The sequence below is a fragment of the Aplidium turbinatum genome, chromosome 12, assembly GCF_918807975.1.
Source record: "Aplidium turbinatum chromosome 12, kaAplTurb1.1, whole genome shotgun sequence".
Taxonomy (NCBI): Eukaryota; Metazoa; Chordata; class Ascidiacea; order Aplousobranchia; family Polyclinidae; genus Aplidium; species Aplidium turbinatum.
Window position 1 is genome coordinate 4,297,878 of NC_137483.1, and position 72,089 is coordinate 4,369,966.

Consider the following 72,089-nt stretch of genomic DNA (forward strand, 5'->3'; position numbering starts at 1 on the left):
CTATACTAGAGTATAGCCAACATTTTAATAGCAAAGTTGACACAAAAAGAACTGATTTGTTTCATATATAACAATGCACATAACACAGAGAATTTATTTAGTATTTAGACTACTGCAAACTATCAATACTGTATCCTAACATATACTTTACACTACCACACACTGGGTTACTTCTTAATGATAAAAATCTCTTCTCATGATCATTTTCATTGGGCATTACGTGCTGTTTTGCATACGAGCTTATAGTAGAATGAGTGAAACTCGGTCAGTAATGGAAAAATGTCTTCATACGTTGGTGGCTTCCTGCAAACGTTTTCACCAAGTGTCTCTTCAGAGTTTAAGGAATCGTGTGTTATAGCATTGACAGGAGGTCTAAGGAGTAGTTTTGGACTCGTGCGGGGAATATTTTTAACGGACCGGAACCTTTTTAAGGGCCCGAAAGCAACTAGAAGCCACAGCGTATTCTTTGGAAACAGTGCGTATTTCTAATAAATGTCTTTACTTGAGGCCCAAAAATTTCATTGGTACCGGCCTTTGCTCGTGTACGCTTGTTGTATTCGTAAGCTTATGTCCGATTGTCCGATGAATAAGGGTTTTGTTTGAGTGGACAGGAATGCAAGGAAACCAATTTCGTGTCCATCTTTAAGCATGTGTTAAAGTGTTCTGCCAAAAACACAGTCACGTGCCCTTATGCGGTGTTGAACTGGCGTCCTTTCGAGCATCTCTCACCACTCGGTTAAATGCATTTGGACTGCTATATAGAACGTGAATACAATGCACGATAAAATTGATACGTATGAACTGCGTATGATAGCAAAGTGATAAAGAGTTAGAAAAGAGACCTTTTCAGAAGAGACCTTTCTTCGATGCGGTGGCTTTTCTTCTCGATGCGGTGGCGGTGACAGTATGTCTTCAGCCATCGCATATTTTTGATCATCATCTTGTTGATGATGATCGGTATTGTTGAGCTCATCTATTAAATTTATTAATCGGTATTTTTGTCCTGGTAAAAGGTATTCATCGCTTGGAACTTCCAACTAAAAAAAAAAATATCCAATTATGAAAAATATTTTTTTTGGGCAGCGATTCCTCATTCAGGTAAAAATTTGTGAATTACTGACCACTCATAAAACATGAAAATAATGACTTAAGAAATACATACCGTCGCTATTGCGTAAATATATTGATACCATGACAATAGATCTTCTGGTTTATCAGCGCGAATTTTCATTTCTTGACCACCTCTGAAATATTTAAATCAATGAAATTTATTCTTAACCCTTAACATACCAAGCGGGGTCTCGTAGGGACCCCAGAGGTGAATTTTTTTATCTCCTGCCTTACATATAGCAATAATTTTCCTCCTTATCTGTGTATGTGTCATAAATTTAAGCAAGTTCAGTATAGTGCAACAAAAATTAAAAAATTATTTGAAACATATGCAAAAAACAGCATAACGTTACCTGGGGTCCTGATGGGACCCCCCTTGGTATATTAGGTTACAAATGCTGAATGATATCCAGTTAACTTCACGCGAAAAATGTCCTTACATTTTGCCAGAGTTTGAGAATTTGATGACAAATCAACACGTGGTCAAAGAAATGAAAATGTTAAACTTGCACCTTTTCGCGAAATTTGGGATGGATTTGTAGAAAACTGCAAAAAATCTATAACCCATTTGAAGAAGTAACGGTAGATGAACAATTAGTCTCTTTCCGAGGGAAATGTCCAATGAGACAGTACATGAAATCAAAACCAGCAAGATATGGCATTAAAGTGTGGGCAGCTGAAGACGTGAAAACCACTTACCTGTATAACCTCCAAGTCTATACTGGAAAACTTCCTGGGAGTGCACCAGAGAAAAATCAAGGACGTCTGGTTGTGTGTACTGTGTGACATGATGAAATCACTGTTTGCAACTGAAAGAAGTGTTACCACAGATGTTTTTTTTTACATCAGTGCCAACTGCAGAATGTTTGCTCCAGAAAAATATCACCAAGACAGGAACACTGAGCAAAAAACTCAGATATTCCTGCAGTTATGGAAGTTGCGAAGGGACGATATTATGTTTTATCGTCAAACTTTATCTATTCAGATAAACTGGCAATTGTAAGTTATGTGCCTAAAAAAACATGACGGTTCGTTTACTAACCTCTCAGTATCTTGATGATTCACTGTCTAATGAAGATCACAAGAAACCCAACATGATACTTGAATATAACCGCACAAAAAGCGGAGTGGATGATGCAGACAAGTTGGTGAGTGAATATTCTTGTGCCAGACGAATGTCAAGATGGCCTTTCCTAATTTTTACGAACGTGCTTGATATTGGAGCCCTGAATTCCTATATCACTTGGGTGTTCAAAAACAGAGACTCAAACAGTAGAAAATCTAATCGAGGATATTATTTCTTGACGGAGTTAGGCAAAGAATTGACGAAACCTAATGTCTTGCGCAGAGCATGTAATCCATCTGGTTTTCAGCTTCACATCGTTTGAGCTATTGAAGGAATGGGAGCTTCTGTAGCTCGAAACACTGAAGCTTCAAATATATTATTAATGTCAAGGCAGCTAGTGAGACAGAAGAGAGGAAGATGTTTTCAATGTCCTTGAAACAACGATAGAAAAGTTAACATTATATGCTTCAAATGCAAACGTTTCATTTGCGAACAGCACCGAGTCACCAACACAACTGTGACAAGTGCCAAAGAATGTGAAGATGACAGTGAATGAACTGTGTGTTTATGAATATGATTCCTTGTCTAAGTAATTTGTAGAAACACATATATTATACTGTATGTGATGCTAAGACTAAAATTTTAGTTTTTATAACACTTGGGGTAAAAACAGGGGTTTATTACAGTGTCATAAAAATGGCATCTGCTTTACTTACAATTTCAGCAATCTTCCTTTGTTGCATTAGCTGTAGCTTATATACTGTAATCCAAGTAAGGATGAAGAAAGTAGACTACAAGTTGGCTTGTGCTTTAGTGTGTCGGTATACTGATTGTATGTATTGTGAGAGAACGCAAAACTGGCTCAGCCAATTTGCTGTTTGTCATTTCCAAGGAAGAATGGCCTCCTTCATCCCCAAACCTGGCCCCCTAGACTTTGGCATTTGGTCTTACCTGGTGAGCAGGGTTTCGACTAAACACCACCAAAGTTTGGAAGCGCTGAAGGCTAATCTGAAAAAAGAATGAGCCAAAATACCTCAAAGAGTTATTCATGACTCTTGCAGGTCCTTTTCGAAGAGTCTTCGACTTGTTATCGAGGCAAATGGCCGACACATTGAGTAAAAATTGTTTTTCTTAAATATTCATTTATTTGACAATAATATTATATGTTTGTTATTCAATTTTTATCTACTATTTGTTAAATACATTTGTTTGAAGTTGTAACGTTAATTATTCATGATCCTGTATATACTGTATACTTTAAGCAATAAAAACGATGGGGTCCTTGGAGGACCCCACCTTGGTAAACGACGTTGGTGAGCTAGGCTTGGTATGTTAAAGGTTAATTTTCAGAAGTCAGTTGTATATGAAAAACCTAGGACAGAAGTTTTAAAACCTTTTTTGTCACGACCTATTTTTCAGTGTTGAATAAAGTTCAAAACCTTATTATAAATTATTTTAATGAACACTTTGAATCCAGAAAAAAATTAGGTTGGAATTGTGAAGTTAAAACACCAAACACAATACATAATAGTTTAGTATGCAAATCATAACTAGACGCTACAACAGTAAAGCAGTGAAAAAATGTTTTTTTTGTGTAGGATTGTTAGCTGTCACTTGCCGTCAGCAGACGTTGAATTAATGTAAAATAACGGATTTTGCTGTCTGTGTACTGCAGAACATAATCATGTTCAAAACAAGACACGAAGATTGACTTTTCTCTCCTTCTACTCATATAATTTAAATTTCCAATCACAGAGTGTAAGACTGGATACGCAAAAGAAAAAATCAAATTCAGTGGAATAGAAATCGGATTAACCTCATGTTGATCAAATAGTTATTTCGACGTATCATAAGTGATTATGGCTGCATGGCCGTGCGGTGAGAGCCCTGGTAGGGCACTTGAAATCCGCCGGTGCGACACCGCTCCGGAGCACTTGGCTTTGCCTTGGGCAATAGGGAGGGCCGTCAATGCACTTTTTTTGTCAAATCACTCAGCAACTCGGCTCAGATAGGAGGCTTAGGTCACAAACAAATAATCTGAATTTTTTTTTTAGATCGGGCCGCGGGAAAACGCCGCACAAAAAAGTCAATATTACCCAAATAAAATAAAATTTTTTTTTTTTTTAAATTGTTAAATAATTAAAAAATAGAAAATACACAAAACGACGAAAACAGTCAAAAACAATCACAGAACGTAATCTTTCTATGACTCAAAACGTGAACGCTGTGAGCAAGCAGCAGTTCGGGTCAGAATAAGCTCATGTCTGCTGTCATGGCCGATGACTTCATCGCTTACTTCGGTGACGAGTTTGATTTCGCGCTCAACCGCTTGTGTGCAGCACTGAAAGCTGTCAATCGATATAGGAACATCGGTCTTGACGAAAAGCTCTGTGAGCTGTTGGATGCTGAAATCGCGTAGATTGGCGGCTCAGTGAGTTTCCGCTCGCTCCACCGGAGCAACGAGTTTGTTGTCAAATCTGTGTACCCAAAGTTTAGTTTAGGAATTTCGAAACGACGTATCCTACTAGTGTACTCGTCCCTTGCTTTCTGGATCCGATGAACTGCGAGCTTACGCATTGGTTTAGACTCGTGATGCAGAAGGGCGAACACTACATTCTCCGGATGAGCAGCGAAGGCCTTTGCTTGTAGGCAACTGTCGACGACTTTTATTGATTGGCCTGTCAGATAGCGAGTCAGCTTAACCAACCGAAGGAAGGACCGAGCAGCAAAGTGAATCGTCTTGTTTCGCTTGGTAGTAAACCACATCGGAACGTAAACTTTAACGATGTAGGCTACGTCGTCATTTCTATCAGCGCCTCTGTTGGTTCTGGCTCCGAGATATAAAGTCGGCATATCCTTGAAACGAGAGTAAGCCATCGTGCATGACCCTGTTTTCCTGGATCACGGAATCGAATGCTTTATGGAGGCAGATTTCCCTCGATGACCAACACGATATCGAGCAGATGGGCCTACTTTTGATCGCCGCTGATTTCCATCACCTCATCGACTTCCGTCAGATTGGATTTTGTCTTCTCGAACTCGGCGACTGCAAATTCTCCCATTTTGCACTTATCATTAGCGACGACACAGCTGATAAATCCTTTGAAGGTTTGATGATTGCCGGTCAGGAGTTCGTTGAGGTGAAACTGGCAAATCGATTATTGCACCGTACCCCGATATGTTTCTCAATGGTAGTGATGGCCCTGTGTGCTTACCTGTATTGACAGCAGTTCCGTTGCAGCCAACGATCCGAATGCCTTTCACGTCAGTTCCCTTGACTTCAAGAGCATCCAACATCGTTTGGCAATCTTGTTCCCAGTTGAACGCCCTTGAATGGAAACGTGGTCGATATATTCAGATCATGGGTATTTAAGCATTACGTAGTGGGCTTCGATTGATTTTTGACGATAGCCAGTTATGTAATTCAATGTAATGGTTTTATCCTTTCTGTCGTCAAAGTAAAGGCCTTCAGCTATTGTGCCGAACGAACTGGACGCGAAGTGACTCGTCTCTAAACGGATCCGTTTTCGTGCACGAACGAGCTTGTTATTGTCGACTATCATCGTCGGATTGAAATCATCTTTTTTGTCCAGTACTGTTGCGGTTGCGAGGGCAGCTTCTGCTAGACTCGGAATTCCATACCTTTCCACCTCACGCGCAACTTCATGCATATCGAAAGTACATCGCTCCTGCTTTTTTTCGAGTTCTTCTCTGCCGATCGAGCACTCTGAAAGGAAGCGCCTTCTGGGAGTTTCTTCTGTATTGTCGTCATCCGAGTCGTGTGTACATTCTTCGCGTTCTTCCGCTCGTTTTCTCGCTTCTCTCTCTTGAAAGCAGCTTACTCCTTCCGCTCGTCCCTCTTCTTCTCAGATTTCACCGCCTCCCAATCCAATGAAACCAATGCGTGCTCCGCATTGGTCCTTAACGAAATCAACCTCGCGTGAGTGCAGCAATTTGTCGTCAACGACGTTGAAAAGAGTGTGGAGGCAAAGACTAGCCTTCAATGAAGTTTTCCATTCAGCCGTTTTTCTCGCTGTGAGGATTTTATTCTTCATCTTAACCATGGCCCATCCCTTCAGAATCTTCTTGATCACTCCCTAACGCGTAATGATCGCCACTGTGGCGAAATCGTAGATAGCTCCATTTCCTTCTTGTAATCTCCGGTGTCCTCCTTCTTCATGATTTTCTTCTTTCACTGGGGCGTAACTTCGGAGAACGTCACCATTGGTGGGGGGTTATATCCCAGAAATGGGGTGATTTACAGATTAGTTGGACCGTATTGTGCACAGGTCCGGATTTAAGGGGGGAAGAGGGTGCAGTTGCCGAGACCCCCTTTTTGAAGGGCCCTCCGACGTGAAAAAATGTGATTTTATGTTATTATAATTATTTTCTCTCAGCAAGATGCCTCCTTTTTCTTTCAAGGTTAATTTTTGGTCACAAGGTGGCGACTGAGCTTGGCGTAAAGGCATTAGCAACGGTGTGGGTGACTTTCAAGTTACCTTGTAAAGTTTTACGCGCCCTCGGCGCAAAAAACTTTTTTTCACGGGCTCCCCGATCTAAGAGTGCCCCAGGCCTCCATCAGTTAAACTCGCCCCTGGTTGTGCACCGTCTTCCTGGCGTTCAATTAAAAAATGGTTTTCGATTTTGTCGTTTACTCGACGAACCTCCTAAGAAACTCGAGTTGCTAAGCGATCTGTTTCCGACGGCCCTCCCTATTGGGCAAGGCATCTAAAGGCATGCTAGATGGGCAGAAAGATTGGCTTCCATGCTTTTCCGTCCACTTAATCTAATTATTCAAACACTAGGGGTAACCTTAAATATGACTGCAAATCATATGATGATAACAAATGACTACTTTACAATTTTTCTCTGGAACAATCGGCATTTATTTACGTTAATATTTGTTTTTCTTACGTGGTTTGAAGCTGTATCACGGGTGGACCAATTTTTCCCATTAACGAAATTGTCTCTTTTCGTTTTACCTTTTTGATGTTTTTTAGAGAGACAGTATCTTCAATCTGAACAAAAAGTTTTTATTTAATACCTGGAAATCGTAAAGAGGTATGAATGATGTACAAACTTAAACCAAATAATCTTAATAGTTTTAACTAAAGGTGAAAAACTCTGTCAGTGTCAGATGCCCCTAGCCAGCAAAAGTCTATGTTTTAACGTTGAATCAACGTTGAATCATCGTTAAAACATCAAGCAGTCAAGCTATTTTAATTTTTAAAACTTCACTGCAATGCAACGTCTGTTTAAGATACAATTTGGAAGTTACCAAACCAGCCAAGCAATCGTTTTCACATCGTTGCAACCTCGGTGAATGTACAAAAGACGACTTTTGCAAACTTTTGTGCCAGCTAGAAAAATTACTCTTTGTTACATTGATTGAACTTCTGCAGACGTTTTATCAATATAGAAAAGGACTGGTTTGCTGGCTGGGGTGTTCTTTGCTGTGAGCAGTTGAAGCGGGAAAGTTTAGAGTCTGAGGCTTATCATGCACAAACGAACAAAAATTTTAGTTGATTATAACAGGTTTGCAACTGAAATTTAGTTCTTTTTTTACTATGCAATATTGAAATAAATAGTTTCCAAAAGATTCTCTTTGAATAAGCTGAAAACGCTATTACTATGGCGAAATCGATTTTTAGATTTTGGCAGCAGATTTTGATGAATGCAAAATAGCAGTATCGCTTTTAGGTAAATAGTTTAGCTTGAGTAACTGTTCACTTTCAGTTGTGGTCACAGCGGTAAACCATAATCTCTTCGTGGGAAAATTGTAACATAAAATTCCCGGATCCGTTCGTCTGTATGTAATGACCGAAGAAACACTCTTTTGAAACCGTCTATTCAAAATTGTATTTCTGTAAAATTAGCCACCTGGCTGTCGAAATTGGGATGCAACACCGTACACCACTAAAACCCGTTATCTCAGTGGTTACTTGCCCGGCTCTAGATCACGCGGCGCTGGTTCGGTTCTCGGGGCGGTATGTGTTTGAGCGACACATTTCAGGACTGCCCTCCATTCAGCGGCACCTAGTAGATGGAAATGGAATAATTTTCCTGCAACAACACTTCAACAATCGGAAAACTTCACTCTGCCAATCTCGGTAACCTGCACTGTGTCAAAGCCTCTATAAGTATGCGAAAAACTACCAGGACTAACCTATCAAGGCTTTGTCAGTTCTAAGATAAAGTTTTAAAAACCAGCCAACTAATCAATCAGTTTCTGCGACATTTTGTATGAAGTTTAGAAAAACTAACATGTGGGTTTGGTCCAAGAGCTTTTTCTTCGTTTGTAAATAAAAGCAGTTCTCGATTTTGCAGCAGCGCAAAGTACGGGTCAAAGTTTTTCTGCAAAACATTTAATAAAGATAAATGGTACAAAAAGTACTGCATATTTAGTAAGTTAAAAACGTATTTCGAACAAGTGTTATTCTAATTTTGCTAGTCCACTGAAACCCTTTATTTTAACTTTTAACCTCGGCCGTTTCTGAGATTTCAATAAACAAAAAAATTCATACCTAAATAGTTTCACAACCATTAATAACATGGTATAAGCTTTGTCACTTACGCAAAAAACAGTAATGTTCACCAGCCTCATTATTAATAATTAGAAATCGATTTCGCCACTAGAGCATCGTCAGTCTGATAGCATCAAATTATCAGACTTGACGTGATCAGACTGACGATGCTGTAGTGGCGAAATCGATTTATAATTAACAAATGGGGCTGGTGATTGTTTGTTGCAAGACAAACAAGGCTTATACTGATGATATACGAGACAGTCAACCGCTTCAAGTGAACAGTTTGCTGGGTCTGTTCACAAAAACCGAAATGCATTATTACATAATTAATAACATAAAGTGATAAATTATCTACATCAAAATACATCAAATTTTCGTTAACCAGTTAACTTAGAAATAATTTCCCAGCCCAAACATTGTCTATTTTTACATTTGATTCAGACATTGCTTTGTTGATAACAAGGACTTATTTGCTGGCTGAGAGCGAATACCATAGTTAAACATGACAGCTGGATGTTGGGTTACTTACGGCATTTGACAGTTTAATGTTCAACCAGCCGCGGTAATGTGTTTTCTTAGCATTTTTTCGCTCAAACGTTCCCATTTCTAACGTTAAAGTTACGTTGTTGTAGCATAAACTTAACAAATATCAAGTCACTCTGGAAAGCAAATTCCTTGTAACCTGCTTACAGCATGTAGCTTATAGGTTAGCATTCAGTATCGAAGTTGACCTATTTTTTCACTTTTTATAAAACACAAACTCAATGGTGTTATGCAAGATTGGCATGAGCCATTCAGTTTGTATCAAAAACACTTTTTTTTCATTTCACCAGAGACCTCTTGAAATTGATCAGTTTCACCTAAAGCTTTACAATCTAAATCTGAACACACTTTTGATCGACATGTCTGTTTCATTATTATTGATCCATTCAAATTCTGGTGGAAATATTTTGCTCCTCTCCACCAAACAATTTATCAAATTTCACATATTAGTAGCAGTTGTTCGGTAAGCTAACGATAAGAACTATTTGTATGTAGCAACCTATTTGCAATACCGCGTAATGTAGGCATAACGGTAAGTCTACATTAATCCGACCTTGCAAATAAAGGAGGAAAAAGCGTTTTAGGAAGATTGACCGCTCCAATTTCCCCCTTGGATCCGTCACTGGACTATAGCTGAAGGCTGTAGTTTGCACATGCCCGCTTTAACTCCAAGATTCGTTGTTTACCAATGGGCTATGGTTGAAAGAAACTCTATTTGCGTATCAACGTCATGAGGTCAATAACGTCACAATAAATTGTCTACCCTTGGGTTAAGACTCGCGTCTTGACAGCAATTAATCTGTCAAGAAAAAAATTACCACTTGTTACTTTCACCAGCTCTACTGTGTTGCATGGAACAGATTCATTTGCACTTTCATTTGCTGCCAGTAGCGTATTTAGGGGGGAGGATAAAGGGCAATAGCCTCCCCCGAATGATCAGGTAAACAAGTCTAATTTTAACCCAAGTAGCAAAAATTTGAACCAATTATAACAGCTATTTTCGCCAAATTTGAGCTTTCTGTGTACTACCGTTGAGACTACCCCGTGTGTACTACCCCCAGACCCCCATTGGCCTCCAGCCTCCGAGTCAGCCGCTACGCGGCTGACTGACAGAATGTCTTGGCCTCCCCTTAACAAACTTTCTAAATACGCCACTGTTTGCTGCAATCAATTCCTAGATAGTTCTGGTATAGTATAGGCAATCTTTTCATACGTCTCTCCAATAATATAATCTTTACAACATAAAAAAATCCTTGTTCTATTGTTTAGCCTTGCAGCCGAAAGAGGGATATGAGCTAAACATTTTTAAATTCATTCCATCAAAATTCTGCCGTGGTATGAAAAAACCTAGTAACAACAAATTCGAAAAAAATGATTTTAGTTTAATTTTGGAGTTACTAGGTTTTTCCGCGTCTTTTGACAGTATTTGATTTCAAAATTTCGCTGAACTTACTGAGATAATGGTATGGAAAACCTAATAAGTCGCATTGATAAAAGCTAGAGATGTTCAGTTTTCTGCGTTTTTCTCGAAAAGTTGAAAATGTGAGTTACTAGGTTTTTCCATACCACGGCAGAATTCTGACCTACTGCAATAACGTGGGTTTATACGTTGTCGCTCGCGACAAAGATGGTTACTAACCTATTTTAATTCAAGACTTGTATTTTAAATTTTACAAACAGATACCTCCAAAGTTTCTAAATCCTTGTTTTAGATATGATTTACAGAACTAGTTGGGTTACTAGTTCAGAACTAGTTCGGTTTTTGCAACGTTTGCTTCAAAATCATTGCATGCACATTCTTATATAGGACATCGAAATCTAACGATGTTTTTCAAACCGACTGACCACTTATCGGTTTTGTTAAACATCAACTAAAAGTACATGAGTAGGCTAAGCCTGCTGGTACTCAGACTACGCATGCAGATATTGCTTGCCCCATTTCGATCTGATTTGTTTGGTTACACAATCAGTTTCACACCAGGTTTGCTCAGCAAGAATTACGACAGTCCGGAACAGATTGTGTGATCTAGCATTTTAGAAAATAAGTATTTTCCTACACTTGATCACTTTTTAATTCTATTTGTTAAAATTTTTAAAATCAAAACATTTCAAACATGTTAACATCGAAACATTTCCCAGACAGCAAAATCCGTCGTTTTTATATTGAATCTGCAGACGTTAAACTAATGTGAAAACTGACGAATTTTGCTCTCTGCTGGGTTGTCAATCCATGCAAACCTTTTAGAAAAACATAAATTTGCTTTCATTTTGTTCTTGATATGCTTATAGTTGCTTACTGTACTCATGAAGAATGGTTTATTGGTTCCCACAAGCTGTCCAAACTTTTCAAAAAATATTACTTGATCATATTTGTCTATTGTTTTGCCAAAACTTCTAAAGACCGCCTTTGTGTTATTGCCTTGCTATTTTGGGGTTGAAATACAACTTTACCTCTCTCTGAATCATTTGTACACTTTCGTTTTGATGTTTGCTGACTGCACTTAGTTTTATTTGCGCTTGCTTTTGTGGCGCTGAGCTGTGCAATATTATACTTTCAATTTGCAGTGTAGTTTAAGCGATAAAGTCATTTGATTTGCAGTTGAATTGGCATATTCTGAGAATCAAGCTGTTTAAAACTTTATAATTAGATCTAATGTTTGACCAAAGTGTGTAAGTACAATGTAAAACAAAGCAATATAATTAGCCTACTGAATAAGCTAACACCATACCAATACAGTACAAACTTCGCTAAAATCAAACAAGCTTATCAAAAACAGGTCACTGATACTTCACATTATTATGATGCTGCATTTCTGGTGCAAAAGTGATAAACACATTTTGTCTTTGTAAATATGTGAGTCTTGAAGTTTAAAAATCACTGTTACATACGGTCACTGCCATTGCCAAAAGGGTTTGTAAACTTAAGCTCTTCCTTCTGTAAGACCTGTGTGTGTGTAAAGCCTTTGTAATAGAATCAATATTGTAATACAATCAATATAATAACCGCCCCGATAGCTCAGTTGGTTAGCGCGTGACTTATGGAACGAAGAAGCTTCAAGATCAAGCTGCGCTTGTTCGACTCTCGGGGTGTGCGCTTGAGCAACGCACGTTAAGAACTGCTCTCCATTCAACAACATCTAATGAATGGAATCATTCCCGGCAACAACATTTCAACAATCAGAAACTTCCTTTTGTCAATCTCGGTGACCGGGCCTGCGTCAGTAATTCAAAGCCTTTACAAGTATGCTAAACTGCCAGGATTAAGCTCTACAAGAAGCTTTCCCAGTCCGAGGATAAAGATTCAATCAATCAATCAATATCATTAAATAATAACTCATTCCACAACGGTAAGAGGTAAACTGATTAGTATAGGCGGCGATCGATGGTATTTGTCATGAATAGTGGTGCGATACTGACGAGCCTAGCTTCATGTGTAAAACACGGTATCTATCGCTGTCAGTTCTTGCTACAATTGGCAGCCGAAAAACATGAAAAAATAATGTTGTTGATTCAGGTATCAGGACATTACACATGTCTCCAAGAGAATACATAACACTTGCAACCTTTGTGACATGAATTTATTAACCTTCTGTATTTCGGTTTCAAGCACGTTTTAATGTTTACGTTTTGTGGCTTCTACCTTTTCTATTCTAACTTCCTGGTGCAAACTAATGTTCACTGAAAGTAATGAATCAGAAGTTGTCTGTTTGCGTAAAAAATAAGAAAATGTTGCATTACTGATGTTTAGATGCATTCAACAATATCGCAAAACTAAACGGAAAAGCCAAAATGTATTTTTTCCTGTAGGCTATAGCAAAACCAACAGTTGCTCACTGTAAAGATAATGAAGTTCGCACATGCGAAGTAGCCTATCTGAAAAACTTGACAAAATAAATTGAAAACAACAGTTTAAAACATACAAAAATTATAACACAGAATGAATTTGAGTTGTAAGAGAATTTTAAAAATTACGTGGCATTCAGCGGATATCTTACACTTGTCGCCTCAGCCATTTGCCCTTTGTAGCTCTTAGCCTGCTACACTGAATGTATAGACCAGGACTACTTTTGACCGAGCATGGGTTTTGACTAAAATCTGCTTTTTACTGCACAAGAATAAATAAAGCAGTTGATACACAACCTAAAAATTAGATGGCAATTTATACACTGTATGCGCATCAAAACCGGCCAAATGTATATTTTGAAAATTCTTGATTTACCGCAAAATTGATGACATGTAGTAGATTAGAAGACATGATTAAACATTGAGCACGAAAAATGTTGTATTACGATTCATAAAACACTATAAGCAGCACATACATACTCCATCTTTACATTGATGGTTGAGAGAAATAACCGTTATGATCTCTTAGTTTAGCCACTGCTAAGTAATTGTATTTAATTTTTTAGAACTAAAACTATCCAAAATTTATATAAAATATATGACAACTACAGAAGTATTCAATGAAAATGCTAGTGCATACAATTCAAAGTTGTAATTCAGGCTTTCCTTTTCTTTATTAGGCTCGATCTTGGGCCTAAGCTTGAAAAACAGGGTTATTCCAGCCCGATTTCTTAAATTTTGTTGTTCATATAAGTGACACTGCCGTTTTGATGGCACTGCCTAAATTGATTTTTGCATTCGAAATATTTAACTTTCACGCTTATTCATGGCTATAGATAAAAATATAAGATGGTTTAAAACTTTGATGTGAGATGATAGCTTTGCTTTGTAAAGTCGAAATGTACAGCAAACAACACGATAATGAACGTGATAGCTGCATCACATGACTAACATTTCAAAGTAATGTATGTTTGGTCGTTCGAGCGTAACGCAAGTTGTTCAGTCAAGCGAACGCACAAAGTGTCAAGTAAAGGTTGGGTATTCTGCTTTTATTTATTTTTTTATTCCGCTTTTATCTTTTCCACCAGCTTCATATTGTCGATGGTAGGACCAATGTGACTACTTTCGTTTGAAGAAACCCATAGAAGAATTTGGGGTAGACGATTGGCGTGGGAGATGAAAGCCTTGACCACCTGAAACATATAACCACGGACAATATAGTTGTTGTTTACCACACCTAGACTTCGGCTTCTATTGAAGTGACGGGAATCCAGACTTAATTATGGAAACAACGGCACAGAGACCAATGTTTGCAAAAACCTTGCAACACTTCTTGCTATCACACAGTCGGTAGCCACTTTAAAAAGTCGAAATTCTGCCACTAAACTTGACTAGAAGGAAACCGCCAACCAATCATAAGCTACGGTTTAAGTGACGTAAAAAATGGCGAAAAGAAGATGATAGAAAGCAAATTAAGTGATGGATTTTTTGTTAGCTGGTTGGCTTAGGGGTTAGGGTTAGGGCTAGAAAGTAGTCATATCATTGACGCGGGTTCGATTCCCACCACTGCTATTGCTCTTTTTCTTCTGTAATTACCAAATAAAGTTCAAAACAAGCATTAACTCTCTGGATGAGTGCTAGAAGGGTCACAATTGGACGGTAGCTTTTTATAACATGTTCTGATTGGTTGGCGGTTGCATTGTAGTCATTCGCAGTGGCAAAATTTCAACTTGTTAAAGTGGCTACCCACACAGTCAATGTCAAAACAAACTGTTTTGAGTGATCCGCAGACAACCTTAGTTTTAAAACTAAGTCACTCAGCTGACGATGGTATTTAACTTTCAGTTTAGTAGGCCATAGCCCTAAGAAGGCAGTAGGGATTTCTCTTTAGAGCAATTTGCTGCTCATAATTATGAGAGAAATCGAGGCCTATAGTTGAAGGCGCCACCGCAATTGACGGCATGCCTTCAAGTGTTTTGCCAAAGACACAGCCACATGCTCTTGAGCGGTGTCGAACCGGCGCCCTTTCGAACGTCGAACCATGGCTCTCATTGCTCGGCTAAGCAGCTAACAGTTTCGGCCATACCCATGTTAGCCCTTATCAATTAACAAAATGATTGATCCTTATAAAGAACTGCTGATTATCCCCCTTTTAGGGTGAAACAGGTTGTAAAAGTTTTAGAAAGTAATAAGTACAGTATATTTGATGTAGGCCTACTTTGCTCTGCTTGGCATTTTTGCTTGGCATTGAGCTGTTTTCGTAGTATTAATAGTATTTATTGCTTATTTTCAGTTTATATATTTTCAGTTTACAGTATGTATAGGATCAGTCATACCGTTACTTGATAAGGACTGACACGTGTATGGCCGCAAACGTTCGTAATTTGTTGTATCTTTTTCACTGTATTGTACTATTCTAAATGCCATGTGGTTGCTAGGTTATATCTGTTCAGGAAAATCACCTCTTTACCAAAATTGTATTTATTTTAACACAAGAGAAGCCTCCGCTGAATTTGTGTATCGATAGTTTTGTATGCTTTGGAATGGCCGAATCGATAATAATGTCTTTTCAGTTTCGGAAAATAAGTGAAGTATTCGTTGTGATGATGACGATTTCACCTTACAACTAAATTTAAAAAAAAATCTATTTATGGTCAAATGTCGATCAATGTTAAGACTTCCCAGTTTAAACATAGAGTTATTCACCAAAGCAAATATCAACTTTAGATGTTATATAACAACTGAACGTAGACTACTGTAGTTAGAGAATGATAATTTCTCACTTACCTCCGTATTTTCCTTTGGAAGGGAGGGTCGAAGACCCCAATTTCGACTTCATGATGTCTCCCGTCACATTCTCGTAACATTGCTTTGTACTTTCATTCTCGTAAGCTACGTGAGAAAGCAAAACAATAGTATGGCTGTTGGTATGTTAGAAGAGGGTTTACGTCATCAATCAATAAAATTGTGATCAAACATTTGGCATAAGGAGTAACCTTTTGTTATGATATCATAAGATAAATAAAAAAACATAAGCTTCAGATCCGCTGTTCTATCAGGTAATTTGAAGCTCTTTTCATCATTGTGACGTACTTCACTCACCGACAGTAAAGTTACTTTGACTTTTCTTAAAAAGCTTGAGGCGTTCCGGTATTGAACGACGATTGTACAATTATGCCAAAAGAACTAACATTGCAACTATGTTTGGTTCACATTCACTTTAAAAAAGTATTGTTTGCGTTTCTTTTGGGTGTAAGAAAGTATATTCGCTTTTGATATCTGGTGTTTATCGAAGTTGAACATAAAAGTCACCTAGATGTAATCATAAGACCGTTTTATTTCTTTAGGCACAATTCCTTTCTTTCTTAAAATTATTTATTGTAGTTTTTCTTTTTTACCAGATATAAATGCAAAAATTAATTGCTGGATTTAAGCTGTATAGGAGTTTAATCTCGTTGTTTGGTTGCTATTTTACTCATTGATAACGATATAAGAAAAAATCGTTTTTAAAATAGGCTACCTGTATATTTAGAAAATATGGTAACAACAGCAATGCAGGAATAGTTTTATTTTTGCTTCCAAAAAAAAATAAACCAAACCAAGATTTGAACTCACCATCATCTGGCTCGGCACTTGAACATGATGGACTTGCTGTAATACAATAAAATAAATCATTGAAAAAGAATTTGTCATGATCAAACTGAGAATGCTGTGATGGCGAAGTCGATTTATAACTAAAAAATGGGACTTATAAACTGTACGTTACGTGAGTAGCAAGGTTAATGCTATTGAAAAAGCAGGTACGATTATAACTTTAGCCATTTATGTCTACACTGTATTTGAATAAGAAACTTTTGAAGATCCCACCAAAGATTTAATAGATTACTATTTTTTACTTAAATAGTGACTTTATTTGCTTAAATTTAGCTTTGTTGATGTCAAATACTACCATCCAGTGCTCAAAGCTATTTTGAAGTCGATGTGGGCTCGGTAGCTATGCGATCTAGGAGCTCCAAACAAAGTGAGGAAAAAACGTGAAAAATATAATACAAAAATTATCCAGAAAAAAAATTGTTTTCTCTTGAAAAGCAAACGTTCCTGCTTAAAGTGTAATGTAAACGCTCTATGTTGAAGCATGAGATCAAGGTTTTTTTGCTAGGTCTCGGCTCCCAAAACTTATAGCGGGCCCTGGTCCAAAACTACTTCCTGGGCTGACCTATCAGCAAGACTGCCAATGTCGCTTCTGCTCTGTGAGCCGACGCCAGAAAGTTATTCAACATTAACATAATGAAATAAAATAATAAAATGACATTGTTGGACGTGTTTTTAAGTTTTGAGTCAACCTGACAAAGAATGTTAATATTGTCAAATGAACACACGTTTCTGCTAGTCGACACAAATGATCAACCGATTTTATGATTATTTTTACATAATATTTAAGGCTTGTAGCCTACTATATTTTTCAAGAATACAATAGTAAATATGTAAATATTAATTCATTGACAGTAACTGATAATAATAGAATATTAATAGTATCTAGTAACATGTGAATATTATTTTATTAAATATTTTATAAAATTTTTAATTTAAAACGTGGAGACAAAAGTAGTAATCTAAGTGTCTCAGCGTTCATAATGCCCTTACCAGGAAATTTATATAAACTTCGTCAAATCAAAATGTAAAAACTTGTAAACTCAACCAGCTTTAAACCTTTGTGGTACAACAAACTAACTTTATTTCTTAGAAAAGCTTTGTCATTACTAAAAGGTTTATGAAAATGGTTTAGGAGCAATGTATCAAAATCAGTAGACCAATAATCGACTACACAGACCACAAGCCAATTTAGATTTTGAACGAAAACACAATCTCCCAATAGCCTTAAGCTTGTACATAAAAAATAATAATGAAAAGTAACTTACTGAAGATTGAAACCTCGTAATTGTGATTTGGTTTATCAATAATTTTTGTCATAGGTTTGTACGATTCCGGGCAGATCTTTGTGAAATACGTCACAATGTCCTCCATTGAATGAAGTGGAGGATGCGTCTTATTCGAGAGATTGATGATGTAAGTTGTTTTTCCTCTTTCCGTTTTTTTCTGCACTTGGTAGTGTTTGCACGGTTTTTCCCTGTTATATCAATTAAAATTAAATTGCAGTTGTGCTAGATGCTACGACTTGTTAGATTTTATAAGCTGGTTTGAAAAAATAGTTACTTTTTCTTTGCGTCGATAGTTTCTGGGTGATATTGATGGAGCACAAGCGATGTGGCAAATTGCAATAACCTTCTCGATATTTGATTTCCATGTAAAGACAACTTCTAACACTGTACCATAAGTTAGTAAAAATGCATTTGTTTCTTAAAATTGATGCTAACTGTTTGATGAAATTATTGTTAATGTGCTACTGTAACATAAGTTGCCTATAAAATGTGCTTTTGATAAAATTAGTAAATTTTACTGTTCGATTACTGAAAATATTATATAGCCTAACAAGTGAGTTAAAAATTGTGTTTGATTTGGTGATTTGTATTGAAGATTGTTGTTAAGCTGATAGTGCTTTGTTCTAAGCCAGTTTTTGTTATGGGCTATGACATAAAATAACCACATATCAACTAAAATAAGTTGTGTTTCGAACTTATTCAGTAGGCAGTATGCTTTCTTTTAATCTGCTTTTGGACGGAATTTAAGGCATTTTTTGATTGATGATAATTAATCAATTAATCGGAAAACAAATTTGCGTCATTGTAGTAACTAGTATTTGCATCATTGCAGTGCTAAAAAGGATTGAATTGCTTTATTTAGATGTGCTTATAATGTATGTTTCAATGTTAGGGCTAAATTCGGTTTGAATGAGAAACTTCTGAAGATTCAACAAAGCATGCAACAGAATGATGAGGGTTTTGAAGAATAGTAACAATATTTGTTGTAATTGAAACATGCAACTTGAAAAAGTATAATTGAATGAACACTATCAGTGCTTACTCCTTTACACAATGCAAAGAAAGTTATTTTCACACGAGTCAGTTCAATCATGTATAGCTAAAAATCGATTTCGATCAGCTAGAAGCTAGATCATCTTCAGATAAGCTGAAAGCAAAACACACAAAAATCAAACGATGAAAGGAATGAAAAAACGTTTTACTCTAGCTACGTCAAAGAACTGATGGAAAAACTAACAATCAAAGGCAAAATGAAAGGAAAATGGCATGAAAGAGTATAGTATTAGAAGAAAATTTCTTTGCATTACATGACATGTAACCGAGTCGTTCATATCAAGCATTGTTGTGGGTTTGACACCTGTCAGAAGATACTTCATATTCTTGATCTCCTTTACACAATCACTTGATACAGAAGGATGTTTTAATTTCATGGGTAACTTACGGGCTTCCGATTGGTTTTACAGATACCGCGTATTGCCATATTTCGTTTGGGTTGCTTGTTCTTCGTCGGACGATCATGTTCCCGAATTCTTTGTTCATCGCTAAAATCTTTTCCGCGTCTTCGCGACCGACATCCTCATCCAAGTACCAACTAAAACACCAAGATGCCATACCATTTGCTCATAGTAGATGAAGGTAGTCTCATACTCAGTTAGTGAGCTTTGGAGAAGAAGATATATTTGTTGATAGTAAATAGAGTTTAATTAATATTGAACACGACAATAGTTGAAATTACATGTCTACATCTCACAGTGTAAAAACTAATTCTTGTAAATTCGAAACAAAAACTAATTCTTGTAAAGTCGTTTGTAGCCTATTAAAGTTTTAAAAATTACTGTTTTATGATTTTGAAGAACATGGTCGGATCGGAATACATACAAGACGACATTGACATATTTGAAATAACATCTCAGTAAACTTTAAAACGTGGTTTGAGACCAATTATAACGTTATGAAAAGTTAATGGTTTGGTTGCTTTGTTTTATTCAATGAGTAGGTATGCTCTTCAATCTTTTGTTTGGTCATCATCGCATTAACACAATAACCTCAGTGGTCGCTCTAATGGTTCCAATATCAATTGCAAAAAAAGGAAGAAAAAACTTAAATGTACTAAGTAAATGTGTAAATTGTCTAAACATTATATAAATCTTTATCAAATATACATTTAACATGATTTGGACTTTCAAGCAAGTTGCTTTATTGTTAAAATTGCATGATAGAATAACAACAAGAAACGCATCAGAAATAGGATCTATATACCGTAGAGCAGTTATGCCAACAAATCGGGAAATTTGGTAAGTCCTGGCATAAAGTTGGTTCGGCCCCATATTATCACAAACAAATCGTCATCAAACAATAAAATAAAAAGATATAAACGTACTAAGTTCTAGTTTACCTTTGAAGATGGCTTGGGGGTGGAGAACGAAGAGATACCTGAACAAAATGGTTTTAAAAAATGACTGGCCTGCTGTGATTGAAGGTCTGTTTAAAACCTACTTAAGTCACTTTTTGTTGATATTAAGTTATCATCAAAAATATGTTGTATAATGGTCAATGCGTGTCCCCCCACAAAAATTGATTTAAAAAACGACTTAATTTTGCTACAACACACGCTGGTGTTTGCATAAAAGTAAAAAATTGAACAACTTTGAAAAAACTTTACTTTGCTTTTTCTCAAAAGTGGTATTTTGGACTGAAGTAATTGTTTTACTCAAGTCTTCAATTTTTTTTCAAAGACTTTTTTCATTTGAAAAAAAGTAGAGAGTATGACACTAAATTGGCAAATTCAAGTTTATCATAGAGCTTTTGCCACATTCGTCAGTAAATAATCATATTCAAAAAGTAACAGTTTCATTTGAAGGTACTTTTCATTTTTTTTTGACTGGCTATTTAGCAGACAAATATTTCTAATATTTCATTCATTTGCTGTATAAAACAAATATCTTGTTAAGATTTAAACGAATGTTTTGTTATGATGTATTAAGTTATTTTCCTGACGAGGAAAGAAAGTTTTGCCGAAAACGTTCGAATTTATGTAGTTACGTTTTATTTTTACGCATTGTTTTTGAATTATGAAATGCAATCCTATTAAGTTGCTATCAATCTGTCTATTGTATTCAAGAACTATCTCTCCACCAAAGCTATATATCTCTAATTACATCAAATATAGTTATTACTTTCTAAAACCTCTACATTACAGCCTGTTTCAGCCTAAAAAGGGGGTCATCAGAAGGTCCTGAAAAATATGCAAAAACAATAAATCGGTAATGCCTGAAAAGATATTAAACATTAAAATCTTAAGTTAATCTACAAAAAAAACCTCAGAATTACAAAGGGCTACCTCCATCGGATACCACAAAAAGTCTCAATTGTGACGTCCAAATGGAAACCAAGCAGGTTTATTAACAATATTTTTGACGTCATAGAGAAGTAAAATAAAATATAAAATTGGTAACCCGTAGAAATTAAATTAAGTTAATGTTATGAAGTATTTGAGTGTAAATTTGTTTCTATTAGACCAGGGGTCACCAAATTTTTTTCTCTGAGGGCCGGATTGCTGCGAGATTAACAGCTGCGGGCCGGATGCAAATTGCGAAAAGATATACAACTATTTAGAATCTCCATTGACTTGAATTGAGCACAATAAATAACAAAGTCAGCGATGGAATAGCAAAGTTGTGATGAAAATCGAAAGGTAGCTGGAAAAGTTATCCCCTGCTGTGAGACACTACAGGGCATCGTGCTCTTGAAAAAAACATTACATCTTTCCAAATTTGGCTTAGGCTGTCCCCATTTGTGGTGGCCTAATGATAAAAACAGAACACCAACATGTAGGCTGCCTGGTGGAAAAATGTACAAATTCAACATACAACAACGAATTATAAGAACGAACAATTTTAACAAAGAAGTCTCTATTAGGCTACACAAAAAAGCAAAGCCAAAACGGTTGCTAATGCCAAGTGAAGCACATGTTGTAGTGCAGTTGTTATTTCCGCAGCACGTGGCGGGTCGGATGAAATCAGTTCGCGGGCCGGTTCCGGCCCGCGGGCCGTAGTTTGATGACCCCTGTATTAGACCTATCCCTGAAAGAACATTTGTGGTTGGAGAAACATTTTTTAAAAGTCGTTTCAAAACAACCAAAGTAATTTAGAGCCTTTGTGCCGGTATCAATGGTGGCTTTGTAAATAATGACCTTCTGCAAGTATTACCCATTCAAAGGGCAATCTGATTTTACCCTACAATTGCAACCAGGCAGAGATGGTTCATTTGTAGCTTGCAATATTGATTTATTGTGGGTGGATATGATGCTTGCTACATTTGGAGTACAACTAAAGCTTAGCTTAATGGTATAGTTGTTAATAATTTTGCGTGAGTTTCAAAATCTCATAATTCGAAAGTTGTCTTTGTAAATCCAGAAAACAAAAAAGTAAAAAGGTCCCTATGGGTTAAATCCCCCTACAGTGGATCATTCACTCGTGGAGCAAATAAACCAAAAAAGTAGCTCTTTCTGCAGACTAATTTTTGTCTTAAACACCAACCGTAGTAATTCTCTGATTAAAATAGCTGAGTCTTATTACTGCAGTAACCCACAGATAAGTTTCGCCTAAACTGATTCTAGATTAACAAATTAGACGATTAGTTTGATTGGTCGCTTAACAATTTCGTTGCTGATCTATCCAATCTTAAATCTTTGAAATCAAATCCAAGGATTAAAATTCTAATTTCTACAAAAAATGACGAAATAATTTCACTTTTAAGGAACTTATGCTTTGCTGTGTTTGAACAATCGTGGTACTGCACAACTTGCAAGCTTTCGGCCAGTGAGTTAGTTGCAAAGTAAATGATATGTTCTTACGTGCTCAATTGCTGAATTATGGCGTCTTGTGCTGCCAGGGGCCTCGGTGAAGATATGGTTGGTTGATAGCGGCGACTTTAGTTGTTTGAGGCAATGTGATTTCTGATTTGGTGCCCATTGCTGTGTGGGATAATGAAAACTGAGTGCTTTGGAATTGGTTGCCGCACAAGAACCAGTATTTTTCGGAGAAAACCGTTCTGACTGATGAGAAGAAAATAGAAACTGTTTGTGAAGTTTTGAATGACCAGGAGACGAAGTTATTGAGGTGAGTTGCGTTGAATCAGCTTGGCTGATCAATTTAATTCGATTCAATGGAATTGGACTCATTGGGACATAGTCTTTCTGAAACAAATAATAATTGTGAATTTTTTATTTGGTTAAAACTTCTGGCTGCTGTTGTTTAATGTACTGATAAACTTTGAGTCTACTTTGAAAACATTGATACAGCCAATAGCTCATAATAATACTCTTTGCAATATGATTATGTATTATTATAATTATATGATAATATACAGATAATTATTTTTCATTTTTGCGCCCTTGCTAACAATTTAACAGTTTGTTTATAATTATAAACCTAAGTTATATACGGTATTTCACTTTTAACCGACTGCTTGGTTTTATTTTTGGCAATTCTGTTTATTTCACACCACTTTTCATTTTAAACGAAATATATGTAATATGTTAATTAACATCTAATCAAGATATCGATTGCAGTCACAAAGCGCAATGTTCCGCTCAACTGAGCAATGTAAAAAATTGAACTAGGTTAAAGAAAGAAATGTGCACGAATGAAATGACAACATCATAATAGTTAATATACACCTCAGAAGACAGCAAAAGATGGGATTAGACCTTCACCTCCGACATAACAGCAGGAGATAAGGCACTTGCTTTCCAACCGATTGTTGAAAAAATACCGCTTAACTGTACCCAGAGTGTGATAAATTGAGTGGAGTAGTTGCTGAACAGTAAGGTCTAGCAGAAAAGAGCTGGTAGCCTATACTATTGCTATTGCTGAAGGGTTGGTTACCTATGAGAACCTTTTCATCTTATCCCTCCAGAATTGATGTGAAGTATAGGATCTCTCTTTTTAACGTGGAAAATACAAACCACCAGAAGCGTATCGAAGTGATCACAAAGTAGAGGACTAAACTCTCTTACACTTCTAAAGGTATTAAATTTGATTTGTAACTAATAAATGTTTGCACTGATGCACATATTTGTGTAAATCAAATATAGCTATTATTTTTCAAAAACATCTACAGCCTGTTTGACCCTAAAAGGGGAAAATATCCACTTCCTGATAGTTTTTCTCCGACCTCCTTTCCAATAAGGACTTTCCGATGATCCTCCTTTTAGGGTGAAACAGGCTGTAAAGGTATTAAAAAGTAACAACTATATTTGATATAATTTGCTCTCCTTGGCTTTTTGCTTGGCATTGAGTATTTTTTTGTAGTATTAATAGTATTGATTGTTTTATTTGTGTAAATTAATTACTGAAACAAAACAAGTGTAGGCCTGTAACTAGCAATTTAACGACGTATGCAAAAAAGCAAGGCAAAGTTACTTGTGTCAACTTTTTCAGTATGTCTTTGAGTTCCTCTCTTTGCCCTGGAAGCAAAGCCATTGCTTCAGGTGGAAGCGTTCGCTGAAACATTGCAATAAAAGTTGTGATGTGACGTTGTTTTAATTGATATGACGTAACAACAGATCTGTTGTTACTGATTTTTTGTAAACTTATGTCTTAATTATTGCTTAGGTATACGGTAAGAATTAATGTAAATTTCTACCACTCTCACCAAGGAAATAGTGTATATGTATCGAAACCAAACATCTTGTTCTTCTGGTGATTCCGCTTTAATTTTCACTTCAGTATATTTAGAACTCAAGCTGTTGATGAAAGAATTGTTCAATCAAAATGAACTCTCTAAAATCATTAAAATAAAAAAACAAACAACTTGATATTAAAATGCCTCTGACAGGAAAATAAATTCGCTAAACTTACCTAAGATACCAAAAAGATGACACTAACAAACTTTTCTGACCAGCAAATCGTAAAAAATATCAACAGGCTACTAAGTTACACGCTTGCAAACTTTCGTTGACATCGGCGAATCTGGCACTCATTCAATTGCGAAGATAAAAACGGCAACACCGCTGTGACGTCACAGTAAGCGGGAAGGATACATTCTTTCTCTGTGATGACTTGGTAAAGTATGGTACGGCTACTGCAAAACGTGAATGTGTGGGGCTCTGTTGATCTAAAGCATGCGCAAATTAAGAATTACCGAAATGAAAAAGTGAACTTATTATTACTATCAGGTTTCGATCAAATAGGTTGAGTTTACTTTTATCAAACAGCATCTCAATTCAATTGAAATTGCAGTTTCATAGGGCTACAATTTTCATACTTTTTTATTTGTCCTAATCTGGCTATAGCCAATTGCAGTGTAACAACAGTATTTCACAAACAGCACCTTTGATTTATGGTTGAGGCAATGCCTACAAATTGCTGTTTATGTGACATTGTCAGTGACAAAGACCGAGTGCTTTCTTTTCCCACTTTCCCACAAAACAAGGTACTGAGAAGAAAATGATCAAAGTTTTCTTCAAGTGTTCGAAAGTGGGATGGGCTGTACAAAACTAGTCGTATATGTTCACTTCACTGAAAATGATTTTGTTAATACCACTAAAGTAAAAATGCCTACAGGCATGTGTTGGAGTGTATACTACAAGGTGATGCTCTCGGAAGCAACAATCGGACTGTGATGCCGTCGTGCATTGTTTGGTGAATCCGAAACAATTGTCCAGATCCAGATGGCCGTTACACAGGATTTCAATGGCCAACTGAAGGCACATTATGAGCGAGAGAGAGAGAGAGAGAGAACTTTTATTTATTTTTGAATAGTGATGATGAATTAAATATGAATGATGATTCGTACGATTTCTTCATTTTTCACTTAAAGTGTATTTTAGGTTTTGTAGGAACGCATCCAGTACAGTTTTATTAAACTGCAAAAAACAATAAATCTTCGAAAAAAGCAACCGCTTGTACCAACTCCGACCAAACTGTGATCCACCAATTACATCTAGGAAGCGTTTGTTTCATCCGTTGCTAACGACGTCCACTTAGGATGACGTAATACCACCAAAGTCGTACCATAGCAGTGAAATATGGAGTTTCGCCTGTGGTGGCGCTGCGGAGCAGTCGTTTGATTAAATTACGCCCTAACCAGTCGAGCTACGAGGTTAAGATTAAAAAGTTCGCTAAGTGTAATTCTGCGCTAGGAAATGCTTTAAAAAGTTACTATACTTGGATCCCACCTGTCAGGGGCACTTTAAGCAATTTAACCTCAAAAATCCTGCATTTGAATAATTTTGGATTAACGACAAATCAAAGAGTAAAATACTTAGGTAAACATTGCAAAGTTAGGCATTGTTGAAATTGCACGATATATATACCGTACAGTACAATAGTAGCATTATAGGCCTACTTGTATTGTCAGTGTACAGTATTCTATTTCCTCTATTTTATATTGCATAACATAACTTTAGGCAACACGTAATAGTTAGATTAAATTACGATATTCTAACAAAAAACAACAAACCAGCAGACAAACTACTTCAAATGTTTTTGTTGCAAACGGTTGAACGTTTTTTGTTGTTAGTTTTGCACTAACTGGCATCTGGAAAGGGGTAATTGATTATATTGCATCCTTGCAATTCTATTTTACAATAAACAAAGTAACAGTATTGGTCAATAATTTCTTTATCATAAGGTATCATGGTTATGGTGGTTTCAGCAATGGTTTTAAAATGCTGGTAACCTTGACTGCATAAAATTTCCTTTTTAACCTGAGAGTTTTATAATTGCCTATTTCCAACTCATTTGTTAATTTTTAAAAATGAACTAATGTTTTGAGCAATATTCAACAAACCACCGTCATGAGCTACAAAAGTTGCATCTTATCACAGTCCACTTACTTGTATTTGATCGTTATTGTGGAAAATGCTGATTTGCTCCCGGAAACATTTTTTACAGATTGTACGTTCAACAAAAGTATTGTTTCGTCATACTGAAAACATTAATATTCTTAAATGAAGTTAAAAACATTGTTTCACGCAAAACGCAATAGTTTGAGAGCTTACTACTTTTCCTGGGAAAAATAAAACACTAGTCACAGAATCAGAATAAAAGTGTATTTAAACTGTTTGAAACGCATATTTTTATTCGAAATAAAAAAAATTGTGCTTGAAAAACGCTTTAAAATAAAATCTTTTACAAGAAAACTAAGGCGAACGAAATAAATACATTATTTGCGTCAACTTTCAACCAAAAAAAATGTTTTTCGCTTGGAAAAATTTACTTTCAAAGAGTACAACTCGAGGTGAAGAACTTGATGTTGTAATATTAGGTTATCTTTTATTTTGAATTAAAAATGACAATAATAATTTTTTTCTTTTAAAAGAAGCTTTAACAAAACTGTTTATTAAAAACAGTAATTCGAAATAAACCAAAATACTTGAAATATGATTAGGTGGAGACATTACTTTAAATTTTAAAACAAACAATATGGTTTAGTGCAATCTTGACAGAAGTTCGATTCCCACTCAGGTCCAAGATGTCCACAATTCCCATTAAGTTAAAATTTCGATTCCCGCTCAAAACACATAGATTTATGCTCCACTGATGATTCCAAACAAGAGCGTAAATCGAGTATGGCTTTTTCTATTTTTGTTCAATCGGGGCCTTAATGACTTTACAAATTCCCGCATCCCATTGATTCTGACATGTTTGTCCTTATCTGATTTCCATTCGAGTTAACTTGGCCAAAATTACATCAATTAGTGTCAAACCGAAAGATGAGTTTTTTGTTAAAGATCGAATGCGGTTGTTCAACGATGCAAATTACCTAAACGTTGCTACTCACTACTTTTAATACAGCATACCTGCAGATATATTATTGTCATTCACCGTACAGGTCACACTTTAACAACAGCAAAAATTGACACTAGCAAGACCAATCTTGGTTTAGCAAGTCTACAATGAAGAAATTCACAGTTTTTCACTAACGGTGTTTGGTTTTCCAGCTTTTAACTTAGGTCTGACTTCTTTATGTTTTTAACATAAATCGGTAGTTTTGTATTTAGCCTTACTTTAGCGGGCATTATATAGCTTTTGCGCAACATAAAATATTTTCATTGATAGAATAATTTGAAGAGTATTAAAATTATGACAAAACTTACGCGGCAATGTTTTCCTTTTAAGTCTGTAACATACAAAAAAAGTTCTTGGTCTTTTAGTTGTCCGTACAGCTTTCTGTAATCGGTTTTCTGCGAGAAAAGAGAAGATACAAAGTTTATTGCCATGGCAACTTCTTAGCAACTACCATTTAAGGCCATGCACCCCATTGCAACACTTTCAATGGTTAATTTGTGATTAAATGTAAATTGTTTTATGATTTCTTAAACTTTGTGGTTATTATGACATTAGTTGCTGATATGATCATGTAACTAATCAAAATTAATCTCTGCATATATTCTAACAACATATATTATATACGTACATTTAGCAGACATGAAACAATTTACATCTTTTTCCTCATTGTCTTGTTAAATTTGTAAAAACATTGTGATGTAAATTGTACAAGAACCAAACACGTAATTATCAAAGTTTTCTTTTTCTAAATTTACTCTAAGTAACACGATAGCCTACTTACACTTACAGCTTTTGATGTTTTTACGTAAATCCACCCCTCGCAGTACTTGCTTCTTTCACGGTCTCTGTGCGTCGATCCAGACATTATTCGGTCACCACCAACATTGTGACTTTAGTATCACAGAATAAAAATTCACAGACAACAAGCTGTTTGGCTACACAAGCAGATTATTGTAGAAATAGAATATTGCCTATATTTCTGCGTTGTTTAAGATTGCATATTGTAAATATAGCTAGAAATGAAAGAAAATAGTTTAACGTTTTTTCATAAAGTGAACGGTTATGCTCTATCGAGTTTCAAAAGCGTTGCATTGCTTGCCGACTTGTATGTCGTATACATCTATTTTACAGAAAATATGGCATGCCAAATAATAATGAACAAAATTCTCTTTGGAGAAACAGGGTTGTAGTGCTTGGTTTAATTTAAATCAAAAGAATATAGTCGCAATGCAGAGGCTGCAGTCATTGTCTATTGCTTGCCAAACTGAACTTTTATTAAAAAAATGTTTTATTTTAACTTTTTTGTCTACTCTACCTTTATTGTCATGTTTGTCATTATGCTTTTATTACGCCTCAGTCGGTCGCCAGAAGTTAAATCCCCTTTTTGCAGAGTTACATACTGTAGTATGCACATATTGAATGACACAGTATCGTGGACTACATTTATGTAGTCTCTCATTGTAACACAAATGCTCTTTGGATATCCCCTGAAAAGCAGTGATGCTGAAACAGCAGTTCAACCGTACAATTCGCCTGAAACTTTCCAATTTCTATGACAACTGAACATGACCATTCAAGCAAATCACCAAATGTTAAAGCAGTGATCTGATTCAAGAAATTATATCTAAATGTCAATGACATATCTTATTTTCTCAAACTTAAGTATTTTAAACTTAGTTTTAATCCAGGTTTCAGCCACGGAGTTTAATACTAATCGTTTTTTTCGTGTTTTTAACTTTAAAGTGAAACGAATGTATTTTAATCCAAATTTAAAAAAAATACTGCTCAAAACTTCCCGGGTCATTGCCATGTTTAACGACTATTCAAGCATACAATGGTGTGAGCGTTTTAAACATTGAACAACATGTTTAACTTGAACTGCTCTTGTGAAATGAATTGTCAATTAATGTTAAAATATTTATCGAATTCCATCATCATCATCATCATCATCATCAGCCGGTCACGCCACTGCTGGCAGATGGCCTCCACATATGTTTCAACACCATTCTGTCTTTTGCTGTTCTCATCCAGGTTATGCCAATCTTTTCTTCTATGGCATCTCGCCATCTTCTTTTTGGTCTCCCTCTAGTTCTTCTTGCATATCTTGGTATCCATTCTGTGGTTATCTTGGCCCATCTGTTGTTTGTCATTCTTGCTACATGTCCGCCCATTGCCACTTTAGGTTTGTTGCTGCTTTTATGATATCTTTGATACAAGTTATGCTTTTGATTATCGAATCTATTTTCTGTAAATTTGGCGATTTACCTTTGATCTCAATAATTCCATTGTCAGTCTAGTTCAGTGGTTCTTAACCTTTTTTCTATCAAGCCTCCCTTCAATAATGGTCATGTGCCTTGCGCCCCACTAAATTTTAAATAAGTATCATACCAAAAAAATTGCATTTTTTTGTCTGTTTATTGTACACATCAGTGAGATACTTGACACTGCTTCTTAGCGACTACATTTTTAATGTGAGGTTTAACTCCAGAGAGTGAACAACGTAAGTCTCCTTCAACTCTCAGCCGTAGAAATGAAGCCGTAGAAAAGTAAAAATGAAGCAGCGTCAAGAAAATTTGATAAATCTGAAGGAGTTCAGCGCAAAATAGTTTTGTAAAGTTCTGGTCTAACTAATAAAGCAAGAATTACTGAATACAATATAAAAAAAGATAAAATACGGAATACGACGAACAGCATAGGTCCTAGGACATTAAAGTAATTAAAAAATTGAAATTGTTGTAGAGCTCGCGCCCTCCCTGAGAGATGCTTCACGCCTCCCTGGAGGGGCGCGCCCCCCCCCCCGATTAAGAACCACTGTTCTACTTCAAGATTAAAAACGCCATTTTCAACTTATAAAACGAAACAATTGAGTTACAATTTCTAAACGAATGGTGTGAATAGTGATCTCTAAACCTAAACCTATCACTTTCGGAACACCGAACGGCAGCACCTCTGATCAATTCTGATTCAAAATGTGAAAGTTTCGATTTCAAACCCATCATATATGTTCTTACTTGTTCAGGGAGAAAGTCAGTGTTTATGACTGCTATTCATTTAGTGGCACCTAATGGATGGAATAATTTCCCTGCAACAACACTTCAACAACTATCGAAAAGTTCACTTTGTCAATCTAGGCAACCCGCCCTGCCTCAGAAGCCTCTACAAGTATGCGAAACAACCAAGAATATCCTAATCAAGGCTTTGTCAGTTAGAAGAAAAAGATTCAAAAGCAACCAACCAACCATACTATGCAGGCTCCTGCTTGCGTTTCTTTTGCAATGTGACCGTTGGTATATTTTCTCAGTTGTAAAAAACCTAACAATCTTGTGGCAACCGAAACTTGTGCAACGATTGAATGTAGGTTCCATTTTTAGTCCTTTCAAGTTTTCAAATTTATGCCAGAACTACGTTGATCGTTGGTTTAATAATGTTAGAAAGATGAGTTATACTCGCAAACATGCTTTTCTCTATAACCTCTACCTGTCCTTTTTATCAATGGACAAACAAGTAACTCTTATTGGTTGTAATTTAAGGATAATGGTTTTAGCTTACGTGACAAATTTGGAGTTGTAGTTTCATTTTGTATATTAACAAAATGGAAAAAAACTGTATGAGTCTGTTCTTTTATTGATTTTAGGTTTTTAAGCATAACCTTTTAGGTCTAAAGACAAGATCCGGTACTTGAATAATGTAATAAAAATAAAATAATGGAACACTCACTGAGGCACTGACGTGTAGCTTTTATTAATTGTCTTAATTTTCTATAAAACCATATTATTCGAAAAACAACATTATGTCTTACACTTGAGAGAGTAGCAGAGGTTAAACTGTTTTTTTTTTGTTTTATTATCTTTATCCTGCATTGCGGGAAAGCGGACTTGAGCGCTATGCATCTGTCTACGCCTTCCGACGTACACCTGACCCACGTTGCAGCCGACTGCAATGTCTGTTTCCGGTTGTCTACTCTATTAATGATTTAAATTTGGTACTACCCATTACTTGAAATCGATCACTGGGTAGAGGCAATTATCGTAAAGTTTCTTGCCCAGAGAAACAACAGCAAGTGCGGGTGGCTGGAGTCGAATAAACTCATCGTAGGTTTAATAGTGTCGAAAAATTAAAGGGAAAAATAATAGGCCTAATCACTTACTAAACTAAAAAGTTTACAAAAGCTAATTTTTTCTTCTAAGTTGATTGTTCAAACACCATACATTTGTTTTAAAGCAACTATTTCTTTTCTGAAATAAGCAAATTTTGCACCAGAGTTTTCGAACTAGTTTGAGACGTACAAATATTCACTAGAAGATTATTACACTTAATTTAACTTTGTCGCCTACTAAGTCTGTAACTTTAACCAACAGTAATGTTGGTACAAAACCTAATTAGCAGAACTGTGACTACTCTACAATTCTACATCCTTCCACCACTGAGAATAACAAGCAATTGGGTTTTGGGGTTAGAAGTCTTCTAACCAGGGACATTGGGAGGATAATTTGGGCTCGGTACCAATGAGGCGATCCGGGCCCTTTTGAAAAGTTATGGGCCCCTAAATCTACTCCTGGTCAAAGTTTAAAAGTACTCCTGTCAATGCTACTGCCTATACCAGCCAAGTGATCTTGAGAAAAGCATTGTATGCACATTCACTGAGTAGGCCTACAGTTACTCCTCAACGTATCTTTATCCACGGCACATTTATACCTATTCGTAATTCGGTAGCACAATCCAATCGGAGGCTCAATTCAGCACAAAAAAATGTTGCTGATATAATGTGGATGAACTTAATTTTAGTGAATAAAAGCAGGCTAAATGTAAAAAGGCTTGTTTAAGTTTATTTAATCCTTGTACTAGAACACCAATCGGCTAGAGTTGACCAAAAATACACAGACATTACTTTGACTAATCAAGACCACTAAAAAAATTAGCTTGCACTCAAGTATTGCACATAATTGTAACCATTCATTCCAAACTATACTAGCTTTGACGCACATCACTCCTGAAGAGACACATCCAAATGACCATTCCTCATTGTGATAAGCAGCAAATAATCGCGTTTCCACGGAAGCAGCATAAAATATATGTCTTGGAATATATTTATAATTTCTATCGATTTTTATGTTTGCCAAATGCAAATTGTACCAAGAACCCGATCTGGCCGTTTTTAAAATGTTTACTTAATCAAGTCGTCCTTATACTCTCTCATATAACGTTCTAAGCAGCAAATCAGCAATTCAATTTTTTACGTTGATATTACGTTTGCAGACGTTAAATCAATGTACAAAATAGTTAGCTTGCTGGTTGTGGTGACTCACATCTAACTACAAACACGACCATTGAACTTGTTATGTAAAAGGTGCATCGATTTTTACCACCCAAATACACATCTGTTTCAGTTTGATGATTTCCGTGTTTAGGTAAAAAAAGCACTAACAAAAGCAAAGACACGGCTTTGGAGGAAAGTTCGTTTTGTTATAATACAAACATCATATAATGTTACACTTGGTTTTGTATATTAGTAATACCCTCAATACCAAAGAGTATAATTTAGTTTTAAAGCATAGTTTTTATTGTACTGTTGGTTTATTGTAGTTTTTATTGTATTGTATCAGCCCCGTTAGCTCAGTAGTTACACGCTCGGCTCAAGATCACGCACGCAAGTTCGACTCTCGGGGTATGCACTTGAGCAAAGCATTTCAGAACTGCTCTCTATTCAGCGGCATTCAGTGAATGGAATATTTCCCCGGCAACAACACTTCAACAATCGGAAAACTTTACTTTGCAAATCTCGGTAACCGGCCTTGCGTCAAGAGCCTCCACAAGTATGCGAAACTACCAGGAATAACCTATCAAGGCTTTGTCAGTCCGAGGATAAAGATTCAAACCAACCAACAAACCAAACAACCAACTATGATATCTATGTTGAATTACAGATTTGGAATCAATTTTTCTATCTGATAACAATGTTACAAAACATGAAATCATGATATTGAGCGAGAGTACATGAAGTAGAATGGTTGCTTGTTTGACTCGTTTAATAATTAAGTTTTTAAAAGATTGTATTTTACTATAATGATTTTCTTTAAAACAAGAATTAAAGTGACATTTTGTGGAGAGTTGTTTTATGTACGTATAATCTTTTGAACATCTCTCAAAGTCGATATCTTTTTAAGTGTCTGTTTGTCATTTATCGTATTATCTAGTCCATAGACCTGCGTCAGTTGAGCATTTCATATTAATGCTACAATCCCGTCACTCTATGATAGGAGTGATTCAATCTACTTGAGTGTTGTTCGTATACTGACAAAGCCAGGGGTGAGATACACCAACGCAGATCATCCGCCGATGAAGAATATCTGATGGTTAAGCAGTCTATGTCGTGGACTAGTTTTTTCTTTATTCACAAGCTTTAATCCGCTAATTAAAATCACCGATTATTGATCTACAGACGAACATTTGGGCAAAATTGTTCTTGGATTTTCTAATCAGGTGACTAGGTTAATCGACTGCTTAGAAGATCTGTCTTTGTTTGACAATTTTGGCTTCTTCCCAGGCTCTAACGTTGAATTGTCAATAAACATCCGGGTTTTTGGAAGGAGTCCTCTTTGTTGTCCGTACGCAAGTCGCTCAGCTCGGAGGGTAATGGGCTTATCCCCCGACACCAAGAGCAGAGTGCTCAGCGGTTGGAAGCGACGTCGTGAAATTATCTGAATCCACTTCTCTGCTGAGTGCAAACCAAGAATGACGTTGTAGGTAAGTACCATTTTTAAAACGTCTATGGTATAATTCGATAGAGAATCGAACCCACATCTACCGAGGCAGAGGCGAGCGCTAAAACCACTAGACTAGGCCACTGCGCCGGAGTCGTCATTTGTGTATTCAACCCTGATTTGCTGCACGCAGCACTTATGATATCAAATCAAACCAAAGTGACTTCTTATGCTGACCAATTGACCGTGCTTAGAGTTTTCTAATCTTGCAAGTGTACCGTAGAAGTAGAGCTTGATCAACTGGTAAACCATAATTGTACAATGTAGGCTACTGTATGATGTTTTTAACATTGTTTATTTCTTTATATTTCTGTTTTACTTTTGCTTTAAGATTTGGTAATGGTAGCCTATACTATTTTACACCAACAAGCAACGGATTTGATATGCACAAATTCATATATAGATAATGCAAAGTTTAAATAGTTTACGTTTATGTTTTGTTATGTATAATAATCTTCATATTGTTTGTTAATAATTGATTTGTTGATATCATCATTAAGAGCCTTGTCGCGTGACAAGTGTGCTTTCACTTTTAACACAAACAACAATTCAGTGAAACCACTACCAGTCAAAAGATCATTGTCTCGTCCGAATTGTGCTTGTATGTATTCAATTATTGCGTCACACAAATGCTTGCCTTTTTTGTCAGGAAAAAAGCGATAATGAAAATTCGAAAACAATATCGTAGTTGGGTATAATCTTCTACCAGCTTAAGCCTAAACATTCTCAAATTGGATTTCTTGATTTATTTGCTGTCATGTATAGCATGGTTGCAATAGCAATCGGTAAAGAGTCTTGTAAGATGCCCTGATGCCACTATGTGTAAAGTGATTTTTTTGCAAGATTGTCTATGCGAAGTACTACCTCATTTTGTGAAGACAATTTATCGAACAACATTTTATTGAAAGACTTGTGTGAACGTTTTATTAGAAAGCGACAAATGGCATCTACTTTATTCCAAGGCTCGTGCATGGCTTGATAGCTCAGTCTATTCCATCTCATTCAAAACAAAGATATAAGCTCGCTAGCTAAATATTTTCAACCAATAAACATTTTGGTAACGCAGTAGTGAGTAGTATTTGGATGATGTGGTTGAATTTTTTTGTCGGCAAGTTCTAACATTCCTTAAAATTTGAAATGTTTCATTTTTAAAATATACGCTTAAAATATTTTATGTCTTCAAGTAACTAACTGTTGAAGCAACATTGCATTGTAGGTTGTGTTCATACTGTAGTGTACAATGGTAAACCATAAAAACATTTCGAGTAAAAAAAAACAACAAATAAAACGAGAGAACTGAAAGCAATAAAGTGCAAAACTACAGTCCCTATCGAATGCTGTCACTACCTTTAGTATTGTCACTGTCACCTGTCACTTGTCGCTGTCACTGCTGCTAATATTTGGTGTCAGTCTAAGTTGTAGTCATCTACAAAAATTCAACAAATATTCAGTTTTTAACAAAATTTTACTACTGAGTTTTGTTTAATTAAGTTGGCGTGTGTCAATTATTGGTTATATGTCACAGTTATTTGATATGTTTAGTGGAAAATATGGTAATAGACTACTACGTGAAGACTCGGGGTAGCGTCTTAAGAGGAGGATAGGAGTTATTTGACCTTTTTTTAAATCCAATTTTAGCCCTGGTTTTAAGATACAACAGATAATTCCAAAACCTCTGGTAAAAAAAAATTAAAACTTTCATCCAACCTACACTCTACTCCAAAAATTATTTTTTGGAAGTAGTCAAGGTAAGTTGATAGGCTACGTGTTTCAGTTTCACAACTACGAACAGCATTTTAGTTGATCTAAAAAAGTCACTCAAGACTTAAATGAAACTTGATTTACGTGTGCATTACTTTTAGCTACTTTCGGCTTTCCACTGTATTTACTTTTTGAATTATAATGTTAAAAATTCATCTTTGCCTATCACCTCACCTTCCTACAAACTTAAAAAAAATTGTTTCAGTGATCTTAAAATATACTGTGTGTCTTAAAATCATTGTCTAAAGTTGACATTAAAATTACTCCCTCTCCCCCCAGTCTAATTGGTTATAAAATTGGTATAGACCTTCAAACTACTGTAGATGCATTGTCTATTTTTGTGACAAGGAAATTTTATTCATTTGCTGGCACGATTTTCTACTTCGGCCAGGTTTTCTTTTTGCGTATGAAGTAGTAACAGCGTGGTATCAGTTATTCCATTCAACCATTAAACTGTATTGTTTCCAAGAGCTGAAAAAGTAGCAGTTCCATCTCGAAGTCGTTAAATAGGGAAAGGATGAATGATGTGTTGTGCTGTCCGAGAGCCCAGTTCGCCTAGACACGGTGGCGATTCAGCAAGTCCATAGTGAGCCCATTTTGCTGTTAAAATGTCCCACTCTAGTACGAAGAGTACTGGAGCAGCTCAAGATTTTTTTTTTATAACTCAATTGATATTTTTTGTAAATCTGATCTAAAACTCTCTTCTGATAAAGGAAAAATATGACAACGTGTTAATTTTATGAGATATCTTGTGTCACAAAACATGGCGTTTAACACATTGTTAGGTTGCTTACGATATCTAACGGTAAGATTATACAAATATATCTATCGTTTGAAACAGCATCACTTTTCTGAAGAATGCCAGTTTACTGTATTTCTAACAAGGTCCCAATGCAAATTGAAAGCTGCGTGCTGTTAAAAAAACAACAAACGTACAAATTAGATAGTATCACAGTAAATCAGTTTATTTATAGAGTTTTTGCCAAGTGTGGCTTTTTCAGCATAGTCTTATTCAAATAGAGTGTTCAAATAAATGCTTCAATTTGAATAAGACTATACTGAAGAAGCCACACTTGAGTGGCGAAAGCTCTAAAAATAAACTATTTTTCTGATTTAGTGTGATACTGTCTACTTTGTTTTAAATATATTATCACACTACGCATCCTAATCGGACGATCAGTTAAATCACAACAAGCTTTGATGAAAAGTTTAATAACAAACTTTTGTTTTTGCAACGTGCAAATGTCTTTCGATTATTGTTGCAACACAATACTATGACGTAACCATTGGGTTTGTGACTAATTTACGACTGGCAGTGTCACAGTATGACTAATAGTAACCATTGTTGTGATACAATATTATAATGTAGGCTGATCGTTGAGGTTGTGACTTGTTGATTTGGTGCGTTCAGAAGAAGACTTGTTTGCAGCTCATGTAAATTAGACTTACAAAATTCAAGGATTTAGGCGTTCGTGAAAATAAAGCAAAAACATGCAAAATAAAAACTGGAAAAAATGAACAAGTGCAAAAATAATCACGTAAGAAATACGCTATGTCATCACAGAAATAGTAGACTACCAAATTAAAAAAATTGGGTCCTTGCTAAAACATTTCCCTTTGACATAAAGATATGGACTATATCTTTTACACGCAGTTTATTTAAAATTATGGATTCAATTCTCCGACCAAAATTCTTCAGCATAAAACAAAGTGACTGCAATCTTTATTTTACACCTTTATAGAGTGCCAGTGTGGGCTTATGCCAGAATGAGGTACATAATTATCCTATTTACCTAAAGGACTTAAACCCACTCCTCTGTTGACCATACCAAGCAAAAATAAGATCTTTGCTATGACCCGACAAGGCATCTAACCCATATCTACTAGCGAGGAGGCAAACAGTCAAACCGCTATGCCAACGAGTCGGTGCATAAAAATCCAATATAATCAAATATGAAACTTGCGATTCAAAACAACGTTGCAATGCGGTAATAATAAATCAAGAATTTCGATTATATTTCTAATAAGCAAAATGATTTTATCAATAAATTATTATTAGGATATAGATTAGTAGCAGATGGCAGCACAACAAAATTTGCATTGAATTCATAAATCGATCTTTCGCAATACGTATACGTTTGTATTATCAAAGTTGCTTACTGTAAAACTAAAAGTGCATTGTATATATAGTTACAATAACAGAACTGTAATGAAATAACAGTTTAGGAACGGTCACAACTTAGCGATATACCACTGCTATGGATGCGTTGGCCCACTTTTTAGAAAGTTTAGAGTATTTAATTGTAAAAGAATGTGGAAAAGTTGTTCGAACTTATTAGAATAGCAATTTTAAATATCGTTAAAAGTAAAATAAATTGATGAGAATGTGCGTTTTGCAAAAATTTGCTATTTTAAACTTGTGACACACTACGACTTCCCACTCAAATAATGCCGTTGCGCGGTAAAATTCTACTCTTGTTGCTCAAAAACATTTTGTTTGGATGGTGTGACATCAGATGTGTTGCGTAACAAATGCACCATTTGTTGCAGAAACAATGTAATTTACGAGCAAATAGTAGTTTTATTGTGCCATAATGAGGTATGAAAGCTGCCAATCACTGAACATGTGGCGCAAAAGCAATGAATCATTGTTTGATATGAACAGCTGTTATACCGTTGCAATCAGGGTCTAGTTAAACCAAATAGCTGCAACAAAAAACAGGTTTACGTTGTTTTCTGTAGTCTACCATAACAAACTTGTATTTTTGAAGACAACATCTTTGCAACGTAGTGTCTATCAAATTCATGTATCAACTGCTCGATGACCTGCATTCCTTTATTCCTCATTACTTGGGATTCCTTTCGTGGCTTTAAGACTAGTAGCGCTTTGAAGAAGCAGTGTTTCCTATTCTCACTCAGGCAAATCGGCCATACGCGGAATAATTGCAAACATCGAAGATCGATTTACTTGAGTTAGCTCTTTCTAGCTGAGGTGAAGGCGCATCTGTTGAATAATCGTGTTGAACAGTAATATTTCGGCTCTCTCCGAACCGGATTGGGTTGTTGTGAAGAGGTCTTCTCTTTCGCCACTGGGATCGAAACCGAGCAGCTGATTCTCCTAACTCGGCGGTCATTGTGATCGTGGCTTCATCAAAGCGTACCTGAAATAATGCGTAAGTTATTCAGTTGTCTTCTCCTTAAAACCCATTAATGCCAATTAAGAGTTATCATACGCTCTGGTATGAGTTCTTGTGTGTTTACAAGAAAAAACTGGAAAACCTTGCTGTTTATATTTCTTGTGTTATTATTGTGTATTTTGTTTGCCAATCATTATGTTGACATGTGACAAACTAAGAGGATGGAGGTGCAACGACAAGATTATAAAATAACTAGTTCTATGTAGAGTCTTATTTTGGTGATATGTTTTTTAGGAGTGTGAGTAAAGTGTATTTGTATTTTCATAAATAATTGTAAAAATTTAGAATTATTGGTGATGTGTTATTACTACAGTCTGTAAACAAGATTTTGATGTATGAATGGCATTTTCATTCTATCATCATGTGCAATCCTTACTGTTAGTTTCACTGCATATGGTACATCATACGCTGGGAAGTAACATGAACGGTAGCCTATACTAGCAATCAGCAGGTCACTGCAGCAGACGATTAGCCTTATATTGGTACTGACAAAATTATTGGAAAGCCAGTGGAAAAAAAATGTCACAGAAAGCTTCTGCTTTGGCCTTGTTCCTCCCAGTTTATGTAGATACGTGGGTAACTACGAGTATTTTACATCACTTTCATTTACGGATACTCTTACAGAGAAATATCTCCTTGCAATTGGGCACTACAAGGAGTGATTGCATAGTAAAGGTTCCATTGGAAGACTTCAAAAGCAAAAGAAAAATTGAGAAGACATTGATTTGGCTATGTTAAGGAGAAAAGGGTAATGTTACACTTGTGCAATGCAACGACAACAGTCATCGATCACTTATTACCAATAAAAAGTCTTGTGGTCTTTGTTGTTGCTAGATGCAAGCGTTGCAAGAGGCCTGAAAGAAATCAGGTGACTGTACCCCAACAAGTTCTCACAAAGCTATACAACCAAACAATGTGAAGAGTAGATCTCTTTGAAAACTTGAAAAGACATTGTCACATGATTCATTCTATAAAGTCAGAGGGTTTTAAAAGTACGGGGTGTCACACTACCTGCCAAGAAGTGGGTGTGTTAAGTTTTAGTGTTTATAAAAGTTCAAACCTTTTTTCGTAAGTGTTGTTTACAGCAGTGGTAACCCAAGTCTTGTCCATAGAAAATCCTTTTTTTAATCCTTGTATAAAGTGGTACTGGCCCCTTTTTAGGTTTTGCCTCAATGCTAGCTTAATCCAATTATATCTGCTATGTTAAATTATATGTCAAAATACACTCTTATCTCAAAACTGGATCAAGATGAAACCATTGAATACACCACTGCAAACTACAGTAACCATGATGGATCAGTAGGCTACATTATTTTGATAGCTTATGGGGCAACAAAATGTAGTGTTCTAATTCTAAAACGTAGATGTTTGTTATTTTATTTGTCTGCTTCATTTCTTAGTGAAAAAGTTAAAACACCTAAAGAGAAGAATGTTATGGACTGATCTTCCATTGCAATTATTTTTATGTGTTAAGTTTTCTTACAAAATCCTTTATTTTATTATGCCGGGATCAATTTCTGACTGTTTAGAAAGTGTTTACTTTGTGAAGCACGACCAGGCTTGACATGACTAGCTTGTGTTGATGCCAATTATGTCATTTTTTGAATTATAGTAAGACTAGTATTGTGACTGTAGCCTACTAACTGTTTTTAGCTTTTTATTAAAAATACATCAGAAGATAATTGACATGTGTAACAAACTTAACTTAAGCCCATCATACGCCAAAAAATAACACTTTAAAGCATTTTTTTTTAGAAAAAGTTGCATAAACTATGTTTGAAAGGACATTTTGAAAAAAAAGTTACAAAGTGGAATACAAACATTTTACTATTTTGAATTTTGGACATTAATTGGTTAATCGTCATACGCCAATATGACTTCACAAAGCTTCATAACAATAGGTTGTTTAAAGCACACACACAGGAGAATGATTGATCAATGAATGCATCCATCGCAATCGCAGCATTGTTTCTTTGTTGACAAAGACAAAACGAATGTTAGAAACACAACGGAGCTAGCTATCCTTTGGCTGGATCAATTGCAATTTATTTGTATGGTTGAACTGCATTGAGAGGTATGCAAATATCAATAGCAGTAAAAAATTGAAGAAAATATTATCTGATTATTAAAGCAAAGTTAAAAAACAAAGTCGTAACTGTGTTGATTCATTTTATAGAGCCAACAGTACCTCTTGTACAGTTGAGTCAGTTGAAATATGACTCATTTGTAAAGCTAGGATCGTAAATGTTGGAGGAAAACAATTTAAAATACAGAAAAAAGATCTAATTACAGCCTGAACTTCTGTGTGTCTTTTCTTTCTCACCACCAAAACGAAGTTAAAAAAAAAAGATATTTTTACCGTTCTGCGCCCCTTGCTTCTGGTAGGCATGTTTCCCTCAGGAAGTGAAGATGAAATTGGACAAGAACTCGAACAGGATTCTCCGTCGCTTTCTGTCACCACTGCGTCATTGTAGCTCTGCACTCGCTTGATGTCGCCATGGCCTTTTAATTTTATCATAACGTGACTAAAATCTTTGGATGGTCGTGGCAGTTTTGGCGAGTCGTAAACAGTGTCACCCACAGAATTAGAAGGGCTGTTGTTGAGATAAGAAGAGTCATTTTCGTGGTTTCTTCTTGGAACCTGCATTGATGTAAAACATTACTCCGATTGTTTCAGCAATCCAATTCATTGTTACTTCATTAGCTTTCAAATATTGTGAAGCGGCAGTCCGCGTCGGTGACGTAACCAAGGGGTGAAGTTAACCATATTTGAAAAGGGTGCTAGATCATAATAAGTGGTTTAATACTATTGAATAACTTTACTATTTTGAAACAATTTGGACTGTGTTGTAATTATTATAAGGACACGTTTGTGACGTCACAAAGTGGTTGTAGCCCTCATCTTCATTTGGATACATCAGCAATCCGTGTTGAATTAGACGTTAAAGTAAGCCTAGTATCTTAAGAGGGAAGTTGAAATGCATAAACGTACATGTGTAGCTCCACTTGTTTGATTTATAAAATTCATGTAAAACATTATGCTGAACTGATAAGCTACGGCATTGAGGAAATTGATCAGAAGGTTATAGTGTGGGCACATTTGTCATGAAAAAAGGTTTCGTGTTTTTTTTTTGTTAAAAGCAAAAACTTTCTTGATTTTGTCAGATGATACTATAAAGATGAAAAAAAATTAGGGTGGCATTTTTTCTGTGCACTCTAATGACCTGAAATCCCCTATCAAAATGGCCAAAATGAAATTTTGGCCCCATTCATTTACAGTAAAAAAATATGCAAAAGTGCTTTATGACGTAAATATTTGTAACAAAGTTACTTTGTGACGCACATACAGCAAACTTATTTAATCATTTTAATCAGCTGTTTTTTATAACTTGTGACGTCATAGATGAATGACAGTAGGCTACCAGAGAGAACCCAAGCTTGGACAGGTATAACGGTTTTTACAGGTTTACTCAGGCTGCTGGATAAAAATAACGAAGAAGTGATACGGTACTGGAGTAAAGGGTGAAGCAGCCTGTTAAAGCCAGGGACATCTTCCAAAACATTAAACAATCGCAAAGCACTGCAAACAAGATTCAGCGATGAAACAGTTCGAGACTATCCTCCAATTTGTTCGAGTCACCAGACAACTAGACATATCGCTGCACATGCAGAGTTTGGAATCACTCATAAAGTACTTCTTTGCCCATGATCATTTAAATTATGCACGCCTTTTACCACTTTACATTTCTACAATGCAGCAAGCAGAAAAGGAGCACCCAGAGATCTGGGCAGAATTCATGAAAGGGAATTTCTGCGTATCAGTAACCAAAGGTGTTGTTGGATTCACATCAATAGGTGCAGACCACGGGATGGAACAAGAAAACGTGAACTTAAGGTTATTGGAGGCATAGTTCGAATTACATAGAATAAAAAGTCACTGGACTAATACTTTCTCATCGCACCCGAAGTCTCAAATTTGCAGCATGACTTTGAGAAAAAGTACTACTCTGGTAGCAAGGCAAAGAGAAGGCAGCGCCACGAGCTTACAGGAGGAAAACTCTCCCGAATGACGAAAAATGCTATCAAACTCAGCGTAGTATTTCACGAGCATGGAAACCCATGTGAATCCTCTGACGAAGATGAAATTTACAATTTGCTCACCAAAGCAGTTATGAATGAAACTGCTACCAACGACATCCTTCGGCGTGACGAGATTGGGCAACAGATTTTCGAAAGTTTCGTCACTGAACATCTTGTAGAAGAAAAACTTTCCGTGTGGTACAAAATGACCAGGAAGAAACTGTCTACATTCAAAAGTGCCAATGCACTTGCAAAAATCAGCATGGGAGACAAGGTAATCAAAATTAAAGAAGAGCGAAGACTGTTGCAGAGGTTCATTGTAATATCAAGAAGTCGACCAGAGCTCAAGGAATGCATCGGAACGTATGAGTTTGGTGTGGTGCCTCGATCACTGTTTGCTTCAGATGGATCTCTCCTGCTGGCATATGATAAGGCATCAATACTTCGCCATCTTGAGAAGCTGGATACCGGTAGTAACAGACAACGGGTAGGCTACAAGTTGACAGGAATGAGGTAACTGTTACTCAGCTGTCCGATCACCATTCATTCTAAGTACCTTTGACACAGCAGTTGAATATACCACTGTAAACCCACAAGATAAACTGACAACTCACCAAGTGATCATCATTGATGGGACGGCTATGGTAAACGCAGTTGCCAAAACGGAACAAATGAAAACGTGCCAAAACTTTGCCGAAGCCTTTCTTCAGATAATTTGTAACATGGGTAGTGGGTACACAGTATGACGAGATCAGGTTGGTGTTTGACCGGCACATGGAAACATCACTCAAGCAACAGATGCGGACAAACAGGACCAAGGGAAAGTCAGCATAGCCTATTACCACGTGAAAGACAACACTTTAATCCAGAATATTTCCTTGGAGGACTTTCTCTTAGATATCCGCACCAAAGGATAACTGACCGACTATATAGATGAAAAGGTTGTACATCACAGCAAGAGCTCCAACAACAGACTGAAAAAACTACTGGTGACATCGGAAACACAAACCAAGGTCAATGTTAATATTTCAGACTCGCTCCTGACTCACAGCCAAGAAGAGGCAGACACTTTGATTGTTCTGCACGCTCATAACTGGGAGATTTGCTGGCAGAACCAAAGACTTATGCTTCAAGGCATTTATGTCTTGTGATGATGAGATCTTGGATGCACTTGCACATAGGCGTAGCCAGGGAGGAGCGAAAGGGGCCATGGCCCCCACCAAATTTTCAAAGTTTGGATTCCGAAGTTGAACCCTTTGTTGAAAATATAATATAATTTGTATAAATTTATATCGTTTTCCAAGACATCTGGCTATTTACACCGCCCAGGACTTGTTTTAGACACACAGAAAGACACCAATAAATTTTGCAAATCGTAAATCGCGCAAAGTTTACACGATTTACGCTTGTTTTAACTAATCTGTGGAAGCAATTTCAGAATCGCTTACTCTGTTTGGTTTTTGTGTAGCTGAGTTTCTTGTGTTCTCTAATTTTAGCCGCAGTTTTTGCCCGTTCGTGTGTAACCAGCTACCTTTAATAAGTTAATAGCTGTTTATCTGCTAATAAATTTAATATAAATATTACCCTGAAAGTGTTCCCAGAAAGCGCTATAATCCATTATTTGAGTGTAATTTTGCAAAATTTTTTGTTTGTTTTATTGCTTCCCTTGCCTAACCCAATAGGATATGCGACTGCACATCAGATGGCGATGTCTTAAATCAAACACTTTGTCGTTCTCTTCAATTCATCAAATATTTGCTTCCCCCCCCCCAAATTTTTTTTCTGGCTACGCCACTGCACTTGCAATGCTCGGGAATGACACTGATCTTCCTGCTGATGTATGCTCGCAGGTGGAACGCTTTGTATTTATTTTGTATCGATCCAAAATCTACACGAAAGTAAATGACCTCCGTTGGTTCCTCTTCTCCAATCGTGCAGCCGAAGGAGAAGACTTCCCACCAACTTCTGGTTCACTAGATTTGCGCATTCGCCGGGCTCATTATGTATGCATGATTTGGAGAAAAGCTAGCAAAGCCCATTCCTGCCTTCCAGCATCAACTGCATTTGGTTGGACGTTTGATGCATGTTCAAGTCACGCCACGCCAGATCGTTGTTTAAATCCATCAATTGCAACTCATAAAGTGCGGGTGTAAACGTGGATGCGAAGGAAGGTGCAACTGCCACAAGAACAATATTCCATGTAGGCTACAGAAGTCTGGGGCTCTGGTCTCAGCTGTAAAAACAAAACTATCCAACCAGTGATAAATGAAGACTGGAAATTTTGAAGATGAATTGCTTTCTTTGACATTCAATAAATATTATAAATTCCGTAGATGTCGGTTGTTATAACGATAACGGCCATTTAATCAAACGGCCTAAGACTTCTTACATCTTTCGCGTGTAATACGACTTAAAGGATCGAACATTAATTCAAGTTTTATTGTATTTAGATCTGTTCATTGACTTTCTAGTTGCGTATTCTTTGTGAAAAATGCATGCATTTAAGTTAATACAGTCTTTGGTGCAAAATTACGTAGGTAGCTTAGCATACGTTTCGGCTGCGCGGGGGTATTTTGAATAACATTTTAAAATTTGGCACTTGTATGTCATATATGTAATCTAAATTCGATGATTCCATTAGATTTCCTGTCTCAGAAAACATATATTTAGATATTTTATTTGTAATTGTAGCCTATATACTTGCGAAAATATTGCTTAATCATTGTTATGCCCCATTTTGGACGCCATCTTGGATTTCGTGCCCCAAAAATGTTCAGAAAAAATGCCACCCTAATTTTTTTTTAAACTTGTCATGTTTTCTTTCAAAAACAAGTGAGTTTTTGCTTTTAACAAAAAAAAAACACGAAATTACAAATATGCCTACACTATTATATCACATCCCGATTTACTTATTTTCTATAAACTATAACACTAACAACTTTTAGTATTTACTAGGCTTCCTGTTACATTCTAACGATTTTTAAAGCAAGTGCGCTTCGTTTCATACATCAGAATACCCAAATATAAGCCAATGGCCAACATATGATCTATTTGACTATCAATTTTAAACCGGTTGTTAAAGCAACACCGTTTACCTTAAGGGTGTTATAAACTGGGTGAGGTAGTTGATGGAATAGAGCTGGCTTTATAGAGCTGGCCGATAGAATGGAGCTGGCTTTTGTACACTTGTTTATGTCGAAAGCTTTAATGCAATGGGAACCTCACCGCCTCTTTCCCCGATGTATGATTTTACGTATGTACCTTTTTATTGTAACAACACCCGATTAGCGCTTTTGACAATATGCGTCATACGGTGTTTACTCTTGTTGTTCGGAAAGAAACGCTTTTAAAGTACTTGGCGGTTGGCCGTTATTGACTTATAGCGACTAAAGTCCAACCACCAAACAGCTTTCCACTTCTGTGTGGAATGATATACAATATGCAGCTGCAACGTTTCATTTGTTAGAACCAATGAACGAGCTGTTAGATGAAGGCTACAAAACATTCCTATGGTTGGAAAAAGTCGATGCCCCAATTTCTTTAGACCAGCTAGCTTCTGCATTCAAAGATTTATATGTTGGCCACACTAAAACAGATTTTTTTACAAACTTGATTTTTCTACAATTTTGAATTTTAATGCACAATTAATTAAGATACTTCACTAACTAGCAAAATGCATCTAATACAACAGAGTTCTAATATCTAGTAAAATTGTGTTGAAAGATAATGCTTATTTATGTACGATCTTCTTTTTCTTGCTTATGAGGCAGCAATTCAGGCAACATCTTCCAATTGTTGTAACCAGAGTAATGTCTTTACTTTGATAGTTTGCTGTTATATTATCAACAATGTTAAATCAAAATCATGTACATTTGGCTTACTTGAACACCAGGAATGCATATGGGATTGCTTGATCTTCTGTGACTTGTAGCACCTCTCGTCATTTTCTCTTCGCTTTCTGGCTCTGATGAACTATCGCTGTGATCGGAGATTTCCAAATCGTTGAAATCACTCTCGAGATCAAAAATTGTTTGTCGAGTCGGTGGCAGCGACGATAAGCTTACAGCAGCGTGTCTGGTTACTCTGGATTGCTTGAGCGACGTGTCGCGATGTTTTGTATCACCGACTGCCGCTTCTTTCCTTTCCATTGTTACCGCGTCCATGACGTCAATAACTGGACTGAAGTGTGGAAGGGTGAAAGTAAACACGAAAAGTTTGTTTTCAGTCTAATTGGAGATCTTTGAACCGGTCGAAAAGAACTCGTGTTGACTCAAGAATGTGTGAGATTTCCTTTCAGAAACTACAGGCAAGGACAAATTTGGAATCTAAGGTTTTCCACACAGTCGTTTCTACAATCTACAGTAATAATAAACTGCTCGCTTTCTTAGTTGAATACTTTTAAATTACTTTTCTGCAAATTAAATTATTGAAAATTTAGCGTTGCAAAACAATTTTCCCACTCAATTTTTAGGTAGATTGAATGCTCGTGCTGACAATAGGCCTACAAAGTTATACAAACGTTCCGGAAAAGAGTTGGGATAAACTTTAAATTCATTCAGTCTAAACTAATAAACTGTACAGTTTAGTAAATTACACCTGCACCAAATTGATTTTGTATGAAGATTAAAGCCATTTGAAAAAGATGCAAAACTAAAATGATTTTTTTTCAATTTCAAAGTGATGTTCTCCACTAAGACTTACTCTGCATACCATATTTTCTTTAAAAGAAACCGCCTTTGAATAGAAGCCGCAGAAGATAATGATGAAATCGCTTCTTTACTGATTAAAGAAAACAAAGCAAACATATCGAACGAAACGCAAGAGCTTGCACGTGCTAAAAACAACACTCGTCACATTACAGCAGTGGTCGGATAGTAATAGAATAAAAACTTTTTGAAAAAAGAAAGCGCAGAATTTTATTGTCACCTAATCAACACTACCGGTACAAAAAAGAGGCATTAAAATTGCATCTGACTTACTGTTTCCGTTTTCTTGTTACCGGTAGCCTACTGATGGTAGATAAACTCGAATGCCCACTGAGCACCAATTGGAAGCCAAAAAATGTTCATATACAAAAAAAAATAGAAGCTTCCTTCGAATAGAAGCCGCCCTCTATTTGAAGCCGCACAAAATATTCAAAAATAAAAAAGATAGTACCCGCGGTTTCTATTCAAGAAAATACGGGATGGATCAAATAGATTCTTTGTTTATTACTTTTCGAATGAATGTTACATAACGTTGTTGCAGTTTTAACTTAGTAAGGCACATGGACAAACTCTTCAAGCCATTGAAAACTTAGGAGTTTCAATTATATTATTCAATCTCAGTCCAAGATGATGAAAGAGATGCTACAATATACGTCATCAATCATTCGTTGTCGAGTGCTTTGTTCGTGTTTGTTCTGCTGGCGTGTGCCAAGACAGCATTCAAAGGTTTTTAATTCACAAAAATACAAAATAAATCTCTGGGATCAAAATCTATTGGCACAAGAAAGTCGTGAATGGAGGGTCATTGAAAAAAACAGATGTTATCTGTGATGGATGATCTCCAGTGTTGCTTCGATTTCATCAAAATATTGAAACAACAATAACAAATTTATCCATCGCGTGTCAAAGTCTTTGCTGCATTGCTGCAGTTTGAGTTGCAGTAAGCTGATATGAAAATACAATATTCAGAGAACAAGGTTTCTTGAAGAGAACTTACAGGTTCTTGCTCTTGTTAACATTGTAATGATCAAAAACAACATCTTGTAAATTACATTTCTTATCAATGACGTACATGCTCTGTGTTGAAAAAGTAATACTCGATAAATTGCTTTGATGTTTGACTATCTTGAACGATATTCTTATGTAAATAAAGGAAAAGGATAGGGCTTCACACAGGGCTAATGTCTCATTTTTTTGTTTTTACTAAAAAAGGAATTATCGTTTCCAAATTTTCTACGGTTTGAGAAAAAGTTTTCTCTGCCTATAAAACGTTGAATGGTAGTTTAATTAATTAAACACTGATAAGTTTCTAAACTTTTTAATAACATTTTGACTGACTTTTGCAGGCATCTCTTGCAAACAAGCTTTCTCTTGTTACGTGATAATCACCTCAAGTTGAGCGCATTCTCATCAAACCAGCAATGATTTTTCATAGAAATTATTTCATTTGTTGCGGTATGGTTCATTTTTTACTCGTAGTTGAATAAAGTCGCACGCATTTAGTGGAATATCTCAGAGCAGGGGTGCCCAACCAGTCTATCACCTGCTACTGGTAGATCGCAAACTAATCTCAAGTAGATAGCGAGATGTGTAGAACAAATTAATATTAAAATTTTTTTCTTTCAGTGGCTTCCAATTAATCGTCTGGAGCATTAAATAAACCCACGATCTCAATGGAACAGCGATCTACCTGTTCTTTTTTTTTCTTTCTGCTTCTACCGTGCCACAAGCCGGTAGCTAAATTCTGAGTGCCATAGAGCGATGTTCGAAAATGCTCCGGTTCAACATTGCTCCATTGCATGTGACTGCATCTTTGACAGGACAATTAAATACATGCTTGAAGGTGAACACGAAGATTGGCTTCCTTGCCTTCCAGTCCACTTAATCTAAATTTTAGCCTAAATCTGCAACTCTCAAGCGCAAGGCTGGATAGGTCTAAGACAAAACAGAAAAAAATACAAGAGATTTCCAAGAAAAATTACATTTCGTAATCTAGGCCTACATGTACACTGCCGTGGTGTTGATTTAATTAGTAGTTACATGTTGTTATCTCATTGCTTGACAATTCTTTACTTATAATCTGAATCACTGGTTTTAGTTTTTTCTAAAAAGAAGCAGGTGATTTGCTTGAAAACGTTTCAAAGAGTGTACGTTGGCATGTCCAATTGTGGTTATTGCACATGTTGGTGGTTAATAACGATCTATTCTGGATTGTGATGTTGATTTGGTGGATCTCAGGGGGTTGGTTACTTGAAAAGTAGAGCTCAGGTCAAAAACAGTTGGGTAAACCTCTCTTAGAGAGCAGTCAATGCACTGCATCACGTAAGCAACAGCAAACAAACTCCATCGGACAATGATTGAAAGAAATGTGGTAGCCTACACTCCGGAAACCGTAAAATGTAGGCTACTCTTAAAACGTTTACTCCAACAATCATTTTGGAGTTTAAAGAGGGCAATTAGTGATTTAACAAACAACCACTGAATGTGGAAAAAAACATCGAGTTGAACAAACACTCGCAAGATTAAAATGTACCTCAACAGCATGACTTGACGATTATCGTTACTTGAAATCAATGAAATGGGTTAAACAAGTTTAAAACAGGTTTGCAAATAAGACTGAATTTATGAAATCAGAAATAATTCAATCTTTTCACATGACACAAATCTTCAAGAAAGTCAATAAATAACTTCGCAAAGGGCAGTCAGGTACGTGACGATTCTTTCCGAGAGAAAGCAAACAATGTTTTTATTCAAACCGCAAAATAAACAATACTTTTCTCAACTTCAGCTACTTCATAGAAGATACTTGGAGCACAGCTGAAGTCGTAACCGTTTGTCATCTTGTTTTTATCTGGAATCTTCAGATATTCCATAAACAGGCACATTATTTTGAAGCTATATCATAATCAATAAACAACACTGTTTTGATTTTTTAGGTATTGCGATGTTTTATCGGCAAATTAGGCGACTTTGTAACTTGTTTTTGTACTTTATAAGTACAACATTCGTTATGTCCACACCAGGAAAAAAACTTGTCCATTCTTAACTACATTTCAGTCTTCCTTTTTTGTAAGTCACAGGTTCATAAAGTTAAAATATGAAAGTTTATCGAACCTAACCAACTTAACCAACCAGTCAACCTGAAAGTTATTATAGTTGTCGTACTTGTCGACACTACCCCCCCCCCCCCAAAAAAAAACACAAAAAAAAAACGCTTCAGTCACCTTGAAGAGCTTCATTGATATTTAATTGAAAATTAATAAAGTTTAAGATATTTCCGTTTTATTTGTCACTGTGGGTGTGTGATAAGCTTACATGCAAGATGAAAAAAAAACAAAAAAACATAGACGTACGTGACAAATTTATTTATTATTTTCAACGTTTACAATGGGTCAACAACAGCATTGCAGCAAATCCCTCTTTTTACAATTATTGTATACTACGGCTAGTGTTAACCAAGATGACCCAGTACCTACCTAGTTATCTAGTTTTTCGTTTGCCACATTTCAGACTTTTCAATTCAATTGAAATTGAGAGCGTTTTTTATTTTGGGTCAGGTTGTTGATGTGTTGAACGTAACAATCTTACAATTTGCTGCAGGCAGAGATGTTGTATTTTCTTTTTATTGAAAAAAAAAATGAACGTGAGTGCATTTCCAAGTATAAACGCTTGAAATTATTGTAGATGCAAATATGTTTCGGTCGCATTGCTAAACCTGGACTTATACCTTGGAAAAACAGCCATCATTGCATAAAATTGAACACGATTTTGCAGCAACAGTCTGACACAGTTTCTCACTTGAGCGCACTAAATATGGGTGAATTCAAATGGCCTGATTCTAATTAAGCGGATAATTTTGTGACATTGCAAAATAAAACAAAGGGTGGGCTTGGGGCCATCGGTTGAAGAACAATGTGATTCGAAAACGACCAAGAAGAATAGGCTAGAAGCCGAACTTTATTTTCAATGCAAAGAGTTCTCTATGTGGAGCACATCCACGATGCAGTCAACAACTCATGACTCATCTACTTGTAAAAACAAGAAGTTCTCACACGTTAGGTAAAACTTTGAATTGGTTTCCTTTGGAAAAGTTAAAGCGTTTGTGGAAATAATGGCCTTTGTGATCTTTGTAAAGTGCATAACAAAGGAAAGACCAATTCAGAAGGTTTGTCTAAGGGCAGCACTTGGTCAAAATATGTTAAGCCCATTGCTTAATAACATAAGAATTACTTAACCAATTTGGTCTCATGGACTAATCCTCACGCGTTCCATTTTGATACCCAGGTGTTTAATCTAATTTTTAAACTAGAAGTGCTCAAAAGATGTTAGTTCAAACTCCTTTTCTATAGTATCCACACAATTAACAAAACATTTAGAAGTGTTGGTAGAATGGTAGTAGACCAGAGCCCAGTGGTTTGATCACACGAATTTAAACCAACTTGGCACAACATTTTCTGGTCCAGCTTTCCATAAATGAATACTGATTTTATGTCACACTTGTTTTCCTGCCTCAAGAATGAGGTAAGAACGCGCAAATTCCAATTTTAGGAGCTTGTAATATTTTCCGCACCACAAACCGAAGTAGTTTAAATTATAAACGAGGCTTGCTTTCTATAAGAACAGTGGTTTTCAATATTTTTGTAGCTACAAGCTCCTTTCATGAACTTCTAAGAGAATAAGGTGAGTCGAAGTAAAGACGTTACGAGTAGGCATACTTTTAAATAGGAATATTTGTTTTGAAACGTCGGAAATACAAAAAGCTAGTTATGATCTTTAACATCAGGAGGTGACCTAGTAAATAGTCACCAGAAGAACGCAAGTTACTTTGATTAATATTTGTTTTGTTACCATTTTGTTATCAGCGTCTAGCAATATTTCGAAACCCATTGCAAAACAGGCGATAATTTCTTTAAAACATTCCAAATGCACTGGGGGTAACGTGCATCCTGGGTTGACAACCACTGTTATAATTTATGAACGTTTGGAAATCTTATAGTTCAGACTAATTTTTTACTGAGATCGAGCAAACGGGCGCTAGTAGCCCAAAGATTACCTTGACTTTATCATGGCAAATTTAGGGCTTTAAAGCTACATGTCGCAGCCCACAATGTTTCGGTTGCGACACAAATTAAAAGTCCCGCAATAAGGAACGTCTATACTATACTGTGGAGTAGATAGTCGATTTACCTATTAACACTATATTCACCAAATTTATTTCATGAAATAAGGTCATAAAGTGAGGAAAAAAAAGATGGAAGAGGTATGAGTCCAATGTTTGACCTTGTTAACTTATTTACAAATTCTTTCTCTTTGTAGTTTTTTAGATTTAATTTTTTAAAGTTTGTTCTTTGATGGTGCTGTATGTCCTCCTATCATCTCTTCTCCACTCATTTTTGCCAGTTTTCCTGGTGACATAAATCTGTTCATACATCTGTAAAGGCCTTCCTGCTACGTTAATTTGCAAGCAAATGCAACTGCTGTGCATGAGAATGGACTCGTTTCACTAAACTACCAGAGACATCACAAGTTACAGTAGTCAATTAAAGTCAACTAAACACACTTTTTTCGTTATTCGACCAAATATTACTGGAATGCAATTTGAATATCACGCATAATAAATTTATAGCTAGCTATATCAATGTATGAACGGATTTAAATACTGTCTTGTTCTTCATAGAAAGTTTAAATATCCTATACAGACAAAAGTTACATTTTCCCAACGTCAAATCACTTCATTGGTATTTTTATTGTTTTAGTGACATCCCAACACTTCTCCGGAATTTCCGCTGATCAAACGATTACCGACGATTTGAATTGATAAGCTAAAGAGATACATTTCTTTCCCTGCTTTTATTGTTGTCTTCAAGTGAATATATGTCACTGTGACAAACAATTTGCGACTGTTACAAGAGTTCCACAGAAAAGTGTATTTTTGTTTCATCAGAGTGGGAGTCATAAATGAAAATTAAATCACATCTCAGATTTTCACATGGTACTAAATTTCATGAAATGTTGTTCGAAACTGAATAGCTCTTGGTGTCAGACCCATATAGTTTACTATTTAAAATGTCTTTCAGCAAAACAAAGTATGCGGCCACATCCACAAAATACCGCTCTCTGATTGGACAATAATTGGCCATAACAACCACACACAACATTTAGTGCAATGTTTATCGTGAAAAATCACAACCAAGCAAAGAAGTCATCAGCGCGTAGAAAAGGATTCCAGAAGTTTGTGGGCGTTGACTTTTTTCTTTTGTTTGTGCCGGCTGTGATGTTAAAGCAACCTTGAAATATTTAGGTTTTGTAATGTAATACCACTACACAAAAACTGAAATGAATGCTTGGCCTTACTGTTATTTTAAATTCCATCTTGTTAATGGCCTTGAATTATATGAATATAAAGGAACAATTTATTGGAAAGGTAACAAGCACATTCAAAGGAATTTTAACGTTTTGCTAAGTTTATTTTGATATAGCTCCACACAAAATGTGTCTTCCTTGTAGCTTAGGCTTACCTGTAGGTGGTTATAGTAAAACTAATAAAATACAGTGGCTGCAAATGGCTATGGCGTAGGCTGATAATGAAAACAGTGATATTTTAATACGCAGGCACTAGCCAATTTATTGTATCTCCTCGAGTGTGAAATCATAAAAGTGTACGTGTAAATTTGTTCAACACAAACGTTTGGTGAAAACAAAAATTATTATGAATCACCGTTAGCTGTGACTGTGATACGTATGTTCTGGTTTAATTTTGTTAAAACGTACCGCATTTTATGTGAATGGGATTCGTGAATTCCTAATTTTAAAAGTATTTTGTGAAGCTTTTATAGAAAAAAACACTTTTAAACAGACATTTATTTATTTGATTTGGTTAGTTGATTTGAATTTTTATTTTAAATTGAGAAAGCCTTTGATGAGGTTTTCCTGGCAGTTTCGCGTATTTGTAGATGTAGAGCAGGGGTTCTTAAACTTTTCTTAACGCGGACCCCTTAAAACAAATGTTGGTTTGCGTGGACCTCCTCTGTGGCCTAGTCCGAAAAACTTTTTTGATCAGTATGAATTGGACATAACGCAATAAAATTAAAATGAATTGGTAACAAAATTTATGTTTTGTTTTAAAATAGCGAATGCAGATTGTTTTTCAATAGCCTATCTTGGATTTAATTTCATTAATGTGAAGGATGCTGCTGTTTGTTTTCAACAAGAACATGAAATTGTGACTTCGTCTTTGATAGGGCAACATGCATGTCATTCTTTGCATCCAACCGGTTTTGATAGTTACCAAGGATGAAAATCTTGACTCACATAAATATGTAGTCGCAAAAGAGATTAAAGCAGCCATGGCTCTCTTTACCAAAAGAGGATATGCTTGCGTCAACGAACTCCAAAAATCGCCAATACTTGTCGAATTGAAGGACATTTTTAATGATTCCATTGCCCTTAGTTCAATGAGCTCATCTTTTGCAAGGTCCTCATCACTGATAAATTCCAGTTCAACGAGAAAAGAGTAACGTATCCATCTGTATTTTTAATATCCTCTGTGGCTAAGCAGTAACCTCAGAAAGACTTTTGCAATGCTTCATTTTCTCTTAGAAAAAAAATAATTTTTTTTCGAAGTTCAAATAAGCACTTCAAAACTTGTCCCCTTGACAGCCAGCGAACTTCTGTATGATAGAGGAGAACTTCATGTTCCGCTTCCATTTCTTGACATAACCTCTTGAATATTCGATGGTTCAAAGCACAAGCTCTGATAAAACTAACAATTTTCACACTACCAGACAAAATTTCTTTCAAGTTTGTTGGGAGAGTTTTCGATGCTAATGCATGGCGATGTAAAAAGCAATGAGTAACGATGACCTGAGGAAAATCATCAGAGCGTTGTTTGAACTTAATCTCTTTTCTTTTAAAAAATTTATTCCATTCTTGAAATTATACACTAAGATTTCCATTGGGCCTACATGGACCTCCTAAAACTAGTCCGCGAACCCCTTGGGGGTCCAAAGACCCCAGTTTAAGAACCCTTGATGTAGAGACTTTAAACCACTGACGCAGGCCCGGTTACTGACATTGGCAGAGTGAATTTTCAGATTGTCAAATCGTTGTTGTCTGTGAATTATTCCATTTACTAAATGCTGATGAATGAGGAGAGTTGAACCAGCGCCGTTTGGTTTTGAAGTTTTTTCTTGCACAAAGTCCGGCTCTAAATTAGCCAACTGAGACATCTCGGCGTACTATTTGTTTGTTACTCAGCTGTCATCTTATGAAAGGTGTTCGAAAGCATTAAATTTGTTTTCACAAATACGTTGTTGGTGTTTAAGTTGTTTTTACCACTTCTAAAATTTGTTGTTGTTCTTTCTTTCTGGTAACAGCTATGCATCAACTGTTACCCAACCTGTCTTCTTCCTAACTTTCGACTCAAATTCCACATGTGTTGAGTGAAGATTGATGGTATATTGTTAACAAGAGACGGGTTCAATTGTGATGTGGAATAGTCACTTCACACTCTTATCACGTCCGTCCGTTAGTGTTATAGTCGTCATTTTATTTTCACACATCGTAAAAGAAAGACGCAACACGTTTGGAAAACACAAGTTAGAAAATTAGAGAAAGAATGCCGAGAGATTGTCGCTCAAGCGTGACAGTGCATCGCAATGATGACGTCACGATTGCGCGACAATCTATGTCACAATACGGAGACAGATAACTTGGCCATAATTTCGTGAACATAGCAGCCTCCAAGATGAATATTACAATATCCATCTTCCAGAAGATTATTTTTACCTAAACGAAATTACTCAACATTGGCCATACCTAACACACATTAAACATAATTGCAATGTCGCATAATATTGTCGTATAAATAACATACATACGACACAGTCATGTAGATGAACCTGTAGTCCCGCACTGCTGTATGAAGATATTTAAAACGGACCATGCTCACACGACATTACAGTACTAACACACAATACACCTAAAGTTATACAAAAACAAAGTTGTCATATGAAGATACTAAATTAAATGTGAAAGAATGAATAAGATGCTCAGCTTAAGTCACAGGTATCCCAAGCAAATTTGCTGTAAGCGATATTGGCGTAACTCAAAGTGACAATAATGTACTTGATAAATGAACATACGGTTCCAGCCAGACTGTATCTATTTAATTTGTAAACAGCGAGCATAAGCATCATACATCACACAAGTCATAAACAATTAAACATTAATAATAAAGTGAACACATTTTCTATGAGTGACGTCCCTTAACGCCCATCTGGGGGGCCCGAACCAACTGGAGCGAGCACAGCAGTGCGTGTCCGCGCGCCCTCCACCGGAGCAACGCAAGAAATATCACGAAGCACGGTTTCAACGTGCGACTTCTTTGTGTTAGTGTTCCACATTACCACAGCCACCCTCACCCTTCTCACAAACTCTTTACCCTTTCGATGCTGCGGTAAAATTTCAACCACTCTGCCGACTCGGTAGTCCCCTCGTTTGGGTCGGTCGTTCATATCCCATACGAGGACCAAGTCTCCGGGTTCTAAATTGCGACAGATGTCTCTCCATTTTCTTCGACCCCGCAACTTAGGTAGGTAGAAATATGTCCAGTGACCCCAAAACTTATCAGGGAGTGACATGCTACGCCGCGAATCTGCCAGCGTGGCCTCTTTTAACTCCTGTCTTAATTCATCCGCAATGCAGTCGCGCGTCAAATTTTCACGTTTTAACCAGTTCACGTTCTCAAGATCATCGCGAACCTGCACTTTCCTGACTGTGACACGACTGTCCGAACAGAGAAGAGACCGCCCTCCACCGGCTAGCCATCCCAACGGTGTATTGATCGCGTGCGGCTCATACAACGTTTTACCAACTCCCTCTTCAAGCACAGTTAACAAGAATCGACAGTCATCGCCTATCAAAATGTCCACAGTCTGACGATTTTCTAATTCAAACACACTAATGTCATCAAAATGTCTGTAATCACTCAATTCTTGCTTATGGGGCAAGGTTTCAATGTCATCGCTCCATGGCGTCAAACAAACAACATTATCTATGTTAAAACTCTCACCAGTCGACAACGATTTTACCATAAAAACAAAGCATTTATCTCATTTTTAAAAACAATAAAGGGCATAGAAAACCCGTCATATTTTATGAGCAAGGCCATGTCAAGATAGTCCTTCCTTGACGCCTTTTCGCACGCTCTGTCGTAGGCTAGGGGCGGTTGCTGTTCTCTCCTTGCCATCACGTCACTTTCATGCAAGGGTAAGCCATAATACCCATCATGGACTGCACTACCCTTAGGGATATACCTAGTAGTATCAGTAAATCCTGACGGAGGTCTAATAGGTCTCTCATAGACAGGTACATTTAAGCTAGGGGCCAGTAACTTGTCTGCTTTGTTAGCAGCCTCCATATGGGCACAGAATTTAGACAACACTGAGTGAGGGGCTTTTTTTGGTTTCTCGCTTTCCTTGAGATGGGGACCATCTTACACCTGGGCGCTCGTCTTGGAATCCCGCGTGCGATAACTCCTCAAGCTATGTGTCTTCTCTGTATAGCATTCCGACATGGCCATCTGCTTCTGCAAGCTTGCATGTACTTGTAACTCCCTAAGCTCTCTGGCCAGCTTACGCTCTTCTCGGGCTTCCTGTTCCCGGGCCTCCTTAAGCTCTCTGGCCAGCTTACGCTCTTCTCGGGCTTCCTTAAGCTCTTCTCGGGCTTCCTGTTCTCGGGCCTCCTTCAATTTCCTTGTCTCTCGCGCCTCATCTAAGCGGTTCTCAATTTGAATCTGTTCTAATTGAGTTTCCAGATCAATCTGAGCTAGAATATGTGCAGACCTTCTGCTTTTCCCTGCAGATGAGGGAGGGACCCCAATGGTTATGTTTGGCAGGGAAGCTGAATTTACTGGGGGCGAGTCTGTTAGCTCCTCCCATCGTTCTTTACATCTCCTCACCAACATTTCAAACTCGGGGGCGACTCGAGGTTCGGAGTCCTCTTTCTGCGTAATGGCACAAAAGTTTCTAACGCTCCAATCTAGAGCCTTGACATGCTGTGATTCAAATTCCATGACTTCGTCTCTGCTTCTTAGTTCCCCAAGCTGTCTCGTGGCTGCACTGATGTCACTAAGTAGCTGACGCCTTCGTTGACGGGCTTCCCTGTCATTCTGTAGCCCTAGCACTTCCTGGTGAACCTCCTCTCTACCGACCTCTGAGGGCAGTTGTGATTGTACTACTGGTCCACTCACCGGAAGCCGCGCTACGGTGGCCCCACTCTCCACGACAGATCCACCTCGCCCCACCAAAGAGCGGCGGACCGGCTCCTGTACACTCCCCAGCCCGCCCGAGACCCACAGACAGTCCTCAAGGGAAGCGGCACTCATAGTTATTTCAGTAACTTATTAAATGGAATATGTACGGTAATCACCAAATTATCTTTTAGTACTAAATTGCAGTAGGCTACACAAATTTGCTATAAAAGCTCGATAACATACACAATCAAATAAATAGCACACTGACCAGAGGCAGGAAATAGTCCTCACACCACTGCCCTTACGAGAAGCGTCGCACTCTTTGTCCACGTGATCCAGTTTCAAAATGGCGTCGCACGCTTCGTCTTGTGGCCGGTGGAATAACACAGTTTCTTGCTCTCCTCGGACAGTTCGATCGTCGACGGATTGTTGGTCTGGTGACCGTTCCCTAGCCGCTTCAGGCAGTATAAAGTAACCGTGCTTATACTGCCCCACAGTAGAATTAGTGACTTCTCTAGCTGGAGATCTGGTTTCGCTTTTTCGATTGCTGTTCTTTGGCCGCTTCGGTTGGCCAGCAATATGCGTTTTACAACACCAGCAAAAAACAATTCTTGTAGCTTCACGATTGAAGTGACCAGAGCCACACAATTGAAAATGTTCTTTCTTTCTGGTAACAGCTATGCATTAACTGTTACCCAACCTGTCTTCTTCCTAACTTTCGACTCAAGTTCCACATGTGTTGAGTGAAGATTGATGGTATATTGTTAACAAGAGACGGGTTCAATTGTGATGTGGAATAGTCACTTCACACTCTTATCACGTCCGTCCGTTAGATTCACACATCGTAAAAGAAAGACGCAACACGTTTGGAAAACACAAGTTAGAAAATTAGAGAAAGAATGCCGAGAGATTGTCGCTCAAGCGTGACAGTGCATCGCAATGATGACGTCACGATTGCGCGACAATCTATGTCACAATACGGAGACAGATAACTTGGCCATAATTTCGTGAACAGTTGTCAATAGCACGAATTTATGCTAACCCTAACCAAATCAAGAAACATTCTGCAGTCTTGTTATAAAACTATTTCTCAGTCTCTCACATAGGTTATATGGTAAAATTTCACATGAATATATGTTCTGAGAAAATTAAAGTAGTCGTCAATAAGGTTTAATACTTTTTGTTTCAACTCGTCCGAACATAGGCTGCAGGTTCATTAAAACTCTGCTGACATCTAGTGGTAAATATATAATATTCACCCGAAAGTGTAGTGGTGTCATCTTGCAAATATTCGTGATGTTGTTTACGCTACTGATCGAATACGTGGTTGTGCCGTGATAAGTTTCTGAACAAATTGCTTGTGCAGTTCGAACATTGAATATCAGATGATAATCCTTTCAATTTAATACATGAGAACCATTTAATTTAAAATCTTCATCTTTTGGCTGACCTGACACCGTAATTTTACTACAGACGCAAAAACTTGTAAAACAACTGATGACATTGGGTTGAATTTATTTGTTAAACCAACAGTTTCTTCTAGAGTAGATCAACCTTTTAGGTTAGTAGCTTTTATTTCTGACCATCACAGCGAAAACAATAGCCTACATATCAACATAACAAAAGTCTAGTATGCTAAAAGGTAGAACCAACCAAACGAGAACGCTCAAACACATTTAATTATTTAGTTTAAAAAATTGGCACAGTTGCAACATCTTCAGAAAATTTTAATAAGATGACAAAGAAAAAACCAAAAAAAAGAACATATTTTTAAATTTGTATAAAAAGGCACTTGCTGGGAACATCAGCCATGGTGCATTTTTTTCAAGAGTGTTGATGGTCGTGATGGGAAACACGTCTTGATGCGTTTAGCTCGCATAGCAAAGAAGAGCAAGGTAGGCGTAGAAAACCCCACAAAGAAATCTTACCACGGGCGAACCCATTTCAAAGCGCAACGCACCAGGCGTGGTACCACTTACAAAATTGTTACACTTTGACGATATGAAACAGTGCAAATAGAAAAAACAAGAGGAAACAAAAAACACACAAAAACAACATCATCATCTCCCAGACAGCAAAATCCACCATTTTTACATTGATTCAACGTCTGCAGACGTTGAATCAATGTAAAAATGGTAGATTTTGCTGTCAGGGCTTGTACAAATCCAATTTACCCAAGTAGTGAAATATTCACCGAACTCAATTTGACTACACTGGGCAGAGCTAGCTAAAAACCGTGACTCATGGAAACAAATAAGCCAATCTTGATGCGCAATTGGTTGCAAGCGGAGATGGCGATTGAATATATAGTGGAATAGTTAAGCTATGTCTTACAGATATCAAGCGTTTCATTAAACAACGTTACATTGATAGTGTTAATTTTACCAGAAAAAGTTAAGATGCATTACCGGCATGCCACAGTAGCACAACAAATTTGGGTTGCGGTGAAAAAGCCGTGGTAAGATGTATCCGAATGTTATAGCACTCGACACCATTTTTAAGCATTGTTTGAATTTCTAATCCATCGTTATATAATACGATTAATGATGTCTTATACAACTCCACATGACGGTTGTGGAAGGCTATGCCCAATACCCATAGCAAAGATGGAATGTGATTTTTGAGCAGCCCATTAAAAATAAACTCAAAATTGCTGCATTAACCCTTTACACGTCAACGTTCCCAAAATGGGAACATGGGGTTGAAGTCGCGCACAGCTTTACACAGACCTCATTTAAATTTTTCTGTTTTGGATATTGTTGTTGAATGATTATGGTTTCAGATGCATTTGTTGAAAAAATAGTGTTTGCAAAATTGTTCCTTTATGAAAGCGATGGATTTAGTCAAAAATTATATTTTTCATCTTTCGAACAAAAGTGCTTCTCGAAAACACAAATTGAACTTTTTTTTGAAATATTTGTGTTTTTAGAGCTTCGGTAGAGAGCTTGTCTTGTTGAACCATAGGCATACGAAGCCAAGCAACGTTATCAAGTTTAACATATTAAATTTTATTATATTTACAGAAACACAAAAACTACGCAACAAATTAAGTATCGAACGTTTTCGACATCACACGATGTCCTCTTCAGGAATAAACATATATACAATTTTACTACATCTGAATAAAATACAATGGTTATTATAATTATAAACAGGAAAAAAGCAAAAACTGCACAGTACTTCTGACTAGCTCAAACTCAACGATATAGGCTCTGCGAGAATCAAAGGTAACTGCATCAAAAGGTGTTGAACAGATCACATGATGTGGTAGAAAGGCAAAGTGCGAAAAAAAAAAAATTAAAATACAGAGAGCAAGAAAGATGAGCCGCAAGCATACAATTGTCTGTTCAAAGGTGGATTGTTACGTTTTATGTACAAGGCTTCTAAGATTTTAGTTTGATACTCAGACTTTTTTTTTTTTTTTTATTAATTTGTGTTTTTATGTGAGATTATCACTAATAACTTGTTTCCCCTACCATTTGTTTCGTTATATTTAACATTTTTCTTCACATAATTAAATTTATACGTTGTTCCCAAAATGGGAACGTTGGCAACATGTGATACACAAATAACGGAGTTTATCTCAAAAAAGTTCTCACTGCTTTTACCAAGAGAAGATTTTCACAGCTTGATGTTGTCACAGCTTGATGTTTTCACAGCTTGATCTTAAGCAGAAAACACTTCTATGATTTAGGTCGAAGGAACGAAAAGAGCTTGCAGAAGGGAAAAAAGACAAAGCATCACTGAGCGACCCGAAAGAACTGCAGCCATCCGATAAGGTTCAAGCTCATGGAGGAAAAAGCATGTTTGAGATTTTTTCTCTGTTCTTTACTGATGACATGTTCTCTTTACTCGTAGAGCAAACAAGCTTATATGCAAGGAGAGACAAGAATACGATAAGCTTCAAAGTTGATGAGGCTGATATGAAAAAGTTTATTGATTTACAAATTAATTATCAGTGGTTACCACAGTCTTCCATCAGAAAATGACTGTTGGTGCAAAGCAGATGACACGGAGGCACCAATATTTCCTAAGAACATGAGCGGAGATCGTTTCCGCAATATAAAAACGTACTTGCACATGGCTGACAATCATAATCCAGCTCAGTCTAAAATAGCCAAGGTACTGCCGCTGTTAGATCTGCTAAGGTCAAATTGTCAACAATTTGGTACATTTCACCGGTTACTAAGCATTGACGAATCGATGATTCCTTATCGAGGACTACGTAGTGCAAAACAATATATAAAAGGTAAGCCATTAAAGTTTGGTTACACGTTATGGATGTTGCGTAGCTCCGATGGTTATCCCTACAACTTCGAAATCAACTGCGGTAAAGATGAAAGAAGAACGGAACCTTTGGGAGCACGCGTAGTTGAGACAATGTTGTCATGTGTTGCCAACAAAGACCAACATATTATATTCTTTGCCAATTTTTTCACAAGCCATCAACTACTTGCTGATCTTGCTAACGAAAACATCATAGCATGTGGTACAATTGGAGATAACAGGACCGGTTTCTGTCCTTTCTCCAGTAAGAAAACCTTCTAGAAAAAGCCTAGAGGAGAATTTGACTTCCGATCAGACGGCACTGTAATTTGTGCCAGATGGAAAGATAATTGTGCTGTCACTGTTGCAAGAAATTACTACGGTGTAGCACCAACTCAAAAAGTTTAACAAAGAGTGAAACATGAGAAGAAAAAATCAGTGACATAACCATTCCTGACTGCTATGTACATTGTACAGTCAGGGAATGGGTGTGTAGATGTATGTGAAAGGGGCTATCTTCTTACCGACCACGACTTCGATCGAAAAAATGGTGGTGGAATCTTTTTGCCCATATTATCGACCTTCAATTGTAGCTGCCTTCCATTTTTATAATCACGTAAATCAATGTTCTGAAAAACATCTTCAGTTCAGGCGCGAAATTGCTCTGTCATTGGTGAAAATGGAGAAACCTAGGCATCGACTTGGGGGACCTACTGCACCTCCGTCTGCAACCGTGCGATTTGACTCGTCGAATGATTTTCTAGTATCATCATCACAAGGAAGATGTGTAGTGTGCATGAAACATACAAGGCTGCAATGCACAAAATGCGAAAACGGTTGCAAAGCACAAAATGCATAGGAATGCAGTGACGCATACCACCAAAAATAAAGTTAGTGACACTTGGGTAGAAAGTACATTTGTTGTATGTGGATCTCTTAAACGTATGTACTTTGTTTATTGTCTTTTTCAATGCTATTGTATCGAATAAAGTAGGCTACCCAAGTTTACGTCGTATTCAAATACACAGCACGATACGATACTTTTGGTACCTTTCCATGCCAACGTTCCCATTTTGGGAACATAATAAAAAACAAACAAAGCAATAAAATATTTAAATTTTTTTCATAAAATATTCTTATAATTAGACTAAAAACTACAATATACAAAAAAATTACGAACAAATAACGAGAGGTAGTTTTCGCCGCCTGTAAAGGGTTAAGACAATGTCTTGAATAATGTTGAAAAATAAACTGAAAAAGAAAACGTTGCTTGTTGATGTCCTGTAGTTGCAACTCTATCGTTTTGTAAAACAGTATAGGCCTATGTAGACTACAAAAGTAGTGTTTTTAAGATTACAGTATATCAAGGTGTGGGCAAAAGTATAAATATTATATTAAACGTTATGACATTTTCCACTTTGTAAATAAGGGTGTTGTATTTTTAGACATTCACAATAAAATAAACAATAATAACAGTAGTAGCCAATCAAGTGAAAAAACCATTTACCTCTTGTACTCACTAATAATAATAATAATAATGTTATGGTTTTATTTATTGTCGCTCTACAACAGCTAAGGTCTTTTAGCGACAGGGCTATTTTTTTTCATTTATAACAAGTTTACGATGTTATCACATTATTAGCCTACCCGACTCATTTTCACTGCGCTATTCAGGATAGAACACAATCGGTACCGTTTTTAAAGTCTTACGTTTGACCCGACCTGGAATCGACCTCAGATCTACCAGCACCAGAGCCAAAGGCGTAACCTTCCTTTACTTGCTGATTCAGTGTATAAAAGCAACGCAATATATTGTAAGAAAGAAATGCAAAACAATCAACTGAGGAACGTGGTAGGCTACAGAACGCTCAATTGATTACACGCGTTAGCGGTAATCAATTCCAGCGTCTGTACCAGAAAACGCTGAATGTATTTATGTAGTGAGGCAGGTCACAAGTTGCATAAAATCAACGTAAATAAAATGACGACTATAACAAAGAGAGTAAAGAACAGACCGCAGACCAATTATCAAGTATTGCACCATCTCAACCTGCCCACCGAATGGAAGGTCAGAGTGTCTTGGATGATAAAACTAAAGACTAGCTGCTCTTTAGTGGCCTTTCAGTGTAATCCGAGACCATTGTTATATTGAGGTGGTAAACTGATAAACCCTCGGCCCCAAAAGCACAAAAAAAAACAGCTATTACATTTTGCTTAAACTATTCATTCATTTTCCAAAATAATTATTTGCTCGTGAGATAGTAAAATTTGGATTAAATTGACAACAGTAAAAGAGCTTTTATAAACACAATAACATTACATAATATCTATATAGAGTTCAACTGATCAATGAGTTGTTGGCGATTTTTCTTCATTTGAAAGCAAGGTATCAAATAACACCTCCAAAAAGCATAGAACGTTACACCATTATGCTGTAAACAATTGGGAAGTGCTGTTGCCATTTGTCTGAAACATAATTATGAAATTGGCTAGTTTTTGGCAATTTATTGACCAAAGTAAACTTGTTCCGGTAACCTTTCTTGCAAACGGCGATTTGAAATTTAACTCTAATTCGCGTTTCTTCTTGCGTTTGAAGCCGCGCAGATCACGTTTAAACCTTTACGTTCACTTGTAACTTCTTTCGGCTTTTTTGTTATCAGTTTCTTTTTCATTTCAATCTTCTTCATTGTTTCTTCATATATTCTTTAACCAGTCCCGAATGAGAATTTTTCTTATCGTCCAAGTTGTGAAGCTTGAATAATCTATAAGTAATAAGTTGTTAATTGAAAGTTAATTTAAGTTCACCGCAAACCGAAGATAATTTTCTTTATTGGCTATTGTGCTTCAGTAAGGCTATTAAAAAAAGTATCATATTAAAGTATAGGTCGAGTTGTTATAGATATTAAAGTATAGGAGTTGAACTCCAGAAAATTATTATTCTATCCATAATTTACTACAGTATAATTGATGAGATTTAACTCGAAATGAGATTTGAATCAATGTAATATCGACGTTATAAAGCAGTGTGTCTCATTTTTTCGGCGACCGCTTTCATGCCGACCTAACTTTGGCCACGAAACTGATTTTCAAGCTGTAAATCACAACTTTCGTCATGATGTAAAAAGAGTAGGCCGAGGTTCGTATCATAATAAATTCTATGTTGTTGCTTACTTTTATTTGCCAATTTATCAACGTAGCAACCGTTCTAACAGAGTTGTAACTTACTCGTAAATAGGCCAAGATTGCCAAAATGAGTGTCACGTAGATCGCTTTCGATCTCGACTCGAGTAAATGTAATGAAAAACTAATACAAAATGTAGGAAAAACTAGATTTAAAGCTTACTTGCATGTAAAGTCAATTTCGAGTGTGACATTTGGTGATTTCCCCTCCTCTCACATGCACAGATTCACCGTTGTTTTTTGTTGTGCGTTTTTTGTAATTGTAGTGGTTAGCCACATTCACTGGTATGCTATCAACATATCCTCTTCTTTGTAATACTCTGAAAACATACAACCTGCGATTGTCTTTACTGTAATAATCTCCATTGATGCGCACAACTTGGATAGGAAGCAGTGCCCCTGGAAGTAGAGTGCCACTGATGAGAGAGTCGATGGCCTCATTTAAGCTTTTTCCGTTTTTGAACTTTGGAGCTATGCTATTTTGCATAAACTTTATGTCCAATGGTTCCATAAAGCTCAACATGATATCCTCTCGCTATACAGTATTATGCTCTAGTTCTCTCCATAAATAGCAAACACAGACTAGTGATTAACTTTTGCTACAGAATGTTTATATACCTTATAGGAAACTGTCTCACGTGACGGTGTTTGGCAATACTGTGTTCTTGAGGGGAATTACCGGGAAAAAAAACTTTCTTTGTATTCTTAGTCAGCTAGTCAGCTATATTTGTAACGTGTTGTCATAAATAGAAAATGTATGTTAAAGTACTGTACTTCATTACCTGGCATGAAGAAACTCAACTGTTGCGCGATGACAGCAAAGTAGATCTCCCAATGACATGCTCATGATACGAAGGTTTATAAAACGTCATCATTACAATGCAATGGGCTAATCCCTTCAAATTTTGCATTCTTTATATTTGAAGCTGTTTGGGGATAAACTTGATAAGTCACATTTTGAGAAAACGACGTTTGAAGTTTTCAAACCTATGCTAAAAAATGTAAACATTAAAATATTTTATTGAGGGTATGTGGGCTCATGGCCGTAGAAGATGGGGGCAGTGGAATCAGTTGCTCCGCCGCTGAAAAAAAAACGTTGCGAACATAGGTAAAATGTCCTGTTATTTGGGCAAAGTAATTATAATCTTTTCATAATGTTTTGACATCTTTCCAGTTTAGAAATTTTATGTAATTGCTATAATTTATGAGATAGGCCACTTCGATATTGTATAATCGATTTTAGAAACTACTGCATGTGGAATTGTAATCTGGGCAGAATCATATGTTTCGATTCCACAACTTTAAAATGTAAATGTAAAAGAGCACAGTTGCCGAACAAAGGTAAGCTTATTATTTATATTCACTAACCTATAGGTTATATTTCTTCATGAATAAGATTTAAAAGCCTGCTTGGGTATTGGTAACTTTATGATTTTTTTTGCTTTTTTCCCAATATGCTACTAATGTAGTTATAGGCTATACTGTATAAAAACCATTTGGGTAAAAATGTCTAATCATTTGGACAAGTTATTTCTTATATTGAGTTTTCCACATTCTATCAGGTTAGTAACTTTGTATATTCGTTTAAAGTATTGCATTTGCATGAAATACATTAAGATTTTTCTTTGAATGTAACATGAAACCTCGACAATTTTGGAAACGTTTGTATTTGGTATTTAAATTTGGGCAGAATATTAAGTTTCGATTCAGCATCTGCAGAACGTAAATTTAAAATAATCCAATTGGCGAGCTGAGGTAAGGTTATTACAGGTATTCATTAGAATGTACACACTAGCCTACATTTCTTTATCGGTAGAATTTTGAAGCCAGCTGGGTAGGCCTACTGGTAACGTTGTGAGGTTTTTTTCCTTTAGCCTATATCCTACAAAATATCTACTTATTGGACAAATTAATCTTACCATGAATGCTATGCTGACAATGGTTAACTTAAATACTACAAAGATAGCTTACCATTTTTAGATATGGCCAAACTAGTTAAGCATTTGTCATATACTTTAAAAATCGATAGTTGTGAGGCCGCATAAGCGCATAGTCTATACACAGCTTGTGTGAGCATTTGATACCAGCAACTAACTAGGCTATAGGCCTGCACAAAGTGAAAAAAAAATTAAATGAAAATAATTTGTGATTTTTTTAGCATTGGTTTCGTGGTTTTGTGGGTTACAATTTGATCAAGCCTTGTTTTTCTGATGCACGTTTTGTTGCCTGTGTTTTTGCACACAGCCAAGTTGATGACTTGACTACCGTACCTCAAAGATTGTTAGTAACCTACTGCTCGTTTTTGAAAATATATTTGCAAAGACAAAATTTGTGCAAATTTTATTTGTCCCCTAAAATGCTTTGCTCTTCTACGGCTGTGTGAGTTTGATGGTTCATTTTAGGTATGCAAGTGTTTACTTATTAGACTCTGTCGTTCTTTTATATTTACAAATAAAATGTGGACTTATAAACTTTTCCCTCTAATTTGTGATTTATTACTTTTTCAGAAAAAAATGCACATACCGTATCAACTTTCTAGCTATCAGTTTTTGTGCAAAAAGTTGATGTAAACTCTTTTTCAGAACATCTTCCTTGAAATCAATAAAATGTACAGGTTTCTTAAAAAAAATATATCACACAAGTGTGGACTTTTTAAAAAAGTACTTTGGCTAATTGCCACGCATGCTAAGTTTGGAATTTAAATTGTTTTTAGGCAAGTCGCCCAGTCTGTACTGCTGTGACCGAATTAAATTAAGACAGAAAAATAGTTACCGTATGTCATAAGTAGTCATTCTAATGGTCACGCCTATTACACTGGTCTACAAAAAATTTTTTTTTTCGTCGGTTTGGACTTCGACAACTGATTTCAGGTAATTTTGGGGTGCTGAATCCGAACTCAGATTTTTACCATGACATCAAATTTTTGAGATATGATAACAAAAATAATTTATTTTGCCAAAAGTGAAAGATTTGGCGTTGCGTTTACTACCAACATATGTAGTGCTACAGCGAAAGGTTAGTGTTAGACAGGCCAAAACAGCCTAAATAAGGTTACTGGCCAAGCATCGCCGTAGGCCTGCTTAAATCTTTGTGGTTTCATACAAAACATTGACGGGGGAGGAGGTCAGTTATACTTTCAGCCTCCCTTTTAGCTTGTTATTACTGCCCTGTTAATAATGTTGCTTAGAAAACAAATTGGTATCAAAATTGTAGTTTGTGGGTGTATTTCAGCTACTTATGCACCACATGGCCTAGATTTCTGGATATTGCACAATGTATATGTATGATAAACGCAACGTCAAGGTTTCCACTTTTGACAAAAGTAACAATTCGTTGTTATCATATCTTACAAACTTGACGTGATAGGCAAAATCTGAGGTCAGGTTCGGATTCAGCACCCCAAAATTCTTCTAAATCAGTCTTCAAAGTTCATGCTTCAAAAATCGTGTAGACCAGTGTTATAGATAAAAAAGGGGGTGACAAGTTGTGATAATTTTTGTTATTAGTTTTTGCTTTTGCAAGTATTTAAATCAAAAGCGCAATAACTTGGATTAGCTCATTGTGAAACATCCCGTAGAGATTGCCTGCTCCCTACAGATATCCAAAAATCTAGTACCGGTAGGCTACGGTATTATGTTTGTTCTTTGTCTTGTTGGACCCACTCATATAATAGTTCTTCTGGCGGCAACCCTGCGCACATATCGACTTTTCACGAAACGATTCGACTTTGGCAAAAAAAGAATTGTCTTGTTTTAGACGAAATCAAACGAGTTACAACTTAAATCTCTCACAGATTATTCTTTAAGAAAACAAATCAATACTTTTTTTTCAAGTCTAAACCTTAAACGATTTGACCAGGTTAACACTCACGATAGCTTTTGAGATTGTTCTTTATGCTGAGTACAAATGTGCACTCAATTTCGTCAAAATATGACTTATCTGCTTTTGCCTCAACCGGATTCATTTATTTTCATGTCACTCTGATCAAAGAAGGTATGGTTGAAAAGTATACCTTTTTCATGATTGTTGAAACAGGAACAGGTAACTTGGAAACAAGTGACACATGGGATGCCGTAGGGTGGGCTACTTTTAACATTTTGGTAGATAACCCAATGCGGTACACCATACTTCATGGATTAAGAGTCATATCCAAGCAACAAAATCAATATTTTCGAAATCGAAGCAACGTGCGTGGGCTGATTTGTTGACCAGGCAACTGATCATAAATGCTGCTAGGAGTTGATAGGCTACTTCTATCTGGGCTTCGACTACTGCCACATTCATTTATTTACATATAAATACAGATTAAGTACGGTCAACAATACTTTCGCTTCACACAAGAAATTTACATCAGCAAGGAACTTACGTACGAGTTGCGATGATCTGAGAAAAAATCATGCAACCCATGCAGTTCCAGACAGCAAAATCCGTCATATTTACATTGTATAAACGTTTTGCAGACATTGAATCAATGTAAAATCGGCGGATTTTTGCTGCCTGGAGCTCACCTTGGTTAGAAATAATCACAGTAGCATTTATGAATGTACAGTGGCGTATTCACTTGAATATTTTGTAAATCGGTGCAAAACACACTTTACATGACGCCAGGTCCCGAGTTTGGGAAAAGACTGCAATGTTGGGTAAAACATCAAACATGGTCACAGATTTAACAATAATAAGCATAGGTGGTAAAATGTATGGTTTACGGAAACGAAATAAAAAGACGGCTTTCTTAAATGTTAAGTCTCTTTTTTAATTTCTTGTTTTCGTAAACACTCTTTTTTATCTTACCACTTATGCTTTTCATAGTTAAATCTATGACCATGCTCAATGCTTTTTCGAAAAGTTGGGAGATGTCCCATATGCCTCAACAACCCTTTGAAATACCCAGCTGGTGCTTTATCGTGGGTTGTTGCGCAACAATCAATGCTACGTAGTAGTAAAATGATTGGCAAAAATGATCAACACAAACAGGAGTAATAAAAGTCAAACCACTAGATATAAAACACGCTCCACTCGAAAAGGTTATTCGTCAAAATGATGTAACAAATGAATGTG

General features: G+C 36.5%; 3 protein-coding genes across 4 annotated transcripts in view; all 3 read right to left on the reverse strand.

Moving 5' to 3' along the window:
- The window catches only part of LOC145780857 (uncharacterized), an 8,132-nt gene extending 7,132 nt beyond the window's left edge, over positions 1-1,000 (reverse strand). Inside the window, exon 1 of the mRNA XM_082592506.1 lies at positions 843-1,000. Coding sequence (XP_082448632.1) covers positions 843-920 — 78 coding nt within the window. The 5' untranslated portion in view covers positions 921-1,000. The remainder of the gene's footprint in view (positions 1-842) is intronic.
- Positions 1,001-12,859: 11,859 nt separating this feature from the next.
- On the reverse strand, positions 12,860-28,727 carry LOC145781145 (uncharacterized). 2 transcript variants are annotated; one of them, XM_082592907.1, is made up of 12 exons: positions 28,614-28,727; positions 28,135-28,221; positions 26,872-26,963; positions 24,687-24,777; positions 24,455-24,535; positions 22,885-23,226; positions 20,425-20,462; positions 19,471-19,620; positions 18,009-18,217; positions 16,705-16,740; positions 15,877-15,981; positions 12,860-14,282 (listed from the first exon to the last, which is right to left on the reverse strand). In XM_082592907.1, the coding sequence occupies exons 1-12, from the start codon at positions 28,689-28,691 to the stop codon at positions 14,209-14,211; spliced, it is 1,383 nt and encodes a 460-aa protein (XP_082449033.1). In that variant the 5' UTR covers positions 28,692-28,727; the 3' UTR covers positions 12,860-14,208. The 2 variants fall into 2 exon arrangements, with proteins under 2 accessions (XP_082449033.1, XP_082449035.1); XM_082592909.1 differs by lacking the exon at positions 22,885-23,226.
- An 8,352-nt stretch (positions 28,728-37,079) lies between these two features.
- LOC145781345 (uncharacterized) lies at positions 37,080-47,837 on the reverse strand. The gene is made up of 3 exons (XM_082593126.1): positions 47,507-47,837; positions 41,905-42,186; positions 37,080-39,509 (listed from the first exon to the last, which is right to left on the reverse strand). Exons 1-3 carry the CDS (start codon positions 47,786-47,788, stop codon positions 39,264-39,266), a joined length of 810 nt encoding a protein of 269 aa, XP_082449252.1. The 5' UTR covers positions 47,789-47,837; the 3' UTR covers positions 37,080-39,263.
- Between the last annotated feature and the right edge of the window lie 24,252 nt (positions 47,838-72,089).

Excerpts from the sequence above, each read along its gene's own strand:
- LOC145781145 (XM_082592907.1), bottom strand. The coding sequence starts at position 28,691 with ATGTCTGGATCGACGCACAGAGACCGTGAAAGAAGCAAGTACTGCGAG. Across the intron at positions 28,222-28,613 it reads ACGTAAAAACATCAAAAGCT|AAAACCGATTACAGAAAGCT; the intron begins GTAAGTGTAAGT and ends CTTTTCTCGCAG. Across the intron at positions 19,621-20,424 it reads CCCCCAAGCCATCTTCAAAG|TTGGTACTTGGATGAGGATG; the intron begins GTAAACTAGAAC and ends TTGGTGTTTTAG.
- LOC145781345 (XM_082593126.1), bottom strand. The coding sequence starts at position 47,788 with ATGGACGCGGTAACAATGGAAAGGAAAGAAGCGGCAGTCGGTGATACA. Across the intron at positions 42,187-47,506 it reads TATGCATTCCTGGTGTTCAA|GTTCCAAGAAGAAACCACGA; the intron begins GTAAGCCAAATG and ends ACATCAATGCAG. Across the intron at positions 39,510-41,904 it reads GAAGCAAGGGGCGCAGAACG|GTACGCTTTGATGAAGCCAC; the intron begins GTAAAAATATCT and ends GCATTATTTCAG.